Source organism: Pseudopipra pipra, chromosome 2 (genome assembly GCF_036250125.1).
Source record: "Pseudopipra pipra isolate bDixPip1 chromosome 2, bDixPip1.hap1, whole genome shotgun sequence".
Lineage (NCBI taxonomy): Eukaryota > Metazoa > Chordata > Aves > Passeriformes > Pipridae > Pseudopipra > Pseudopipra pipra.
Genome location: NC_087550.1, coordinates 98,040,908 through 98,112,996, shown reverse-complemented (window position 1 = coordinate 98,112,996; position 72,089 = coordinate 98,040,908).

The following is a 72,089-nucleotide window of genomic DNA, read 5'->3' as shown; positions in this document are numbered from 1 at the left end:
TTGCTGACCATTTTATTCCCTTAAAAGAAAAAAAAAAACATGTTTTTAACTTACTTCTGGTACCACAAAAGATATTTATAAACTGCTTCATTAGCAGTAAGTGGCCAAGTACTAAACTAATATTTTCTCAAATTTTTTAAATACTTGAATTGTAATTACTAAAATTTTAATAATGATAATAAATAAATGTTGGTCAGGTCTTTGGCATCTATCCATCTTTTGTTACGGGCTATTTCTGTTATCCTGAATGGATGTATGCATGTGAAGCTACACAAAATCACAAAAAACAATAAAGCAAAATCAGGATATTGCTTTTGGGGGGCACTTTGCACAGGGGAGAATTTGGAAGGACGTTTCTGGTGCTCCCACCTAAGTTTCTAATCCTATCTGCTCCACCCAGACAAGTTTTCTTCTGTTTGCTTTATGTTTGGCACCCACTCTAACATGGATTGAACATGTCTCCATTGAAGGGGAAAGGTGGAAAAAATGATCTTGGTTGGGAGGCCATGTGGTTTTGTAGCTATGGTGGTCCCTGGTGAGATGGAAATGTCCCACTCACCCTCCCAAGTGGGGCAGAAGTCTAGAGCTATGTCTCCCCCCTTTCCTGAGGGGCTATTCTGGCCATTTGACTTATAGAAAAAACACTGGTGTCATATCTTACTTTACAGCCTTATCTGAGCAGAATCACAACATAGAAGTATTCATCAGACTTTAAACATTATATGAAGACATCTATATGGTTAGTGTGGGAAAATCACATGCTGAACCACTGTCTAGATTTCAAGGTGCTGTTAAAACTTCTAAATTGTCTCTCAGATAGGCTCTCGGTGTGCTGGTTGCCATTTCCCGTGTCCTCTACACCTGAGATGGAATAGTAATTCCTGCCACAACCATGTTTTATATGTCTAAAACTATTATTTTTGGATCTGAAATTTTCCAGAACTGAGTTCTGGGAAACAGAAAGTTCTGTCTAATGTTTTGAGTAAAGGCAGTTCTGCTGAACAGTGCGCAAAAATATATGCTTGACAAATTATGGAAGTGTTCTTGTAACCTGGAAGGATGTGAGAGCAAGAAAAGTGCTTTCAGTGAGATATATTCAAATTATGACTTTGTGAATATCACAAGCTGGGAATGGTTATTGTTCGCCTTGCTGGATTTTAACTTAGCACCTGAGGTGTTCCAATAAGCAAGGCTGCACTGGGCATTCATAACTAATATAGATGTTGAATAAAAAAATTGCCAGTGGTGTACACGAGTTATCTACAACACTCTGCTCTTATTCCCTGCAGCTGTTCTTAAGTGTTCACAGTTGTGAAGTCTCACACAGTTTTACAGTCATAAGAGAGAGTTTCCCACTTGTCCTTCTGCAGATGGTCCTGATCCAAAGCAGACCATAGTCTGTGACTCCGAGGTTGGGATACCTCTGATCTAATTTCAGATGTCTGTAATGAGATTCACATGAGTGACTGGGATGAGACAAATCCCACCCTGCAAATTCTTCTTTCATTCTGTTGACTATAAAGGTTGTCTAATATAAATTGGTTCAGTAGTGAATGCTTGCTTTTTATTGCTACTGGCTTCAGTATATTTGTGTTAAGGACAAATGTTTGCTACAAATGTCCCTGTGTTTGTTTTCTGCAAAACAATGGAAAATATCATATGCAATAAAGTTAGTTTTTATGTGGGTGTCCTATATGCTATGACCAAACAGAAACAAACTTTTTCATCTGAATGACAGCATGTTTGTAGAGGCAGATTCTTTCCTTATTCTTACTATTGTAAAATGGAAGCAATCTTGCAAACATCAGTAGAGGGAAACTGCTGACATTATGTCTATGGTTTCAAAAGTCTATTATTTCTCAAATATTCTGCTTTTGGCAATCTATTGCTACAATCATATACATTTACTATATAAGAAAATCTTGAATTTTTGTTAATTTTGTATCAGTCTAATTTAAAGTTATATTTTGTATACCATTTTCCTCAGGTCTTCAAATGTTTTAGAGTCTAATTTATATAGTTCTCAAGGCCTTTGAGGGTCTAGAACTTGATGAATATATTTAGATTTGTCCGTAATTTCCTTCAACCATCAAACTCACTAGACAATTAATAGATAAGTCACTGTGCATTTTTAAATTATACAGATATGCAACTCTCTCCTTTTCTTAGTCTTGTGAAAAACAAAGGGAATTCCATTTTAGCACTGTAAAACCCAATTAAGTGAAAGAAAAATTAGATGCAGATTGTCTCCCTTCCTAGGTTTCTCCAAAATTATTTGCCTCTGGTTTGATTTTTACTACTACATTAAAAATACAGTTAAAATGGAGTATAAACAAAAAAATTCTAATTATAATTCTCTTTTAGGAAACAAGATTTTGAGAAAATGGAAACAGTCCAATCAAGAGAATCAGAAGAGTTGTCTCTCAGTTTTATGAAATTTTAGAAAAATCTAATAAAATTAAGAAATTAATAAAATTTAACAGCTGCATAGATGGTCCAGAACCTGAAATTGTTTAGCATAAATAACAATTAATACTAACCTCTGCATGTAAATGTTACATTATGGAAATGAAGGTTATATTTCAAAATTCTTTCAAGCTTAACAAAAAACTTAGTTATACAGAATCTTCAAGTGAAGAAGACAATACAGGGTGTGTCAACGACGAAGAATGGAGAAGAACATACATCTGCAAACCACAGACGCCGCAGTACAACCCAGTCATGAGTAAATTTACCCAACTGGCAGAAAGAAAAATTCAAATCAAGACCAAAAGTGCCAAACAAAATTATTCTGGTTCAAACACATAGTTCCAGACCTGAAGCTGTCCCTAAACTCTTCCCAGATGTCCTAACCCTAGTCAAACATTTCATTGTGGAGTCACGCTGTGAACCCTCTCCAGCTTGTTTATTCAGGGCTCCAGCAGGGGAGATGAGTTCCAGCAGCTTGGAAGGGTACATCTGCAGAGGCAGATGAGGTACTGAGCTGCTCCAGGACTATCCAGTTTAGATTTCACTAGAACGAAAGTAAGTTTTAGGGAAAGATAATAATACTTAGTTATGCATTCACACAGAACATAGTTCCAAAAGCATTTAAAATACATTATTCCTGTCCATTTAATTGACATTATTCTTGTAAGGAGACAGCTAATGGGTGAGTTATTAAATACTTACTTCTCTGGTACATATGTAGTCAAAATAGCCCACAAAATAACATACAAATGTGTGTTACAACACATTGCATCCATATGTTTTTCACATATGATCCAAAGAATGATAGATTTTTCTCAGTGAGAACTTGCCATTAAATCAGTGTAGCATTTCCTTCAAATAAAAAAGCACACCTTATTTTCAGCAGTCGTCCTGCAATTTCTTGATGCTGAATATATTGAAGTTAAGATTAAAGTCTTTGAAGTGTAAATAAATTCTGTCTAAAATTTTACTCAGTTCTCAAACTTGTAATAAAATGATGGTTTTAGATGGATCTGAACTCTTAGTAAAAGTTCTGATGGACCTGGAGTAGAAAGGGAATGATCCTAAGTTTACTGTGTAGCTTTTAATTGGTATGTTTATATATCTGTTTATATATATATATATATATATGTCAGGAATAGTCTGTTTTAAGTATTTCTGCAGCATTTATCCCAGTTCCTGTTTTGGATGACCATCTGGAACAATGCTGTTCCGTTGCTGTTACTGGGAGTTATGTCCTGAACATGGTCTCTTTCACCACTGTGCAAGGAATACACACAAAAACAAGGAGATAACTAACGTATAGAAATATGTGCAAGTTATCAGTGGGACCCAAACTTAGGTTTCCTCAAAAATGTTTGGACTAAATTACAGTTAATAATGTTGGTTGGGGTTTTTTCACAATGAACTGTCCAAATAAAATGTTTTGTTTGTGTTGTTTTGCTTTGTTTTATTTTTTTTTTTCAAATAGAGGCAGACCTCAAGGTTTTTAGAAAGAAGGACAAGAGCCAGTGGGCAGAAACTGATGAACAGGGAGTTCCACCTGAGTATGAGAAAGAACTTCTCTACTGTGTGTGTCACCAAACGCTGGAACAGGTTGCCCAGAGAGATTGTGAAGTCTCATTTACTGGAGATATTCAGGAACTGTCTGGACTCAATCCTGTGCTATGTGCCCTAGGATGACCCCGCTGAGTAGGGAGGTTGACCAGATGACCCTCTGTGGTCACTTCCAACCTTACCCATCCTGTGATTCTGTGAAACTCCAGGAGATTTAAGCAGCTATAACATTCATTCTTTACTGTACTGCAGACAGCTTGAGGCAGGGCAAGGGGTGTTATGAAGATGATGTCTAAACTGGACTAAGCAGAAGCATTTCCACAGCTCTGGGTCTGGATGCACAGATAGGTTTTTATTTTGACAGTCTACAAGGATGAGGCCACGGTGTTTACCATTTACCTTGGTACTCTTTTGTAAGGAGACCTGAGGCTGCGGGCCTGCGGGTCATGGGGTGGCACAGTGTTAGATCCTAATCTGAACAGCCATGTACCAAGACAACAAAATAACCTGGACTATGCACAGACTTTGCATAACTGAGGCTGAGCTCTCAATACTAACCTCTATTTAAAGGAATTAAGGACTTTTTAAAGGCCTGGTCTAGGCTGGGAGCCTGATGTAATGACCTAGCCATATGTCTGGCTCTCATCAAGTCCTGAGTTCTGATCTGGGCTTTGATGCTCGTGGCCTCTGTGGTCTTGGGCAAATTGTTTCTGTATTCTGTGCCTGCTGAAGGGAACAATGATATTCCTCCTCCTCCTTCCCCTTCTCCTTCTCCTCCTCCTCCTCACAGAGAGGTTAGGCAGATTCATTAGCGACTGTTTGTGAAGGGCTTTGAAGTAGAAAATCACTCCATAATTGCTAAGTACTATTTAATAGCTTTTATAGTAGGCATTTCCTTCTGAATTATCCTGCTTGATGTTTCATTAAAATGACATCATGCTCACTTGCAAATCATAGTGGTAGGTCATGTACACTTGTCAGTATAATGAAGCATGAAGAATTATAGACATCCCTCCCCCTAAATAAATTAATTTGCAAGAAGTTATCACTACTGGGGTCAGACTGTAGGTCTCTAGTTTCTCACATCCATGACACTAGTCATATACTGATTCTCATTTATTTTTATTGATTATTGTAACATTAATTTGAAAATGCTTTTTTCATCAATACCATCCAAGAATTATTCTTTCTGAGATTAAATAACGTTATTAATCTGTGTGTGATCTATAAATTAGATAGCAGAAGCTGGAACAGAACTATCATTTGCAGTAATTGCACTCTGTTCAAGACCAAAAAACAAAGAAGGAGAAAACCACAAGAAAATAAGAATAAAGTTCTGCTACTTGGCGTTGTCTCAGGGCAAGAATAACCTTTTGGCTCTTATGCTGTAATTTTATGAAAGGGAGCGTAGCAGAGCTGTGCAGAGACCACCTCAGAACTTCTGGTCTAGTGTATTTCATACTTTGCACTCTAGGTCTGTGTCTGAACTGCTGGATGAGAGCGCCTTGTGCTGTATTCCCTGAATACAACCCATCCAGTGAGCTGTAAGTCCTTCCGTCCGTGTTCAGGTCTTCACCGAAAGAGCGCCTATACAGACAGGTAGGACTCAGGCCTTGGCTCAACGTGCAGCTGCCTGGGACCAGGGCGAGTATCTGAGAGCTGGGACTTTGGAAAGCACCATTTAGCCCACAGCTAGAAACACAGCATGATTCCAGTGGCACTGGGAGATTAGCCCTTCTGTAATTCAGACAGCCACAAGCTTTTTTCTAAACTCCTTTCATGGCTGTGCTACTTCAATTCATTATTTATATCAAAGAGTCCATCCTTACCTAGCACTGTAAAAAAGTGGGTATTATTTTTAGTTCATATCACATCACATCTTAGGATAATAACTCAACAGAATTGATGAGGTGAAATCAATTTATTGGACTCATAAAAATAGTCTTTTAGTGCGTGAGTTTATTACTCTTCAGAATAATTTTTGACTCATGAGGAGAAAGCATTTTTAAATTATTACTTTACAAACATGGATTTCTATTAATAGATACAAAAATAGAGCACATTTCAGGAGAAATATAAAGATACATAAATAAAGCTTAGGCTTTTGCATACTTTTCTTAGATTTTTTTTATACTTTTCCAGTATAAGGATTGTATGTAATGGGACAAAGAGTAAGCATCAATGTCTGTATTCTCAACTAAAAGGAACATAACAGGGAAACAATTTCACTTTGGATGAAAAAGCACATACTAGGGGACCTTCATTCCCCAAAAGAAAACTGATATTCAGGACAGATAGCAAAACTTAATGTTCTGGAAAGCAGAACACGCTGTTAAGTGTCTATGGCACCAGTGAAGGGGGAAAATATCTGGACATGCTATTTGCCAAATAACTGTTATTTGTGAAGGAGTAACTCCAAACTCATATCCTACTGCTTTGGCACACTGAGTGATCAATTAATTGAAGACAGATGCTGAACCTGGTCTTGATGTACTATATGTAATTAAAGATCTTAAAGAACATATTCTTTGTAAATTAAAAAAGAATGTATATTTTTTAACTTTCAATATTAGAGTGTATCCTCCTTGCTGCCCTGGTCAGTTTGCTTTTTTTTTGTTTGTTTGTTTGTTTTGTTTTGTTTTGTTTTTGTTTTGTTTTGTTTTTGTTTTGTTTTGTTTTGTTTTTGTTTTTGTTTGGGTTTTTTTGTGTGTGTGTTTTTTTTAATGGAAATCCACTGAAAAACATAGAAAAATGAATGGAACAGTGAAGCTGGAAACCCCAAATGTGAAATTTTGATTTTGTTTCCTGAGCTGAGAAAAAAAAAAGGCGGATGAGCTTAAAAAAACCAAACATACTAACATAATAGATTCAGATCATTATTCACATTCAGTTGCTCCAATTAACTTTTGCTCCCTCAAATTAAAAAGGTGAGTTGAATTTTACCCTCTTAGCAGGGGGGAAAACCAACGACACAGAGAACGAAGCAGCTCTGAGTGTTCAGATTAAAACCTTGCATCCTTAGATGGTGCAACCTGGCCAACCACTTTTCTTTCTCAGAGAAAGGGAGTCTTTTATATATGGCTTCTCTTGGAAATGAGTTTCCCTCCTTCAACTCATCTCTACAGCCAAAGAGATCACCCTCTGCAGGCTTCTGGCAGAGGTGTCATCCAGAGCCCGCAGGAGCCTGAGACTTCATTTGGCAGTCAGAAGTAAGAATCTGTCAGATAAATCAGTTGTACAGCCCTAGTTTTCCTGTGTTATTGAATTCATGCTAATTGTGAAATCTTTTAATTTAGAAAAGGCAAATAAAAAGTACATGTGTACCCTGTTTATAATTGGCAATTTCTTTTTTTGGCATGACTCCTCCTGCATAAAGTAAAGGGAAAAGCTCTATTTGCACATTAATGTGCCTTACCTACTCTTTACATAGCAAGAGAGATTTTGTCTTTTTATTTCTGTGTAAGTTTATCTTCTTGCTTTTCTTCTGAATAGCTGTTGCCCAATGATTCTTGAGAATATAAGTAGTCACTCCTTTAAAATCTGTTTGTTATGGATTTTAGAATACAAACTCTCCTTTGCTTCTTAATGAAATGCTTATATTCCACACAGCCCTCAGCCTATCAGTTATTTCCAATTATTTCAGGTCATGCTCAGTTTAAAAATTAATTGAAAAGAAATTAGTCCACAAAGATATAGCTGTGAACTGTAATTTTGACAGACAGTGGCATAAAAGACTGTGGATTTAATCATGTCACTTTTAAAAGCATTTTATATATGTAAAATTTTTAAATTTCCCACAAGAATATATGGCATTTAATTGATCTTGGCACATATCTGTTCATTTGTGTAATGCAGGAGCACTATAGGAAAAAATAATGTAGGAATTACTTTGAGATACCTGTCACTAAGTAGTATTTCATCAAATGTGCAATTGCCATTCTGAAGAAGAAAACCAACCCAAACCCCAACTCAAATCCAAAAAACAAACAGCAAACCCTCTCCCGTTTTATAATGGAATTGATTTACTGGATTTACAGTCTGAGATGTCATGGCAGTGGATCTCTAATACATGATATATCCACAGCATTCCTGATGATGCAGGAGACTTAACAACCAGAAAGACATCAATACTTAACACTATATGAAGCAAACAAAATTTCCCTTGTGTTGTTTGTGGTTCATTAAAGATAGTTCAAATGTTGATCATGACAAACCAATGGAAATGGGCAGAATCTGAAGGAAAATGCAGCAGGGCATTGAATTTGGGCCTTGCTGAACCATCAGGTTGCCAGTTGGCAGCCTAGACTCAGGTGTTTTCCACATGGGGTAAAGGATAAGGACGTGATTTCAGGTATGGGTTAGCACTTTAAAGTGAGTAAGTACTTTCTTTCCAAAGCAATTTAAAAGGTTTAAATCCATTTCAAACCTTCATTCACAGCCTGGTAGTGGCACTTCGTTTTGCTAAAGTGATGATACATCCAGGTGATATTTTGGCTGTCTAAATTTTGGATTTGGGAAAATAGGGGGGGAACTAAATGTGTTCCTCCAAGGCTTCCTTTTCTAGTCTTTCAAAGATGAGTTCACTAAGGTGAACAGCAACAAAATCAGTAACTCCTTAGAAGACTTACAAACACATTACTTGAATCCCATTTTAAGATTTTGTCCTAATGCTTTGCTTTGTCATCTGCTTCCTTCTGCAACATAATCTGTATTAAAGGCCTGAGGATGTTTTAAAGATGCTCCAGCAGCCTGAGGATGTAGAGAGGGAGGTCTGCTTTTTATAAACAACTGCGGTGAAGAGTCAGGGTGATGTATTCAAAAGTCAGTTTTGACACTGATCTTTAAGTACAATCAGGCTCTTCTTTTAGGGATACAGGTAAGACTGATGGAAGAACAATCTTTCTCATTTCCTTTTTAAGAATCTACAGTGTGAGCACCTAGAAATATGAGCTTAAATGAAGTTCATAGTGAAGAAGAAGCACATAGGTGAGTACTTTACACTAGGACAATACCATTCTGTGTAGGAGCCATCTGTCAATGGCTACAGTGTTTTACAGACAAACTTAATAAACACATAGCACAAATGGTTGTCTTTCCACTGTCTGTTTGGTCTGAGAACAACAGATTTATTAAGCAATAATTGTAGATATAAAAATGTACTAAGCTTAATTTCCGGTTTAGGAAGTTAAAATGAGTAAATATTAGAAACATTTAAAACGTTATTTGGCTTTCTAGGGTAATAAGCTTCCTTTAAAAATATGAATTCTCAAAGAAGATCAGGAAAAAATAGGAGTTTCCAGGAACAAAATTGTTACCTTAAGAACACAGATATTCTGGATTTAGGAGAAGCAGGTTGAAACTGTAGGCAACTGTAGTTTTAAATGCTTAAAGATAGGATTATTTCTTTTTCAGTTACCTAGAACTCTGATGGTAAATTTTATCACAGAAGTCAGGAATTATAGAATCATAGAATAATAGAATATACTGAGTTGGAAGGGATCATCAAGTTCAATTCTTGGCCCTGAGCAGGACACCCCAAGAATCACACCATGTACCTGAGAGTGTCGTCCAAATGCTTCTTGAACTCTGTTGGGCTTCATAATGTGACCACTCCCTGAGGAGCCTGTTCCAGTGACCAAACACCCTCTGGATGAAAAACCTTTTTCTGATATCCAACCTAAACCTCTCCTGACTCAGCTTCATGCCATTCCTTAGAGTCCTCTCAGGAGAGAGATGAGTACCTGCCCCTCTACTTTCACTCAGGAGAATGCTGAAGGGCACAATGAGGTCTTGCCTCAGTCTCCTCTTCTCCAGGCTGAACAGACCAAGTGACCTCAGCCACTTCTCAGGAGATAAAAATCAGAAAATTAAATCAGGAAAAGAAATAAATCTGAGGCTGGCAAAACCTTGGATAGAAAACAGATGAATGAACTACATATTGAAGTTCTATTATGAAAAGAGTTGAAAAAGAAAACAAAAAGTCATATGCAGAAAAATCACAGAATGTACCATTTCCATGGCCATCTGCTGTAAGAATATGACTGTCCAGCTGTGCTATATTGTGAGAAGTGAGAAAAATGACCACTCAGACAGGACCTGCAAAGAGGAAAAAATCCCTTGACAAGTCTGAAATCTTGTATCACACCTCTCTCACCGCAAGGGTTTTCTGTTCCACCATATCTTTTATTAAACTCATATCCTGGGACAAACCTAAGCTGTAAAACCTGGTGATTCGTGGAAAGCAAACATAAGTTACAGCTATCACAAGACTCAAGGGAAAACAGATTATATAATGGACTGCAAGCAAAGAGTTTCTCCTAGTTCTAAAGGTTATCACAGATTCTGCAATTGTCCCAGCACTTAAAAAGATAAATGTTGGTTTTCAAACCAATAAAACTGACAGTGTCAAAATGTCTTTACATCAGTTGATTGAAAATGTGCTTAGGAAGAATACTGGTAATTCTTATGTTGTAATTGTTTGAGGTTACTTTTTACCCTCATCTGTAACTCCAGTGCTTAGTTAACAAAGGGAGAAAAACAATATCTCCAAGACAGTGACTCCAGCATCACAGGGAGTAGCCTCAGACCTCAGACCTGATAATAGCTGTCCACCAAAATCAGAAAGATAAATCTTCGCAGGCTTAGTATTACTCAATATTACCTTTCCAGGACCCTCGTAAAAGGTAAATAAACAATATTAAAAATAAACAATCAGAAAAAAAGAATGGCACAATTCAGTTTTGACTTAAAAACATACAAATACTTACAAATGACCTTTAGAGAAAGTCATTATCAAAAAATATGTAACCTGTGAGGATAAAGAACAATTCCTTTTTTAAATCTCCCCCACATCAAGGAAGGAAATTGCTGGAAGCTGCTGAATCAAGTTTCTGTCAGTACCTCTGAGGCTTTCTGTTAAAATTTTGTTTTTCCTGTAAAATTCAACTAAAAAAAAGAAAAACAAGCAGTAAAAAAAACTCCCAAAAAACTTCTCTTCAAGTGTTGGGATTATACACTTTGAGTTAGGTTACCTGGAGAGGAGAGATAAATTCAGTGGTCTTAAGGAAGCGGCAGGTCAAGTCCTACAGGATTCCTAACTAACCAGTCATCTTCTAAAGAATGTACATGGTGAGAAAAAGAAGGAAACAGAAAAGGGTCATAATCAGAAAACAGAAGAAGGTGGCCAAAGATTTAATCATGAACTGGAAAAGTTTATAAGCCGTTTATAGTGCTGGAGCTTTTCATTTTATTGTGCTGCTTTGGCTGTAGTGTGATCATTTGCTCTAATATTATGTGCAGAGGCAGTATTAGGTAGAAGTAATAGGTTGAAAAGTTCTGAGAGAGCTGTATGTCACCATACAGCTAAGCACTCTCTTAATAGATATGGGAGATCCATGCTTGCTGAATAGGAACAATGTAATTATGGCAGTCATCCAAGAGCAAATGAAAGGACGGGGATATGGTTTTTAAGAGCCTACATTTAAAATAGTTGGTTTCCAACTCTCTAATAGACAAAAGGGAAAGAGAACTGGAGAAGGCCACCCTGGAGAAGACCTATGGTTGGTCCAATTCTTGTAATGCTCTTAAATCTTGAAATTTCAATGAAAAGGGTGTGGGGTGATTTGCAGTGCACACATAATTTCCCAGTGGCTGCATTAGCTATATCTCTCATTTGATTTTGTAGCTTCAATGAATGTATCTCAGTTCACAATTGAGAGGAAAAACTAAACACACACATGCTGTCTGATACAATGGCTCAGTTGAGAAGCAGTCACTTGTCACATCGTCAAAGACTTGGTTTCTTTAGACCACGTGACCATGTCCTTAGAGTGGTAACTAATACCTCACAGGTAAAAGCATTTATGTGTTTTAGTTCAAAGTGTTCATTTTAACCTTAGATACGAAAGAACTGGCATTTAGTATTGAACTCACAGGGAATATGTGGGTTTAGACACTCAGATTTCTAAAGAGAGGAAAAAGCTGTGACTACAGGCATTTTGCCTGCATCCTTCTGTAAGAAGTCGGGAAACCTGATCCAACAGACGATGACTTGTTTGGTTTCCCTTTGGCTGCAGAAGCTACATTTCTTTTTCAGTGTAAAACCAGACATGAAGAGGAAAGGTTGGTGCATGCCCAGGTCGTGCCCCATATGGAAACAGGAGGTAATTGGGATATATTCCAGCTCAGAACCAGGAATTCAGAAGTGCCTCTATCCCTGTTAGTATAGGCGTAGTCTCTGAGAATGAAAAGCACCATTGTTTCTTCTGAGACGCTTTGGCAGAGCACGGTGAATGTGGCTGAATACTGTTTCCCCCACCACATAAAAGCAAGACAAACTTCCTAAGAAGTGGTATTGGACAAATGCTGGGAAGTAAGTGACTGACTAGGGCAAAACCAGACAAATTCATAGTCCAGTAAACACGCAAAAACCAGAAAACTGACAATGAGCCACTCCTTTCACCTCAGCTGAAGTGTACTAGGCATGTGGAAACTTCAAAACTGTTAGTCGTGCCAAAAAAGAGGCATCACTGCATTGTAAACTCATTATTTAAATTAACAATTGCTTTTTAGTTTGAGTGTAGTATATCAGAGGTTTGGCTTCTCCCAAAAAGAAAGGTCAAAAATAGATATCTGTATATTACATATTTTAAAAATGAAATTAAAAAATTAATGACTAGTTTAGCATGTTTTCAGATTATTTTTTTTTAAATTACATCTTTGAACTGTTTCCAAGATTTTTTGTGAAAATCTGAAGACAAAATGCAAATGATGTTGAGCAAACACCTAATAGGTAGCTGCTTTTTATGATGTGGACAAACATGAGCCAGCATGAATGTAAAAGCTGCATCATTGTATTAATTTGATGCTGAGCCCCAGGGCTTTAACTCTATATAGTCTTTAATTTAAATAACATTTGCTTCCCTTGCCATATGCTCACTGTTAGTATATTTTCCTTCCCTTGTCATGATTTTGAATCTGATCTAAAGCCAATCAGAAGCAATAAGGGTCTTTTGACTAAAATCACATCTTGGAGCTATAACTTTGGCAATTTTATGCAAAGAAAACTGACAGGTGAACACTGTTGTGGGAGAAAAATGTCAACTCACACAGTTTTAAATCAAACCAATATCAAAGATGTTTATTGAATTATTAATGTCATGTAACTAACCAGTAAATATAAAACCATAAATTCAGGATTAATATAAGGAATTGAACAGATAAATCATGATTCTGGGCTCTTACCAAAGGTCCGTAAACAATTACACATTTCTAAACATTCTTCTGCAACTAATCCCCACAAGTTCTAATCATATATATGCACTCAAACCCACGCACATGGATTTCCCAGCATTTCACCAAATGCAGTCTTTTACATCAGGCACCATATGAGACAAGCTTCACAAGCTTCTTAAGTCTCATCTAATCATAGTTACTGTTTTACCTTCATTTACTTCGACTGAAAGGCTACCAGAATCCCACAATTGTTGTGCTTTAAAACTTTGTTAAAACTTTCTACCTGAATGTATTTAAAGTGAGCCAGAAAAATTTTCTGCCCTTTACTATACACAGATGTTCTGGTCCTTGGTGCTTTCTCTCTTCCTCACCATTGCTGCATAAAGGCAGCAATCTGTATCCCAAAATTAATTATAGAAGTGTTAATGGAAGGAGACCTCTACTGCCCCAGACTGGTGGAAATTGGGACAGTTGTTTCAGGGCAGATGGGCTTTTGTCTGTACAGTTTACCTTTGAAAACCTCACAAAAAGGAGATTTAACAGCTTACTGGGGCTCAAGAGTCAGGAATGGCTCAACCTTCAGGTTACCTGCTGGACTCATCAATCCAGCTCTTTTAAGTCCTGTTCTCTGAATGCTACAAAGATGTGGTGTCCTCTGAAAATGCTGGTGATGAAGCACATTACAGAATGTATTTATGTTTTGTTTAGTATGAAGTGCCCTGTGGTAACTCTTGGCACAATTTCATCCTGCTGAAAGCACTTTGAAGAAACTTGCATGCAATATGAGCTTGTTCCTCAGCTGTAAGGAATACTGAATACAAATCATTTATGCTGATAGTACAGAAGGGACTTTCAGTCAGATTACACACATTCATCCACCTGATAGATGTTCATAATGTCCTTAGTAGGTAGATGCCTGATTTTCTGTCAGAGCAGAGAGCAATCTACTGAGCAAGCCTTTGTACTCTTTCCTCAGTCATGCACTAAACATGCATCTTTTGGATAAAATATTCCTCAGTGTTGATAGTAGCTTCCTGAGGGGACAGATGTTCTAAGTTTAGGGTTTTGTTTACTTGCAAGGGCAACATTCAACAGGCACACCACGTGAAAATGCTTGAATGATCACGTCTCAGTCAGAAACAAGGAATTATCTTTCTGAGTTTAAAGGTTCAAGAATTCTTTGTTCCAGCCTAAAATTGACTTGCAAGCGCAGGCTGTGTACGTCCAATTTTCAGAGGAGGGAGCGGAGGATTGAATGAACATCATTATTTCAGTATAATACTTATCCTATTTACATGTTTAAAAAAGCTATGTTAACATGTAATTAGGAGGAAATATCCATGAAGAGAAAGAAAAATGAAAACAAGCCAACTTGTAACTATCCTGCTGTATGAAATAGTGTCAATTGCTTCTTTCTATTTTATGTTTTTGTCACATATACAATGCCTTTATCATTGCCTTAAGTGTCCCATATTCTCATGTCCCCTATTGAAATTTCTTATCACAGTCGGAAAAACTGTCATTGATTTGGCAATGGTAGACCATGTGACAAGACAGGACAGCATTTTCAACACTTTAGTGAGCTGAAGTGTTCTACTGCACTACGTTATCATTCAGAAGTGGTAGCAAAGCCTCCTATTCCCATAAAACATAACTATTAATATTCTACAAGCAGAATAGAAGTGCAATTAATGAACAACACATTGTGGAATATGACTTGTTTGCTGACTGTGTGATGATGCAGAAGCACAGTTTTAAAATCTCCAAATGGAAGCCTGCAACCACATGTGATGGCTCTGGCTTATGCTTCCTATGTCTTTCTGTGCTTTCTGTCTATCCAACTCTCATTCAGATGTTGTATTTCCACAGTCTAAGGAAACTCTGAGTAAAAAGTCACGGACTCAATTTTTTGTGGCATACAACGAATTGCTAGCAATGGAGTTTCAAGGCATATGCTGAAGTCACTTGGGGGCAGGTAGCAGCAGCTCTCAAAAATCTTTCTTTTGTGCCTATGTTCACATTGTGTCTGGAGGATTTCTTTCTCTCTCCCTCAAGTGTACCAGATGGACTTTTTGTACATAACTTCTCAAGTTCTGTTGCAAACCATTCCTATTCAACTGCAGCAATATGTTAGTCCACTGACAATAGTGATCTGGACATTAGCTAGCAATATTGTCCTTGGCAGGAATTAGTCTCAAATACTACCCTGCTGAATCACTGACCTCTGCTCATCCCTAATATCTCAGGATGTTGTAACCAGGCACATTGAGTTCTTGAAACAGTTATGTTGTAGGCCTTCTGTCATTTTCCCTCTCACTCCATTACATGAATTTCCAGGTATCTGAAAAGCAATATTTTTTCCCCAGAGTTCTGCAGTCAGTCAGTGATGTCTGAACTTATCTAATATAATTGACACAGGAATCAGGTACCTTTTCTTCTTGGGGAGATTGGAGGTGGGTGAGATGGGTAAAGGATGGTAATATTTTTCAAGTGTTCCATGTATAGTCTGACTAACATAATCCCATTCTGCATTTAGTTTTTTTACCCACATTTATACCAATGACTTTAATGGGATTTAGGTATTTTTCTTGAAAATGTATGCTTTCTTTGTGCTATTCATATACTTATGCCTATCCTGTTCTCTACATTTCGATATGGGTTTCTTGGTCGGTGTCTTTAGGTTTCAGCAGAGTAGCTCAGAACTCTCTGAGAATCTCTAACCCTCTTATACCTGAGTCATTTCCTGAAGACAGAATTTTCTGAGCATTGAAATATGGTATTGTTTGAATTCAATCTGTGAAACTTTCTAGCCAAAAGACATTTTTATCCCAGCAGAGAATGAAAAGCTGTTCTGAAGATGCTGTGTGTAAACAATAAAGGTAACTGCTATCCCCATTGCATAGTAACTGCTTCAAGGTGGTGTTTTACACCATTCTGGTTGATTTGATTTCCCTGGGTGCCTCTTTCTTGTGCAAGCTCATGCTATCCTTTCTCTGTATCTGTGACCATTCTTGTCTCAATCCATTGCTTCCCCAGGTCTGGGAGGGCTTTTTAACAGTTTCAGGAACAAATTTGAAATTGTCTGATAAACACTATATTTACTACACATTCAAGAGTGAATGTGGAGAGATCCTCCTTTCGTGTGTTTTCTGATCTCTCTGTGGTAATCAGAAAGCAATACCAGTTTCTTCAGCTCAAAGAAACTTTCTTTGAACTGAAGAATCAACCTTCAGGTTGGCAACTGTTGTTAGGAGATACAGATTCAAAACTGTATCAGGTTACGGTACTGCAGCGGAACCTTGATATCTTCTGTTTCTGAGCAAAAAATATGTAAAATTCTTGTTGTTTGCTCCTATAATATGAAAAAATGTGCCTCTGGTAAAAGATGAAATGCAAAATAACAGGACCTAGGTCAAAATGTTCACCATTACTTTCACTTATTTACCTCTGTAGTGAATGTTACTACTCACTTCAGTAAGGACAACTAAGAGACTCACATTGGCAGTGTGAGAAATCCCATCTCCGCTTTGTGTTTGACAGCACATGTAAGAAGCCTATCTAATTTTATTTTGTTTTCATCTCAAAGGACTAAGCCTCGGAAGTTTTCCCTGAATGAAGCATATTATATGGAAATATACTGAGTAAGCCACTGCCATCTCCACAGCTGTTCTGTGCTGTGCCACACTGTCCTCCTGGGATACTGCTTTATCTCTTCTTAGTGCCATCAGATTGCAGATCTGCTATCAAAATGTAGCTGTTTCTTCTAGGACTGTGCACCCAAAAGCCCAAGATTTGTATTTAGCTTAAAATATTCAATAGTACATTGCAAGATGACATGCATAGTAGTTGACATTTGGAGCCTGTGGATCATGCTTAGAGATATCCCAGATTTGTTAGTTTGGAAAACATCTGCTGCTTGGGAAAGTATGATGCAGTGCAACTGAATTTGAAGCTGAATGAAATGGAATTCCTATATAATGTGCCTACACTCTGAATTGTGTAAATTTCAGTTCTTCTTGTTTTGATCCAGCCATATAAAATGAGGGAGTGGTGCTTCAAAAATGCATTTGACATTTCCTGCTCTCTCTTCCTACTGAGATCACTGTAAAACTCTCTTTGTCTTCTACGGAGACAGAGTTAAGTACAGGCTATGATTTTCCAAGAGTTCTCTTTGTATGCTCATGTGCCAGGGAGAACATAGGAATTTATCTTCCAGTTTAAAAGAGCAGATGATGTTTCTTCTAAGCAGTCTCACAAGACATCATAACTACATATTTCTTCATCTACAAGCAAAATGCCTCAGTCCCAAGACTAGTGTGAAGACTTACATCAAGCAGAGAATTACTGCACTTCTGCAAGTGGCTGGCTTCTCTCATCACACCCACGTATTGTGCCTGTATACCCAAGGCTCCACTCAACACTCAGATGCCTGGACTGGCATTACAGTACTCTTCCATGAAAATAGTGAGCCTGACCAGGGAATATTTGCTTCTGGAGAAGCTGTACTAGGCAAGAAACCTAATGCCAACACAAGATACCTTAAATACATATTATATTCCTATAAATACGTATGTATTTCATTCGACTTATTCACCCAGGAAACAAATCGGTCTTATCGGGAAACAAAGAATCACACATTTTCTTCACTTTCTCCCTCTATTATCGATAAAGGTTAACTGCAGTGATATCTGAACCCAGTAGAATCCATACCCTTTCCCTCATAAAAAAAACCTAATGAAAGTCAAGAAATAGAAGGTGGAGGAGGCCTCTACAGGGAAATGAGTTCAACTGGATATTCCTAAAAGCATTTCAAAATGGCAGGATCAGAAAGGTTTAGCTAAGCTATTAATCTCAGTTCAAAGAACATTGAAGTAAACTCCCCGGTGCACAGAGAACTAGATTGAATCCTTATGAACATGCTGACCTGTTGGCTCTGAGCATTATAGAGCGAGTAGAAACAATTAAAAATAGGAGAAAAAGAAGCAGAATAAATATATTATTTTTCTATATAGTATCAGTTTCTTGCCAGCTGGACAAATTATAACTTTCTCCTTTTTTTTTCCTCTAAAATAAACAAGTATAAGCGGTTTCGTTTTCCCTTTTAGTTTTCTCTTGGTAGTAATCTTCATCTGTTTTGTTGAACAACTTTAGTCTGTCTGCAGGAAAAAGCAATATGTCTCAGGAAACTTTGCTAGTTATTCTTTGTGGACAATTTTTCTTCTTATACAGAAATAGTCTGAATCTGGGTGGTCAGATTAATATATCAACATTAGTTCAAGTAGACTGGAAACAAAACAGTGTAAGGAAAGTACAGTGCCAACCAAGAAACCTTAGACAGTTTTTTTTTTAGAAGTGACATTGGGTTAAATATAAATACATTTATTTATCACCCAGAGCCCCCCAAAAGTCTCAAACATGAATACCTTTCCTGACAGGTCGGAGTCTTCCAGAGGCAGGATAAGTAATCCTTGGTCATGTCAATACCTCTGTAGATATAGTCAAGAATAATATTTTGTAAAATGCTATAAAGTAACTTTAGTTTAATATAATAGAAAATAAGTAAAAGTGTGTGTAAAAGAAAATGTAAACATTTTATATGTAAGACAAAACGTAGATATGTGATGGCTTAAGTGATACTTTTCATTAGCTGAAATTAAGACTATTAAAATAGCTTAAACTTCAGAAATTACAGCTAAAAATATTGGATATTCTATATTCACAGCAACATGAAATTCACTAGTATGAACTGTTAAATTGAAAAATTCCTAATGTTTCCTAATGCTCAATGCACAGGAATGTCTACTGCAATAAATTAAACTTCATTTCTACCATTTGGCAGGCAAGAAAATGAAGGTAAGGTGAATCTGTAAAAGACATAGAGTCAAGATACTTAAACTAAAAATTGTTGAACTTTTTAACAGATCCTTTCAGGATCAAAGCTGAGTTAATTATAACTCTAGTTATAACTGTAGAATAGCAACAAGTCCAACCATTCATGCCACAACATTCAGTAAGACATTTAAAAGCCTAGTGTACCTTAGTCCGTAGTTTCTGATTTTTGTTGTGTCGTATGAGGAGAGATTGAAAGCTTTGGGGAATGTTCAGCCTGGACAAAAGAAGGCTCTGTGGGAATCTTCTTCCTTCCTTCAACTACCTAATGGTTATTTAGGTCAAAGACAAAGTCAAACTCTTTAGGTATGGCTATGGACAAAGACAACAAACAAATGTTTAAGCAAAGAAAATTCCAGTCGAACATATTAAAAAAAGTCCTCACTGTGAAGGTGGTCAAATAATGGAACAGGCTGCTTAGGGAGGTTGTAGATTCTATCTTTGAAGATACTCATCACCAGACTGGACAATGTCCTGGGCAATCCCAGAATTCCAGAATCATAGAATTATCAAGGTTAGAAGAAACTTTCAAGATCATCTAGTCCAACGATCAACCTAGCACCACCATAAGCACCCCTAAACCATATCCCCAAGTGCTACATCCAGACAACCCTTGAACACTTGCAGAAATGTTGACTCCACCTCCTCCTTCAGCAATCTATTCCAATGCTTAACCACACTTTCAGTGAAAAAATTTTCCTAATATCTAACCTGAACCTCCCCTGGCACAGCTTCAGCCCATTTCCTCTCTCTTCACTTGAGACACAGCAGAAAAGACTGACTGTGAGAGACTGAAATTAGTTAATGGCTTAAACATTGTTAAAATCATTGGAAGACTTCTGTCCATTGTAGAAAACTGTGCAAAGAGGCAACTACTCACCTAAGGCCACCCCTCCCTGAATATGCCTACTAATTTGGACTGTGACAGGAATTTGAGATGAGATAAAGGCGGTACGATTATCCAACTATCCCAGCACCAGGACGTATCCACAAGTATGAGAGATCGAAATGCTAATGGCTCAGGCAATCAAGGTACAAGCTGATGATGTGTAAAGTAACTGCCCAGGTCCTGAGAGCGTGCATGCCCACCACCTCAGGCTACAAGCTGGGTGTTGAATAAACTAAGGAAAGAGGCAAATCCTTTGAGATCAGGTAGGTTTCTTTTTCCTTACACAAATGGCTCAGCTGTGATAACTCTCCTCCTGGGAAGGAGAGAGACATTCATGTGTGGCCTGAAGACATTAATTTCTGTATATAGGCCATACTGGACTCACTCGAACAAATGTAACTGGCAGTTGTAACATCGTAGAGGGTGTCAAAGACTCCTGAAACTTCATGTGATCCAGTATTCCATCATCCATTGTACTCCTCCGTCCCAGGGGAGGTACCAGGATGTTCCCACCCAGCCTAAGCCCAATAAAAGACACATGGGACTTTCCTTACTGGAAAGTCATACACTGGCTTCTTCTGTCACACACATGGGCTTCTTCCCTCACCACACTGGCTTCCCTCACAACACAGACTTCTTCCTTCTCCACACGAGGCTTTCTTCACCATCACAGGCTTCCCTTGACTGATCTGGACTGCAACCATCACTTTGGCTCTCATCACTAGGGTAGACAAAAGAAGAGGATCAATGGCAGGCTGTTGAAATCCACAGAGTGATGGTATTTTTTCTACTTATTCCGTCTCTCTGTCACTCTCTTTGTCTCCCCCCACTGCCTCTTTCCTGTTTCTTTCTATGTCTTTCTACCTCACATTTACTGTTAAATAAAAATCTGTACTACTAACTTTGGCATATGGTCTCGTTTGCTCCTTAATTCTGGCAGAGGCATCTCTCTAATAATTTTAAAGAACCTGATCATAATACCGACCCCCACATCACTACAACCTCCTTTTAGGTAATTGTAGAGAACAATGAGGCAATGAGGTCTTCCTCTTCTCCAGACTAAACAACCCTTGTTCCCTCAGCAGCTTCTCATAGGGCATGTTTTCTAGACCCTTCACCATCTTTTTTACCTGTCTCTGGACACGTCAAATCTAATATAACTTTGAAGTTGACTGCACGTTTAGTAGGAGATCTGACCAGATAGCTTGCAGTGGTCATTAAATTATCTATAATTAAAATTTAAAATCAAAATTTCTTTGGTTTGATGATTTTTGAGCAGCCTGAAGGGGATATAGGAACAATCAGCTGTCTAAAATCGAGGTTTTCCTTTTATCACTCTTTCTCTGAACTGCAGAATATTTTATTTCTTTCTTTACAGTGAGGGTTGGTAAATAACCCATTTGAGGCTGTGCAATGAATAACTCATCCTGGCTGAAAACACAGCAAACTAATTTTAATAAATTAGTTCAAATATTTATGTTAATAAACGTGAGGTGATTGTGCCCCTCTAGTCAGCCCTAGTGAGGCCGCATCTGGAGCAGTGTGTCCAGTAGCCTTGGTTGTAGTGATGATAAATATGGGAGCTGATGGTCCTGAGGTGGGTGAGGAAGGAAAGTAATGGGATTCACAAAACTGATAGGTGGCATCCAGATGGACATTGGGTCTCAAAGGCTAAGAAGCTTGGGAAAGCAGGAAGGCCTTTAAGAAAATATTGTCCTACTACAAGGATGATTTATCTTGGTGCTTGGGAAGAAAAGTGTGTTATTTATAGCTTGCCCTAGTTATCTGTCCTCCTTTGTGCTCTTTATTAACAGAGCATCCTCATTTGTGCTTCAGATATATTAATTTGGGGCAACACGAGCCTAATTTTATTCATGGCAGTGTAGACACAATGTTTTACTAAGGTGCCCAAGGATCTCATTGAAAACACAAAACTAATAGTTTTGTGCAGAATAGTACACTATTTTATCACATTTGAATCCCATGAAAGCAAGGAATTCTATGGTCAAACAAATACTTTGTATTGGAATTAAATAGAAAACAAGATCATTTCAGACAGTAGGAACATTTATTATGCTGGGTTGGTTTTTTGCTGGTTTTTTTTGTTTGTGTTTTTGTTTTGGTTTGATTTTGTGTATGTGTGTTTTCTTGTTTTTTTTCCTTTTCTCTGATGTGACAAACTCATTCGTCATAAATTCTATAAGGAAATTAATCTGAATTATCATTTCCCAACCCATATCAGGAGACTGGCTTGGCTAGGGTAGCTAAAGTCCTGATGCAGAAAGGCAGCACATGGGCTGGAAGCAGGGACAGACTGCACAGAAGGAATCTATAAATATTTCCTAGGCATATAGAGGTGGTGTCAGAGAAGCTGAAGCTCCACTGGGTTTGAGCAGAAAGACCCAAATAGACTATTTTCTGAGCAGCCTGATCTGACCCCAGATCTGCCACTGTTTTTGGCTCAGGGTTGAACTAAAGATGTTCTGAAATCCCTTCTAGCCTCAGCTATTCCCTTCAGTTCTGAAATAGGCACTAACCTGCATTATTTTGACCAGCTTGATTTTTTTTAACCTGCTTTTGGCATCTGCTAAATCTCTCTCCATGACTAGGTGCCATTGAGTCAGAGCAGGTGTTTACCTGCATCTCTGTAGGGTCAACAGAAGATATTAGAGGCAGAAATACATGAGGCAGAAAAATGATAAGAAAAGTTTTCGATACTATGTACAAGATGACACTTAAGAGACTCAAAGACATTTCAAGTAAACAATATAAAACTAAATTTAGCTATTGTTCTGATGTCTTTTCGCTGTAGATTGCATTCTTGAAATGACTATCATGTTTTCTTTCAGCAAATCTAATTCTGAAATGCACAGCCAGAATAGCAGTGCAAACTAATATAAAGCAAAATGTATTATATCCTCTCTGAATACAAATGGGTCCCACTGAGACCTTGTTTCATTTATAGCCAGATCAATCCAACTTCAGCTTGTCACACGGTCATGCTTCTGAGATATCCTAATAGAAGCTAAAATTTTGTGTAGGTTTTATTTTTCCATAGTGATTTTAAGTGTTCTCTTAAAACAATTGTTTCCACTCATCTCATCAACTTACTCTCTCTCATGTGTTGAGAAGAAAAGACAGGGTGTCTTGTCTTTTTGTCGTCTTCTTTTTTCTCTTTGTATTCTCTCTCTTCTTCTGCTTCCTTCTGTTACTTCTACTCCATACCTTTTTTCCCAATTCCTTGTCTTTGTCTCTTTTTCCTACATATATACAGTCCTGACACTTTCTTCCTTTCCAGTACCAGTATCATGGTAATCTAAGAAGGACAAGCAATAATAATGGTGCATGAACAGTGCTTGGTAAAGTTGTGAAATGGTAAAGCAGCATTGGTCTGTTAAATATGTTGTTTGGGTTGAAACTGAATTATCATTTTTATTTAAAACTATCACAAATTAAGTAATTTCAGTAGAGAATTTTAGATATATCTAACCAAAAGTAATGCATAACTAATCTAATGTCTTTTACCACAGAAATATGGAGGTTTCAAAAGAAATTATAAGAACGCATGAAAAGAGTGAAAGAAATGTGAAAGACTGTGTCATAGGCAAGACAATTTTAATTTCATAGTTGCATTCAGAATTTAAACATTCTTCAGTAAAAGATGAAGCAGTCTTGATCTAGATAACTATATGTCAACCAGAGGCACAGACACTTAGATTTTATTAAATTGTGCTTCTTTCTCTTAAAATTATCAGTTGTGTGTATTGCATCAATGATCCCAGTGGGGAGTCTTTATTGTTGAGTTCTTTGAAAGCTCAAAGAAGTTCCAACCACACATAGGTTGAGTATTTTATCTCCAACTGCAGCTCTTTCCCATATTTGCTACGTCCATGTCTGTTGTTATAAAGGTAATGGGTATGAAACTTATAGTTTTATGTCTGCATTTACAAATGGATTTACTGGCATCAGGCTTGCATCTGCAACAAGATTTCCCAATCACCTCAAACCAACTTTTTTCGATGTTAATAATTGTTTTTTATTTTATTCCTACTGGATAGATAATTATTGTATGGTGGCTTTGAGGAGAATACCACTGCATTTCTCTTGTCTCTTGTCTTGGGTTAATATCTGCCCAATTTGCTGAAAAATAAATTTTTATTTTGCCAAGATTGAAACCATCTTTTGTTGTCTTGAAATGTAAGAATATCAAAAAACAGGGAAAAACCCCTGTGTTGTAACTACTGTGCTATTTTCCATTGAGAAAATAAAATCCTTACACGGTTAGTAAAATTCTAGGAACTAAATCATATTTTCTCAAGTCTCAGCCTGAACTTTGACTTGTGTAAAGAATATTAAATATGGGAGTTTAAAAGTAGTGAAGCTGCTATAGGAGCCCATTAAAACCCATTCAGACTCCACTGCAAATGTCTCCTGGACTCTATATATACGAAAGAATGAAAAGTTTACAGACTTTGTTTTAGTTAACATTTTGAAACAAATCTCCCAACATTTAGTAAATATATACCAAAGTAAGTAATATGACATGAAACATGACTGAAATTTAGAAATTCTCAAGTTGTCTCTAGATTCCTGCTGTAGTTAACATACAAAAACATTATCTTTTTAGGTAGATAAAAACATATTGCTCCATCACGACTAAAAAGTTACACAATACTGAGCATTGGAAGGTTATATGGAAAATCCATTCTTCCATGCAACTGATGTCAGGTTTGACATTTTTAACCTGGGTGCTTCACTAAATTATTTCTGAATAGATTAAACAACAAACGCATTAAGCAGCACTTTTGTCTACAAATGGTACTCTATATCCTCATATTTCAATGTGTCAAACATAAGAGGCATTAGATGGCCCAGGACCTTTTCAGCCTACAATTAATTTTTGAATTCCTAGTATGGCATAAAGTCATCAGCAACTGATGGCTGCTTGAAGGTCCAGGTAAGTACCCCAAATTTGTTTATATTCCTGTTACTGTAATTGTAAATGAAAATGCTTCTATGGTCATTTTTTTAGTGATGAAATGGTAGGGAACCATAATTATGAGCAGATATGATCCTATGTAGTGTCATGTTGAGCAACAGTAAGAATGATTAATGATTTCTAGTCATACATGACTAGAAACTGCATGACATGCAATTAAAATACAACTTCATTCTGTAGATTTCTTTTTCTTCTGATAAGTATTTTGGAGGTATTTTTTCACTCTAGAAATGATGTAACCCGTTGGTTTACTGCTTAAGGAACATACTGGAGACTTCAAAATGCATGACGGTAAAGAAAGATGGTTTTCAATTGTTCAGTAGGTAGGTATATTAGTGCATTTTTAAAGATTTACAGCTGATCAAAGAACTGTGGGTTTAGGACAAGTCAGGTTGAACCTAGAAAAGTAAAACTAAGTGTTTTGTCTACCAGCTTCAATTAAGAAACAAATTGACATGAGGTATATTTTGGAGTGAAGTTATACAGCAACAGGAATATAAAAATTGTGGAGAATTTGGATTAGCTGTCACTTATGACAGCAGTAAGGAAAAAGGAAACTTGGGAAAGCATTAGCAAGAAGTTCTGAGATACAATACTATTTTCTTTATTTTAGAAGTGTGATTGCATAGATGCTGAAAGAGTCAACAGTTTCTGGGATTCCTTGCACTGGCACACCTGTGATATTACAAAACACCTCCATAATCTTTTATTTCCTCAGTTATCAGAAAACTATAGCAGCATCTATAGATGCCCTTGAAAAAAGCTGTCCCTGTTTTTCAGCACTGTTGAACAAATCAGATCTTCGAGAATGTTTTTTTGTCATTTATTATTTTCTCAATGTGATATCAAGATAGTAACAAATGAACTACTCTTCAAACCCATTTCTTTCTATTAGAAAAGCTTATTTTTCATGATTTATTTAAACTTTTTTTTTTTTTTTAAAGTTGTTGTAGTTGCATTTTGGAACATAATTTTTGGGGATAAACGTATGTAAATCAAATGGACATTATCTGAAATATTGATCTATACAAGGTATCACCAACAATATTACTGATTTTGCACTGTGTTAAGAATGTTTAACTTCATTAATAGAATTGTGTCACACATTTTATGTATGGAACAGGAGATTCTCATCCATGATACATTACAGATACAAGGTTTAATACTGTTCATATTCATCTTTCTTTAAACTCTAATTTCCCTAGGTCTAAACAAGACCAAAGATATTCTGATGTTTTTTCTTCTGTTCACATTCTTTCTCATTTGTTTTAAGTAATTTGTAATATTTTTATAGTTTTTTTCCCACTCTACATTAAACTTCTACTAATAAACTGGTTTTGAGATAATCAGCCACTTCCTGCAAAACAAACTCTTTTGAACAGTTCAAGGATTAGCAAAGCAGTCACATTCCACCTTTTGGATACAAAACATTTCATCACAAGTCTTCTATCTAAGCATCACTTAATGACAAGATGTCACACTCTGAGGTTATTTATGGTTCTCTGTTTGTTGATGCACAAGTGTGAAATCTGGAAAAAAATGTCCAGTTTTGACTGTGAGGTTCTTGGCTCATCTGCAATTTTACCTTTAAAAATGGAAAACAAAACAAAACAAAAAATGGAGCATCTACACAAAGTTTGCATCAAGCATCTCTTCTGGAAACAATATGGACATTTTTTTTCCTGGTTCATAGCTAAAGAGGATGAGATTAGGAACAGGCACTGCAGAACAAACCTCAGAATAGAGAAACCCTGGCTGGCACAGCACCTTGGGCTAATCTAGAGGGTCATCTGGAGTAGCTGCTAGCTGAGAATGGATGCCTTGAGAAGGGAAAAATAATAGAATCTGACACTACAGGTGCTCCCAGCTTTCAGTGGACTGTTAGTAGCTGCCAAGTTTTCTACTGAAATCCCCACTTTCTTTGCAGAGAATCATAATTTTATTCTTCAAGATAAGCACTGAAGAGGAATTTTTTTAGGGACAAGTCAAGTAATTTGTCACTCTGTGACACTGCACGACATAAAATCTCAGGTAGGAATCTCTGTCAAGCAAAAAAAAAAAAGAAAAATTACAGTAAGAAAGGATCAACCAACAGTGCACAGCAGAAAAAAAAAAGTGAGTTATAACCTTAAATCTTTGTTTACATATCAAAGAGCAGCACTGTCTTGCTTCACAGTGACTGAAGTTCCAGGCAGTCTTGCCAGTAAGCAATTGTGCTCCCTTTGGGAAATATTATACTTCTTTAATATGTAAGCCCCAACATACTATACATGAATGATACACAGTTCTAATGACATTAAATTGTGTCTGGGTCCCGATGGGTTTCTCAGGGTAGGGCCAATACAATGCTTCACTGGTTTAGACTGGAGTACTTGATGTGCCATGAAGGTGTTTTAAAGACCTCAGGTGATTACCAAGCAGGCTGTGCTTTCCTCCTAAATTACAACTGAGCCAACATCCCCTTTCAGGGTTTCTACATCTTCTGCAAAACGTAACACTTGAAAAGTTGATCAGATATATGAAATTACACACCACACAGAAATCCTTTTCCACAATACTACTTATATATCCAGTATTTTGACTATCAGAACTTTGACTTTCAGCAAGAAAACATATTAGATAATAATAAAGATCTTAAAAAAATCTTTCAATATATCTCTTTTTTCAAGACAAAGAAAAAAACTGTTTCTTTTAAATGAAATCAAATTTCTTTCCTGTCTCCATTTTTTATTCCCTCCTGTACTTTGACTTCATTCTGCAGAATAAGCAGCTGATCTGCATAGTGAAGCATATGTATGTTAATCTACAAATGGAACACCTTAAGCTATTGTTCCCAATTTGTATTAATGTTTTCCAGCTGAATTTCTATTTTGCTAAGAAAAGCGAAGAGGAACTTTGCCAGTCTCTCACTCGTTCCCATCAACATCCCATAAAACACTCTGGTGAGTAAAAATATATCAAAACAAACTATTGAGAAGATAGTTTTAATTTTTTCTTCAGATTGTTTGGAATTTTATATACTCTTAAGGCACTAACTGCAACTGTCTGCAAACAATTTATGAAATAAATGTACATTCTTCTTGAGAATACATCTATAATTCTAAACAATGAATAAATTTTTCACCCTCTCTGTGACACTTGTCATCCTATAGCTGTAGTAACTTAATGCTTTTTCATCCTGCATGCTCTCAAGAGTGAAATCAGTGTGGACATGTTTGTTGTCATGGCAGCAAAACTCTACATGTGTTTTAAGCAAAACAGATGCAGAGAGTGCAAATTCCTGGATTCTTTGGTTTTGGAGAGCTTTGAGGTGGCTCACTTAACTAAAAGTTCCTGCATGAAAAATAAAGTGGAATATTACCCTTCTTTCAAATGCTAAAGAAACCTGCATATTCCGTACCTCAGCTTGTAATTGCCCTGAGCGTTGACATATGACTCGTTACTGCATTTTTTCCTTCAGGGCAGGCAATGAAAGCTTGTTGTGGTAAATTTGTTGTTTAGAAGATGAGATCATTTTTATATGAAGCTTTGCTACAATATAAAGACTTCCAGGTTGTAATAATATCATAATAGTTTACAAAATAATGGAAAAGGAAAGAAAAGGAAGTCGATGTGATTTATGGTAACCTGAGGAGTCAGACTGAGTACCTTATAGTAGGTACCTTAATAGGGCTAGCGAGCTGGTGTGTCAGGCAAAAGAAATACCAGAAAGTGGTCTTTTTTTAAATACTGCCTCTTTCTTCATCTCAAAAAAGATTAGATGTCAGGTAGCATTCACCTTCCTTTATGGTCCTCTGCACCACAGCATATCTTCCTTCTGGGTTGTGCAGCCCTCTTAGGACAGCATGTGCTTAACCTGCGACAATGCACGGCAGAGATGCCTAGGTATGAGAAGAAGTAGTCTGAAATCTCATAAGAATTAGGTGCAATCATGCTGAAACCACTAAGCAGTTTCTCTTCTACTTACTCTTTCCCTTTCTCCCATACCTAAGCTAGTACACCATTTCTGGAGGGTACAAACTGAATTTACAGTTCAGCGTGGCTCTGCTTTGCACTTATTTCCTTCAGCTGCTGTAAGGATGACTTGTCTAAACGGGATTAGACCCCGTTACAATTTTTGTAATCCTATTTCAGTCATTATTCTGAGGCTGTGACTCACATAACACTATTTTGGCTTCAGGAACTATAATTAGGCAATATATTGTAGAAAGGGCATTATCAAGGGCTGAATCTACCTGAATGGATAAAGACAGGATTCACCCCACTTCTCGTTCAGCAAATAAGACAGGTCTACTCTGTGCAAGAGAGCACAACTCCTGAAAGTGTCTGCAGGCAATTTCTATGGTCTCTCTCTGTATCTTTCTTTGCAGGGAAGCAATGATGCTCTAAACTCTCCCAGGATTAAAATATTAAGGCACAGTCTATCTCATTACACATTTCTTTGGAAACTACCAAAGACCTCTGCTGAATATCCCTCTAGCCTCTTCTCTCTCCTTCCTCTACTCCAAATATTGCAGGAAATAAAAGGATCTCATAAAGTTGAGAGCAGCTTGTGGAGTGAGTTTAGTAGTGATGAAGTAGGCACTTTATTACTAACCACTTTAAGTCAGCCTCAACTGCAAGCAATTAGAAATGGTATAGATGGAGGACATAAAGATATCGAATCTTGCAAAAAACAGCTTAAAATTTGTATTTAAGGGGGAAATTTGATATAAAAGTGACATTCTCTGTTCTTTGTACTTCATTGCCAGTATTTTCCACTTTGGCAAATTAAAAACTGTTATTTTATTTTGGTTTGCTGTTATTTAGTACCGACTATATTGCAAGCAACACTTTTTTTACAAAGGCTTTAATATTATTGTTTATGGCATACTATTATAGGAGTGAATGATATTTCCTAGCATAAAAATAACTCAAAATAAAAGATGTATTAAATGAAATCCTGGAAATGAACATTAAAAATCCAGACATTCTTACTCATCCTATGTGCTTGTTTTATCCACTGACAATATCAGCTATATCTGTTGAAACAGAACAATCATATTCTCTGAGATTGATCCTTTGTAAAACAGGTATCAAAGAGACAGCCTTCCCTTGTTTCCATTACAAATATCTCCTAAAACAAGAAAATAGAAGAGATACTGGAAAATTTGTCCATCACTGTGTAATAACTCCAGCAAATACAAAGTTGACTGTTACATATGTGTTATCCTATTGAAAACATTTTAGACTTCATTCAAAGTATGAACAGCCCTGACCTGAGCTGAAATAGGGTCCAGGGCTGTGGACAGGGTAGGGGAGCCTTGTGAGACTTGGCAGGGATAGTCAGCCCTGATGGTGCCCTCAAGGCCCTGTCAACAAACACTCTTGCCAGCGAGGTGTGTCCTCACAGTTCACAGGTGTTGAACTTGGGAGTTACTCCCCATGAGCACCTTCCAATATCTGCCTGTGAACAAGGTGGTACTGTCTGGGAGGCCATAGTATCAGGAATCATGCTGCAGGACAAGTTAAGCCACTGGTGGAACCATGAGCGCTTCCTGAAGTGGATGAAGTGAGCTTTCTTGGCAAATAGGTCCCCAGTCACTTGGTCTTTGTTTTTCCCTGCACTTCCTCTGTGCTGAAATCAAAAAGTGCTGGAAGGTGGCTGGAGCTTTAAGGAGAACAAGTGGCACCACAGGACACCTATAATGTCCCTGTCTGGAGCAGAACGCAGTTTGTTGTTCATTCCCTTTCTAGATGTGAAGCAAATCGTAAGGTCTTCACAGGTTCAGCTTGGTTAATCATCAAGCCCCTGAAGACATTCAGAGAGCTCAGGGAGGAGAGGCGATGGATGCTGATTCCTGACTAGCAGGTCTGTAATCTTCTCCCAGGCTAATAGTTCTTTTTGATAAAATATATAGAGTACAGAAGGAGAGATGAAGGGACAGATCAGACTCAGTGCCAGACTGTTCTTGAGGTACTTCTCAAGGGCACTAATTTAGGATATGAAAAGGCATAGATGTGCCTGAAGGGTACCTCCTCTCCTGGGATCAGGACAATGGGCAGTTGTGCAGGTAGTGGAGCAGCAGGGTTTCTTCCCCTCTCCTAAATCCATCAGCCACGTTGCTGTACTCAAAGGGTGCACTGAGTAGGGCAAGGCTTATTTTGCTCAGCCAGGGGCATGGCTGTGGGGCCTGGGCAGGTCAGGGCTCCAGCCTATGGGGGTGGGCACAGTGGAAAGTTCTCAGGGCTGGGGTTATGGTCAGGTTAGGACATGGTACAACCAGGGCTTGTCACACTGGGTGTGGCTATTGTGTAATTATATTCCTGGGTTACAGTTGTCAGGTGGAGGAGAGTTACCACAATCAGTGGGTCTCTTGGGCAGCATGGGGACCTGCACTGCAGTGGGGAAAACAGCCTCAAGAAGATGCTAAGGTTATCCTCAGTCTCTATGTAACCCCTTTCCACAGGCATCACAAGGATCCTACATGGTAGTGAAGAAGGAGAGTGTTCTTCCCCAGTCAGGGCAACCCAGGATGAGGGCATAGGAGCAGGTGGGTGTGATGAGGGCTGCATAGGACCTAGGGGTAGCTCAACCATTGCATGGTGATATCTCTTGGCTGTTCCTTCTATCTGCAGCAGTGACAGTGGTGGGATGGGTCAGGCTGGGGGGGGTCTCTGGGCCCAGGGACTGGGGTGAGGATCCCAGAAGAGGCTGATCAGAAGACTCTTTGGTATCACTCTTTGGGTCAGCCTGGCCAAAAGGTGACAGTTTTATGAAAATAATACTGGTACTGGACTGCAACTCTGCACTCAGGAAAAGAAAGATTCTTTTTATCATTATAATTGTCAGTGGGCAAGGAAGCAGAAAGCGATCTAAATGAGGGCAAAGGCTATCCTGGTTTTGCTTTTGCCCCACTAGGAATATTTCATATGCATCAGTTCTGAGAAAATTCCCTCCCATATCTTAAGTGCAAACTGACTGAGCATTCAGGGGAGCCACTTAAATTGAAACCATTCTTTAGCTCATAATGTAACCAGATGATACATCAAACATTTTTGCTTATTAATGCAGGATTTTGAACATGAAGGTTTGTTCCATCTTCACCAATTATCAATCTGTCATTCAGCCTGAACATCCACACAGGATAATGTTGTGTTCTACCTGAAATTTCTGTATCACCACAGTAGAGGAAAGTGCTGAAAAAAGTTCTATTCTCAGTCAGAAAACTTTGATGTGCTTCAAAGATAAGAGCACTTCATTATGTTCACAAAAAAGTAAAAGAGTCCTACTATGACATGAAGTCTTTTAATATGATGATTAAGTGAAGCTTAACATTAGTTTCAAATGAATAAAAGCACTTGCTGATGTCAGGTCATTGTTCATACTTAACCCTCTTCTAGTCCCCTGTTCTCACTGAAAATGCTTACATCTTTAAAATAGATTGGGTTTTGTTTCATAGCATGTCATAGAATTACACCGACTTCAATTTATTGCAGTAAGATGAAACATTTAAGTCATTAAATTGACACTAGAAATAAAAGATTTCCAATTTACTATTCAGAAGGCCATCCTCTCTCTTATGTAGCAGACATAGCTTAGTGGCACTCTTGATCTCAAACCATGATAATGTTGCATTTTTAGAGTCTCTGGAACAACTTTGCAGTGACATAGAACGTCTGGCACTATGCTGTTCATTTATACTAACAAATTAAGTGAATCTTTATCAGATAGGATGAAAATTTCACTATACAGGAGAAAAGAAAGTCTAACACAGATTTTCACTCTAACTAAATTGTGCACATACATTTTGTCACTATTTCAGTAATTTTCCAACTCTAAAGAGAGGAAATGAGCAAACATTTTTGTACTTGAACGAATTGTTTATTCATATTCTACCAACGTATAAAATTAATGAAAAATTTTTACTCCATTCGCTAAATATCAATCAAACAAGAGGAAATTAACTAGGAAACGAGAAAGCCTTATCCCTTCTTATGGAGTGAGGTCTGTAAAAACATAGTAATCTCTTTTCTTGATTCTCCTTCTCTCCTGCCAACAATTTTCTCTCCTATTGCTCAATACCCTGACATTCACATCGCCTGCTGCCCCAGGGTCCCTCACCAACAAGGATGTGTTATAGCTAAGTCCCTTAAAATGTTTCCATTTTCCTTATGCCCATTCTTTAAAGAACTGCTTTACCATATGGTACTTATGTTGTATAATCATGTCTGTTATGTTCATATCTAAAATTGAACTGAAAAGGAATTTAATAGTACAAAAGCTAAAATTATATGCGGAGCAAATATTTGGGAATTATGTGAATAAAAGTTATCTGTTGCTTAAATGTATCTCTTTGCTAGTACCTTTAAGTACTGTGAATCTTGCTTTGTGTATTATGAAAAGAATTGAGGATTTAATCTCATTCTGAAAAAGACATCCAAAATAGGTGAATCAGATGCTATAGTGATTGTGTCTTTCTCGAGAACAAAATGGGAGTTTAAGGAGACTAGTTCAGTTAGATTCAAGATCTAGGTGAAAGATGCCTGTGGTTAGGTGAGATGAATTTCTCTCCTGATGGCTTGAATTAAGTTCACTTGAGCAATGAAACTGAAACTTCTTATGTGGCCATCTCATGAAATTTCAGGCTGTAGTATCTACCAGTAATAGTTCCAACAAATTATATTAGTTTTATTTTGTTTTGACCTTGTCAGAGCAATTCTGTGCTTATTAATGAGACACGCATAATGTTTGCTGTTTAAATCAAATATTTTGGTTGCATTGCTGCTCATGAGACCTACTTTGAGGCAAAAAGGCCATTAAAACTCTCTTGGGATGGGAGAAAATAATGTTGGCTGTGCAGATGTCTTTCCACGTGAAATTTTAAAAAATGAGTTCACAAATGCCCATGTCAATAGTAAGGACAGAATCAAATACTTGAAGGCACTTATGCCTGTAAAATATTTGAATAAATAGGATTTCTGTAAATTTAATAATTAACTTAGTTCAAAGGCTGTATTCTATGGTTCACAGCAAATACAAGCTTTCATGGAGCTAATTTTCATGAAGCTGGAAGAATAAAAGCATGACAACCAGTAAAGCATGTGAAAGCATTCTGGATTTTCAAAGTCATACTTTTTTGAGAGTATATTTTTTTTTTTCTCTCAGATAAAAATTTACTTTTTTTTGGTTTGGTTTGAAACAAGGTTGTTGAGATACTCTCTTGTGTTTTAACTTAGTGGGCATCTCAGCCCCACACAGCTACCTGCTCATGCCCCCACAGTGGGATGGGGGAGAAAATCAGAAGGGTAAAAGTGTTTTTTAACCTTCTCATGGGTTGAGATAAAGGCTGTTTAATGGTAAAGCAAAAGCTGCAGGTACAATCAAAGCAAAATCAGGAATTCATTAGCTAATTCCCGTCAGCAGACAGTAATGGTTAGTTGGGAAGATAAACACCATACCTCCGAAGTCCCCTCTTCCTCCTCCCCCCAGCTTTGTATGCTGAACATGACACCAAATGATGTGGAATACCCTTTGGGTCAGTTGGGGTTGACTGTCTCGACTCTGTCCCCTCCCAACTCCTTGTGCCTCCCCTGCCTGCTTGGAGAGACAACTTGAGAAACAGAAAAGCCCTTGAAGCCAAGTAAACACTACTCAAAAATAACTAAAACATCTCTAAATTACTCAAGACATAGCACTGTGCCAGCTATCCCAGCCAAAACCTGTACACCTCTACATTCATGTGCTCTACACAGAGTTGCAAAATTTTCCATGCTCTCTCCAGTTAAAAGCAAAATGACAATGGAGGATAAATTCAATTCAAGTGTGATATTATTATCTGTCAGGTCACCATGGTTCAAAAAACTGTACATAACGGGACAGACTTTGAAACAGACACTAAGGGATTTATCTTTTTTTTACCACTCTATTTTTATTTCCAACTACACATGAAATAGCAGTTCAGATAATAAGACCTAGTATTACAATGGGAAGTTTATGTAGCATATGAAAACAAATGTATGTTGTAGTTGTAGGTACCAGATTGTCATCCCAAGACTTTGCTACATATTTGAATTCCCAGTTCTAGGCTGAGTAAGCACCACTTAAAACTAGACTGTGCTGTGAAGAGATGAAAGTGTCAAAAAGCAGAATAGAAAGGTTGTTGGAAGAGCCATGAATAACCATAGGTTTCTGTCCTAGGCTACAAAGTCATAATGCTTAAAAAGGTAGAGATACTGCTCTCTATGCGTATATGTTTGTTTAAAAATGTTTAGTGAATAGAGATTAGTATCATGTTGCATTTTAGACTACAAATGTAAAATACATTCATCATCATGAATTGTAAATGAAGCAATTACTTCTGACTGTGTAATTAATAAGTGTCCTGTTGGTTCGATTTGTACTGCTTGAACAGTTTGGTCCCTCCTTGTGCCAAAAACATTTTTTGTGTGTGATAAAGTCCTCTGCATTAGAGAAAGAGATAAAAGCAACCATCAAGCTGTGTACATCTGCATTTCAGGGAAAATACAGTGACAGTTTTTAAAAGGAAAAGAGAATCTTTATCTGATTCAACATAGTTGAAAAGCTCTATATTCTCTATTAGATGGGCTCAGGAGAATTTTGGCTCAGATACACAAAGGTTTTTACAATCCTAAATCCCATTAGAATCAAAGGAGCTGGAAATCTGAATGTCCCTGTGGTTCTTGCCAGTGGCCTCTCTTTGTCTGTAGACCCACAGACTGATTTCAGTTCTCCTTGAAGTGTTCTGTGCATAAAGTACTTACCTGTTATACTTTGAAATCCTCGGTGGTAGTTAGATGACCCATATATGCAGTGAAGCACATCTTAGATATCTTCTGGTCTCTAACATTTGAAAATGTTGATAGGAATAATTACAGGATGAAAATTCTGATCTCCAGTGGAAGGTCAAGAGAAATTGAGGGCAGTTGCACAGGGATAGCCTGCATTGGCCTTAGTCCATGAAGAAGCCAATATGTCAGCTGTGATGTCAGTAAGAAAAAGTTCTAGCTAGATTTCTCAATGAATGAGACAGTATTCAGGGACTTTGAGAAATGACAAATTCTCAGACTGAGCTGTGTGCTTAGTTAATGCTATAGACTATAACAGCAGGTGTATTTGCTATTTGCTTTTAATTTGGGCAAGTTTAGAACAGTGCAAGTGATCATCTCGATTATTCGTCTAGATACTGTTAAAATCTTCTTTTGTCACTTCCAGTTCCTGCCATTTTGTGTGGTAATATATGGGAATGAAATAATCTTCAGTTTCATTGATAATAACAGTTTGATAGTCTCTCTCTTAAAGATTATGACAAAATCTGTGCCTGATGTAACAATAAGGCTACTGCTGGGAGAGCTGAAGAGGGAGGAGGAGAAGGAGCTTTCTTTCCTGAATGATAGCAAACTGAGTAAAAGGACTACCGTCATAGCTTCAGACCTTGCAAACTAGCTTCACAACTGGCAAGAAGATGGCCTTTTTTACCCTACCTGTAACTAGTTTATGGTTCTTCGGCCTATCACATATATTTTTTTTCCTTGAGAGGCTTTCTGTCTTAAAGTTGTGTTTGGTTCATTCAATCATTAATCCAGTTTCTTACTATTACAACTACTTTTATTTAAATGTATTTATAACACCAGGAAGTAGAAAATAGGATTTACAAAGAAAGAGTGAGTATCCATGCAGCATGGAATGAAAGACTTAGAAGTCAGATATAAAATCTGGAAAATACATGCAAGGTTTTTTTCTTATTTTTTTTTTATATTTGACACTCCAAACTTCTGCTAAAAGTCAAACTGCTGTAGAAAATCAATTAATTTAAACAGCCACAATAATTATGGTAGAACTGCAGATTAACTATAGCATATCTGTGTATAGATAAATGTGATGGAGTATTATACAAGCACACTAACGTGGCACTGGGACAAGGTACAGTGAAGTCTTTACAGACAGAAAGCATCACTGTTGAAATGATAGTAATAAGGGCAAAAGTCAGATGCATTAGTAACACTTTTGGGATGCTCGTTAAAAGTCTAAATTCCAATTTAAAAGTAATATACTTCTACAACACCAAAAGAAATCCAGGGAAAGTTCACAATTTGAATACAGCAGATCTTGCAACTAAGTCAAGACACTAGGTCTTAAGAAACCTAGATTTAGCTTTTGCTTTGTAAAAAACTTTGGGATTTTGAGGAAGTAAATTACTTTGAGTTATCAAAGAAATATTTTAAAATAAAGTCCAGCATAAGCCTTATGTTTTTTCCTAAATACAAGTTTTAGAATTCTTCAGCATAGCAATGGGTACTTTTTGAGAACTGTGAATTAAAGAAACACGGTATCATTCTTGTTAGACTATGTAGTAAATGATTTCCAGTGTTATTTCAACAATTAGATAATATAAATTTAAACAATTTGGGTCACTACTGTAGTAAATATGTTTTCATTATATAATGTGAAGCATGCCTTCTTGTATAAAAAATATGTATATAATTCTAAGTTATTATGCTATAAATAATATTATAAACTGTGCAATGGCAATAAAAACCCCTCCAAACTTTAAAAATTAATGTTCATACATTAATGTTTGTCTGGAGTTTCTTTGTATGTAGGGGTATATATAGCATATACATAGATAATAGAAGAGGGAAAACACTATATCTGATGTAATGTGTCTGTGCATTTCTAGTAGAATTTTTTTCCTAAACAGAATAAAAAAAGTAGGAAAGATAGATTTGTAGCTCATATTGTAACATTTGGATTTTACTTTTAAGAAAGTCACTTACAGTAGCACCACACTTACTGCCCTAGCAAATACTGGGAGGAAAGACAGATGTTAAATAACTTTCAAAAATCAGATAACTTGTATTGGTCTCCAACAAAAAGACCTCATTTGTGATTTTCAGTGTCAAATTATATTGATAACTAGCCATACATGATGAATTTTGATAGGATCTGCAAAGATGTTTCTTTTACAGTAGCCATCAATTGTTTAGTTCTGAAGTGAGCATTTTCCCAGACAGTTATTCTGGGATACAATTTTTTAAAATCTCATTTATTTATAATTTTTAAATCAGTTTAACTTTTTTTTATACCTTCCACTTCTAATTACTTGCCATCTGATTGATGGTGATGATTTTTTTCTCCATATCTTCTATATCATACAAATTCAAGTGGTGAGATCTGAAGACTCTGTGGTCGAAAGATGATTATTTCAATATAGATAACTGCGTGAGGACAAAGAGAAGCTGAAAGTGGGATCTTTAAAACAAATTTTATGGGGAAAAGGTTGGAAAAAATACAGGTAGCCCTAAGACTTAATTTAAGGCAAAAAAATAACACAAAATAATATTCAAAGAGTGGGGGGAGTACACAGAAGATAACATTGTGCTGTAGCTATAACACAGCTATAACAATAGTGTTGTAGTTAGTTAGTTTTCAGGAACTACAAATCACTGCTATCTTAGAATGTTAGTATCATGAATTTGCAGTAGTATTTGATTTGAATCAAGCACAGTTACCATAGGTCTCCTAAGAAAATCTTGTTAGCAGTTCCAGGAATCCTCGCTACACAGAGTTCGTTTGCCCACTCTTCCAGCTTGTTCAGGTCTTTCTGCAAGATAGTTCACCCTTCTGACATGTCCACATGACCCAGTTTAGTGTCATCAGCAAACTTAGTGAGGGTGCTTTCAATCCCAGCAACCCAAACATTTACGAAGATGTTTAAAAGAGTTTATGAAGATGTTGATTGTGTTTGGAACTAGGTTTAACTGTATTATTTTGTGGAAGACTCACTTGAATACAGGTTTTGTTAAGAAGTAAAAGAAGTTCATTTGTTACCAGCAACTCCCACTTCTAAATAAGACCATGTATGCAGAATTGACATTCTCTATTTATGCTACTTTCTGAATGCTTTGCTTCATCAAACATGCCCAAATGTTTCTCTTAGTATGAAAGAAATATAACAATGTTTGAAGTTTCTATTTCCTTTATTAGCAGTTGGTGTATGGGTTAAACAAAATAAACAAAGTAAGTAATTCGAAAGAGTTCCAAATTGTGAGTATGTGAGGTATGATATAAATTGTATTAGTTGTGTGTTGGGCTTTTTTAATAGAGTTTTCTTTCTATTGGAACAAAAAATAATTACTCAAAATGACAATCCATTTCCCAAGCAGACTCAGTTTCTCATACCTTTGTACTTTATTATGAACCTCGTGGTATCATTTGACATTTTTAAGAAGAGCAATAGCCAAGCTGCAAAGATAGCAAGAGTCAAGCTGTGAGCTACAGAATACAAACCTACAGTATATTAATCTGCTGACCTTTGCACTTTGAAAATATCTAGTGCTCTTTATTTATAAAAGCCTATCAGCAGTACCCTGTTACAATGTTATATATAGTAAGGTCTGTATATATCAGTTGATCTCTGTGTATAGTTTATGGCATCTAAGGTGTAGTAAAAGGATACATCAGGGTTTATCATCTGCACCCTGCTGGTCATCTGACAGGCATTTCTGTTTAAGATATATGTCAGAGTAAAAAGAAACTGTATTGAAAGAAGAAAGGTATCTATTAAAACAGTACAACCGGCAACATCTGGGAAGCCCATCAACAGAATTTTATAGCCTGCATTTGCTTGAAGTTAAGTTTTATTACATGAAATGTGAGTTAAAAGAATCATGTCATTTCTCACCCAATTGTTATAGCAGAACATGAGGAGTCTGTGTTGTATGCATTTCTACAATAAAATTCACTTTATACACACAGATCTGTATATACACACACCTCAAGTGGGTCATCTGTCTAGTGTGTGCTAAATAGTGAATAAAATCAGATATGAATCAAAGTTTAATATCCATCTAAAAAAATTATTAAAAAAAAGTAAAAAATGTTCTTATACAGGATCAGTATAAAACGGTATTCTTGGGATTGTATGCAGATTAGTGCACAGTCATTGCTAGAAACATTGTAAATCTGATATTACTGTGAGCTTGTTTTAAAGGATGAATGAACAGAACATACTGAGTGACATGGTTAGAAAAAGAAAGCTGGAGATTCTTCTTGCAAGCTAGGAGAAAAATATGAAGAGTTATAAAAGCTTTTTTAAGGACAAACCCTCAGAAGTAAGAGTTCCTTAAAATGGTTCAGAACCCTTTTATCATCTGATTGAACATGTTCACTTCTTTTGTTGAAGTGACATTGACACTAAAATCCAGAAGTACACTTGAACTGCACTAAAAAGATGTATTGATTTCCTTCAGTTTCAGCAGTCATGATCAAGATACAATTTTTTCCTGCCTTGATTGTTCAAAGATGTAGAAATTTATCTCCTTCCTCTGTATATAAACTGCCTGAGCCTTCCAAGAGATGAGGAAGCCTTCACTAATTTTGAGATCATTCCTTGCCCTTTATGATGGGGTGTATTTCAATTTATAAAATTAACGGTTTATGAAAACATCATATCTTGAAGATTCAAGACGAAATACAAAAGAACAAAAGTAAAGCCCAAACAATGTATTAAAAAAGAAACCTTTTCATTTTTGGAGATTTTGGTAGAAATTATGAATAGACTCATTTCCACCCTCTTAAATAAAGGATATGTTATGGAGGTCACATATTCAGTGCATCGCTTAATCACCATAATGAATACAAGTAAAAAGTTGTTATAATGAGGCACGTATAGAAAAAGGATGTCAAAATTACTACTCCATTAAGAAATTGAACAAATTACTCCTTTCTCACCAGATATGAGAGCCACTCAATGTCATTTTTTCCAGCAGAAGCTGTTCTTTATTCAACATTTTGTGGATAGAGAAACTGGAAATCAGAATACTTATTTAGACATATAACTACGTACTTCTTTATCCTATTTAGAAAATTTTTGTGAGAAGCCCTCAGGCTCTCTTCTAAAAGTAGTACATTTGGTTATTTGGGAAACAATTCAGCCTTATTACACTCTTTTCTAGGCAACCATTCTTCACTTTTGTCAGAGGTTTTTAACTGGCTTAGACTTAGTGTAAGTTTCTTTAGAGAGCTGTATTAGTTGGCTGAATTGTCCCATATGGTTAAAATATTTGGTTCTTTTAAAATTAGCTATGACTGCAAACTATAAATAATACAAAAAATCTCCCTTTTTTTTGTATGTATAAGAATAGAATATTGTTCAATTATATCATCATATAGAGGTATTATATTGCTGTTCAGGATTTTTTTTTATAATAGATATGTAGACTCCTTGAGCTGTCTGGATCTTAAAAATCAGTGTTAAAATTTTTTTAATTATAGAAAAATTGCCAAAGTTGTTATATTTTATTCTTTAGAAAAATAAATTTTTGTCAATAGCTATGTATCTTATAAAACTTTCTATTCAAGGTAGCAGTGAGTTTAAGACCATAAAGTATAAAATAGTTAAATTAATAAAAGCTAATTTGTGTTCAGAAGCACAGTTGCCCTTTGGGTAAACATTTTCTATCATTATTTACTATAAGTTGTTCTGTTTTTCTAGTATTCTATGAAATGCCTTATCGGTCTCATGACTTGCAGTGATGACTTGATGCACAAGTGAAAACAGAAGGAAACAAATGGCTGCTTGGATCTTGTTAAGCATCTTCTTTTTCATTGTCAGCATTAACTCTTCCACTCCCAAATTGAGCTAGACATCTCATAAATACAGTTTCTCAGCTACTTTTATTTTGTAGAAACGTCTTCATTAAAAGGATGAAAGTTTTCCTATTTGATTGTCATGATATGTCGTGTACTTAAGACAATGTAAAATAAGAATGCATATTCGGAGAGTCCAACAGTTACAAAGAGCTACTTTAAGTAAGCTTAATTTATGTCTATATAGCCATATAAAATAGATATATATTTCTTTTTACAAGTGCACTTAAGAACAAAAGACAGCATATTTTTTTCTGATTAAGTTTTTTTAAAAGAATAATGTAGTAGACTGGAACCAAACAAGCCCACCTTCTTCCCCCACTCCAGTGTTTATATGTGTCTTGCAGATGGTAGTACTTACAATCCCCTACTTGCTGGCAATTATCTGACATGGTATTAGTTCTATTTTGATTAATTGCCATAATGCTTCTCACAGTTAAGTTTATGATGGGAGAGGCACAAAGATATCACATTTTAAATAATAGCTTTCATGCTATAGAGTAGTTCGTGAGCTCTCAGTTTCTGTCTGAAACTTTTCCTGAAATGATTTTTGATACCCAACACATTATAGCACTTTCTATATCATGTCTTATTCACCTAAAGTTTTATCTTTAGATTAATAGACAGCTAGTTTGGATTATTTTTAATGGAGAGGGAAATCTCATTATACAGTGAGAAGATGAGTATTTCTGAAATTAAAGATAATAAGCCAAAGGCATTAAGCTATCAGCTGTCTTAACAGCTGAGATACTGACACTTCTGAACATCAAAGCTTGGTCTAAATTGTCCCTATTATTTCTAGATTAGGGGGAAAAAAAAGAGGATACAGTCTGAAAATTATCTTTGTCAGGAAATTACCATATTTTCTACTTTTTGCATCTACACACTATGATTATGAATAGTGCTTGACTAACAATAGTCACATTTTCCTGGCTCTTTTAAATTATGCAATAGTTGGATTGTTTATTAAAAAGGAAAATGTATACCAGAATGAATAATGCTGCATTGTAATGTGAAACTTTGATGGTCATGTTTTATCAGTAGAAATAGGCAATATTTAACACTTTGAATGATCAGAGAAACAAGGACGTTGAAGAGTGTATTTCACTTGCTTGATATCTATTCTTTAGGGCTGAAAAAACGCACTGACAACTGTAATGCATTACAGAGTAAGAAATCAGGTTTTGCAGAGGTTCCATCATCTACTTTCAAAGACCAACTTTTATACATGTATATAAATATAGGTAAAGAAGATCAACAAGTATATTCATGAAAGTGATCTCCACACACAATGCATGATGCTTTCCAGAAAACACACATAATCATGTGAGAATTGACTGGCAACCCACAAGACTATAAATGATCCTTAGATTTACAATGAGACTCCATTTGCCCATATCTATAAGTAAAAGGCATATTTTCGATTCATCCATACTTGATAATAAAAGTTTCATTAGATTTAAAAATTATTAGTTTTAACAACTATTAGACATTTTCATACCTCAGAAATTAAGAGATCACTAAATATCCATATACTTAAAGTAGAATACACTATTCCAAATTTGAATGATTACCATCAGTGGCTACTATAACTTTTAAAGGCTGCCACTGGCATTACATATTTCAGTGTCTTAGCGGAAGATCATTTTCAGAAGTTTTCACATAATTTAGAAACAAAATAAAACAAATCCAAATATAAAATAATAAAACCCCAAACAAACAAACAAGCCAATGCTAAAAAAGGGAAAGTACAATGGGTAAGTTTGATTTCATGCAGGATGATGGTACCTACCTTTATTGTTAGAATGAATATGTGCCAATCTGCTTTAACTAGATATGAAATTAATCCTTATCTCGCTTTCCTTTATTTTATGTAAACTAATAGGACAGCTAACAAAAATTTTAAACAAAAATGGAAAAAAATAGAAGTGCAGTCCATTCTTTTACTTCATCGAAGTACATGAACTGACATGAAGTTCTTCAGTAATGAAATTTGATTTTAAATGCAAAAGGATTAGTTAAAATTACAGATTAAAAATGACAACTATAAAAATAGAAGAGAATGGCACCTCTCTAAGTCAATTTTCACCCATGAAGTGTACTGTAAATGTAGGAAAAGGTATTCTGCTCTTACCACAGAATCTCGTCTGCATCAAGAGATTTGCTTATGGTGGAATTGGCAGTGAGAGGTGAAATAAATCCACCATGACTCTACTATGGTGACAACAAATCAGCAAATGCTGTGCTGCATGGAAGAGCATGGTGGAGCATTCTTTCACATTCATGTAGACCCTTCATTGAAATTTATCCAAGATTGTTTTGTCAAGTACAAACCATTTGGTTCAATAAAGGGATAACCTGAAGAAGTCTGATGGCCTTAGCTGTACCAGAGGAAAGAGTAGGCAATTCTACCAGTCTGCTCTGGTCTTCAACAAATCAAATCCAGTAACAGTAGCAGTAACCAGAGGCTCAGCCCGAGGAAAGTCTAAGAAGCACAAAGGGAGGAAAGATAAAAAGATAACAGGGGAAAAAAGCTACAAATTTGCATTTCTAATGCAGTCAGCCCAGTTGCCAGCTTGCCAACTCCAAATGTACTTTGCAACTGTTTAGAAGTGTCTGGCTGATACTTTGTGCAATACGTTTGCCTAAAACCAGAAATTCCTGAACTGGTGCACAGCATGTTTCTGCCTTTCCAGTTCATCAGCATTATTAATTTCCTCCTTCAAAGTTTTTAAAAGATACTTCTTTTCATTTTTCAAAGTTTATGCAGATTTTTATCACACCCTAAAAACATAACCACTTTGTCTCTCCTTAACATTTAATAGTAAGTTTCACCTTTAGACGACACCTTGTAATGGCAATGGTTTAGATTATTTGTCAATGTCAGTGTTACACCTCTAGTAATCTTATACATTTTTATGTAAAGATTTTATTTTGGGATTCAGGGACTTTTGAAATTGTTTTGAATGAAAGAGCCCTACAGCTGATTTTCTATTAAAAAAAATGTTTGTTTCCAGAAATGGCATATGAGACAGCTTGAAGTATATTATTTCTCAGAAATGTTATGTATGTTATTTCAGAAAGAAGTGAATGGAATTTGAACTTATATGGAAGATTATGGTAAGTGAACTATGTGACTGACAACACTTTACAATGGAGCACTGCAGAAAGAACAGACTATGAATAGCAGTTTTCTCATTATGGAATTCCAGATGAGATGTTGAAAGATAATTGTTCAGGTCTGACTTGTTTTTAATCTTTTCACTTATATCTGTTAAAACATACTATATAAAACCTAGTGAAAGTAAAATGGGTTGCAATAAAGATCCATGTCAATAGTGAAGAATTTGATCAAAATAATGAGCTATCACATATAGGTAAAAAAAACCCCAAAATTAGTTCTAAAGAGTGGAGACCATGTATTTAGAGATTTATATTGTAGTTTTAGTACTGAGTACAACTCAAGGTGCAAGAGTAACAAGTCAGAGGCAAAATCAAGTAAATGTTCCAAAATTACGCAGAATGTAACATCCTCTTCTATGTTTACAAAAGACTATATTCTAAAAGGAAGTGATCTCATTGTCAAGACACCATTTCTATCAGGAGACAGAGAATATCAACCTATTAACTTGAAACCCAACTTGCATACTCTGATAAGAAAATACAGTTCTGTTTATTATAAGGATTCTCAAATACTTAACTTGCTCAATTAATTCTGCAATGCAGCTTCATGAGGAAGGCAAGGACATCTGAGAGAGGATGTTTCTATTCAACAATTTCTACTAGGACTTCCCCCAAAACAATGATTTTGAGATTATTAGCATATATGACTACTCCCATCCATAGTTCCTTTGTGACATATATTAGTATATATTTATATAAAGGCACACTGATATCTAAAGTTGTAGTGCTTTCCAAGTAGTGCTTTTCTTTTTGTCCAAGAATGAAATTTGGATTTCTTTATTAATTTAAATGTCCACCGTTCTGTCTTTTTGTCTCAGACTGAAAGTCTGAACACCCTCTCTGATACACATGGCCTCCCCTGAAACAGAAACCCTACATAAGAAACAGAAGCCCTACATAAGAAAGAGAATGCAGGTCTTTATTTGTGATTATTCCAGTTTCTAGGGAGAAAACTTTGAACCTGTGATGGACTAATATATTCAATAATTGTTAAGTGGTAGTAACTCCAGTTCTAATACTATGCACTCATATGCAGTATAGCAGCAAAGTTTTCAATTAGCTTGCTTTTTCTGTCCCTCAGGAGTTTTGCTTTCTTGCAAGGATTATAGTCAGATTAGAGTTCACCTTTAAGTTAGATATCAGCACTTTAAAAAGCACATTTGACTTACTTTTCAGTCATCAGCCTGAAAATCCCGGTGAAAATCCCCCTGGAGTAATGAACAGAAGGTAAGGTTGATATAACCATTTGTAATCACTGGTTGTATTAGGTTCTCTCTGCATTAAGAAACCTAAGTGAGAAATATAGTATTGGTGGTTTATGTAGTGGATAACAAACCTCACATCTTGTATGAAAGCAACAAGACTGTCATTTAGAAGCTCATATCACTGAGCTAACTGGCTAGTGTTTTATTAAAGATATTTGTAAAGTTTCCTGGCTTCACACTGACTTCACTGATTATTTTTTTAGAAAAATACATGACAAAGTTTTGAAAATAATAACCAAATGAGAATCTCATTGGACTTACTCCTTCCATATATTAATTTGAGAAACTTTTCCCACTTTCTCCCCAAAGACATTAGGGACTGATTTTAATGATATTTTTTCAGTGAACAGACAAGTCCTTTCTATTTTTCTTACTGATTATGAAGCTATCCCTAATCATCACATGTGATATATCATATTTTATTCCAAAATTTTCATCAGTCTATGTAAAGAAACCCTCTGTCAGTTCTAGATTATTTCATTCTGTTATGTAATCTTCTGTTCCTATCTTACTCTTATTAAAGAAACATATGTTCAACTTCATCAAATACCAAGAATGGGAAAGGCTATTTTTAAAAGTGGAGAATACAATAAATTATATTTAGAGACATCACTGGAGATAAAAATCTCTTAGGGTAGTCAGAGAGATAGGTATGATACAGAGCCTTGTTTTCAATGTGCAGGCTTTTTTTTGTTTGCTTGCTTTTTAATATTAAGCAATTTTACCTCTTCTTGATATTATTTTAGAAAGCAGAGTCCAACATGTTCTTTTGAACATAGTGAATAATACCAGTGCTAATACTACCTTTTTTTAGGATCAAATATGCTGTTATGGATGTATTTAAGGAATAATTACATTGAGATAATTGAGAGCTAACTCAAATACATACATTTGGCAGGGGAGCACAAAGCTAAGTTGTAATGTTCTGCCAACCACAGTCTTCAGCTGAACTTCTCTGATTGTCTGAAGACATGACGGAACAGAAAATTCTTAGCTGAGGATCAAATAGCATGATTAAAAGACAAAAGGGAGAGGGGAGTGGAATTAAAGAATATAAATCCTAATTATAGAGTCAATAGTTGGCTGGATATTCATATATATATATATATATATAATAAATCTGTCATTCTAGTTTTAAACCAGATATTCTGTATTTCATACTGAAATTATACTGGGTGCTTATATGTTAGAGGTTGGTAAATTCATCCCGGCTTTTGATAGATTCTTTGGCTTTGAAGTGATAACTCAGACAATCAAAGGGTGTATATGGCAGGCACATAGGGCAGGTCAGGGTGCAAAAATCAAGATGTTCAAAAATGTTTGTTGAGATTAGATAAAAGCAATTTTAAAGGCAAAAGTCTTTCTCTCTTTAAATCACTCCTGAAATTTACATTCAGCATTGCTGAATGTTTCCAGGGAACATCACTGAATGGTTTTCTCCTGGAATGTACATCCTGCACCACAGTAATTAAATCCTCTGATACTGCATCATCTGCATATTACCATAACATATTGCATCTGATTCTGGCTAAGTGAAGAATCAAAACTAAACCAAGCAACAGCAACACCCCTTTTAGCTGGATCCATACTCCAGAACGAAATCTGCAAAAATAGACTCAGTTTCCAGATTTGTACTGAACTTCAGAACAACTCTGGACTGGCTCAAGCTCTTACGTTTTCAAGATGAATATTACAGTCACTATGGTCTCTGTAGAAGTGTTGCCCTTCTTATGCCCTTGTTCATCTGAACAAACTAAGCAAAAAAATCTACATTAAATCACTGAGCACTCAGAATTAATATTTTATATGTTACCTTTTTTATAAATTGTAGCTTTTGATTTCTGGTGGGAAATATAATTAACAGTAATGCTTGCTGAAAACAAAGGAACTCGTGTGTAACAGGAGCTACAGGCACTTACTATATCACAAAATGAAGTATTCTTTAAGCGGGCAAAAGTTTTACTTCAGTGAAAGTTTCTTATCATCATTGATACACAATCACACAGCTGACAATGGGCCAGGAACAAACATTTCCCTTAACTAGCCAAGTGAAAGCTTGAATACGCGTCATAGTTTACAGGGCTTTATGTTCTATTAATGGTATAGAATATAATTGTGTTACTTGAAACATGGCATAGCTTTCTGGTAAGAATTCACCTGAACATAAGCACTGCACATACCACACTACTTAGGTATCTTCACTAATGAGCTAATATTCCTCAAGCTATTTAAGCATATGGAGGTCATTACTTACAGCTGAATTTATAGAGGGGTTGCTGTTTTCCATCCATAGCTGCTGTAAAGTGAGATGGGCTGTGAAGGAACCTCTGAAGTGTCTGAAGACTTTGCATGTACCAGCCAGAAAGTTTTCCCTGTTCTCTATGTTTGTTTAAGAGTCCCAGGGGCAATAAAAGCAAAATGAGTTGTAAAATACAACATATGGATAAACTTGCTGTTGCAGCAGGTATGGATTATATAATGAGAGACATTAAATATCTGACATGCAAGGAGCATCAGCTTGGTGCCCAGCCATCCTGTGATATTGACTTCTAGAGTTTCTATGCTTGAATAAGAGACATTTATCCACAGAAAAGAAATCTGTAAGTTTATCCTTATATTTGCAGCTATCTGCTGTCTGATTTCCTGCCTGCTAGCCAGGTAGGAGAGATGTTAGTTCACATCTCAACATGTAGGTAAATAAAATTACTAATACCTAATAGGACTGGCGTGACTATTTTAGTTCCTTAAGACAAGTTCCAGAAGTAGGGCAAATCTGACAAGGTACAGGCTTATGGTGCCATATTACTGGGTTTCAGACTTAGTAAATTAATCCAGTAATAATGTTGTGACCTTCCAGGCACTCTGATAATTAAAAAACACTACTGCTGTCTGCATTTTCCTGTGAAGTTTTGTAGCTGATGTGCGATTGCAAATATTACTTGTAAAGCTACAAATATTTGAGGATGTTTTTGCTTGGAAAAAAAGTGGTATGTGGTATCATAGCTATACCTTATGTTTCCATGGAAAGATTTCTTCATCAAAAAATCTGGTTGAAGTTTAATTTTTGACCATCTGATGCTCCATAAACAGATCTTGTCTGTCCAAAATCAGCATATTTTACATGTTGGTGAAAAAAAAATGACAAAAAACAGATCTTGGCCTGATTCAAAATTTTGCCTTTAAATGTGTCTGACTTTGTACTGCAAATTCAAATTGGCTGTGGATCATGTGCTTAAAGTTAAGTCAACTTGGAGTGAAATTCACATATTTTTATACCTCTTTTTCAGCTACTTTATCATATTCCTATAACCTGTTGTTGTGAAAGTGAAAAAAATACCCACAGAATATACCCACATAATCTTAGCTGTTTAGGGGTTTTTTTATTTGTATCTTGAGCAAGGCAGAACAGTTTAGTAAGTAATGTTTTGTTTCCTTTGTTTTCTGTTTTAGCATCCTTGAAAGTATATTATTGTTTTACCATTTTATAGCAATTAAGCAATTATTTGTTTAGGCCCATATTTTTTTTAACTTCAAATCCTATGCATAAATTCCACTAGGATCTATAGATTAAACCCATGCTTAAAGTGACTGTTTAATTAGATGTTTTACTGAATTTGACTTTTAATTGCTAATTTATTTTTCTTTTTTTAGTAAAGTTTTATTGAGATCTCAGTTCATTTAAAGGAGACTTTCAATGTAAGATTTCAGTTGCAGGGTTTCTGAAGAACTACCTACATGAAGGCATTGAGGTAGGATTAATTATTAAGAACTTAGAGACAAAATCAAACAGGGAGCCATAAAACAAAACCTATAAACCAGTTGATGTAATCTTTTTGGATTTCACTAAAGTTTTCAATACTGTTTCTCACAGTTGGATAAACACATCATGTGGTGGGTGAGCAATTGGCTTATGGGTTGAGCACAGAGAGTGACAGTGAATGGGGGAACATCAGACTGGTGATCTCTCATTAGTGAGGTTCCACAGGGCTCCATCCGAGGCCCTGTGCTCTTCAACATCTTCATAAATGACTTGGACACAGGACTCATAGGGATACTGAGCAAGTTTGCAGATGACACAAAACTGGGAGAAGCTGTTGACTCCCTCGGAGGCAGGGAGTCCTTGCAGAGAAACCTCAACAAATTAGAGGGCTCAGCCATCGTCAGCCTTATAAAATTCAGCCAGGAAAAATGCCAGATTCTGCACCTAGGATGGGGCAACCCTGGATGTTTGTACAGATTGAGGAATAAGATGTTGGAAAGAAGTCCCTTGGAAAGGGACTCAGGGGTCCAATTTTCAAATGGAAAATTGAATATGAGTCAGCAGTGCCCTGGCAGCCAGGTGGGCCAACCTTGTCCTGGGGGGCATCAGGCAAAGCATCTCCAGATGGTTAAGGGAGGGGATTGTCCCGCTCTGTTCTGCACTGGTGTGACCTCACCTTGAGTACTGTGTGCACCACAATATCAGAAATATATTAAGCTATTGGAGAATGTCCAAAGGAGGGCAATGAAAATGGTGAAGGGCCTTGAGAGGAAGCCGTATGAGGAGCAGCTGAGGGCACTTGATTTGTTCAGCCTGCAGAAGAGGAGACTAAGGAGAGACTTCATCGCAGTCTACAACTTCCTCATGAGGGGAAGAGGAGTGGCAGGCACTGATCTCTTCTCTGTGATGACCAGAGACAGGACTTGACTGAATGGCCTGAAGTTGTGTCAGAGGAGGTTTAGGTTGGATACTAGAAAACAGTTCTTCACCCAGGGAGTGGCTGGGCACTGGAACAGGCTCTCCAGGGAAGTGGTCACAGCACCAAGCCTGACAGAGTTCAAGAAGTGCTTGAATGATACTCTAGGCACATGGTGTGTGCCCATCTTGGGGATGGTCCTGTGCAGGGCTAAGGGTTGGACTTGATGATCCTTGTGGGTCTCTTCCAGCTCAGCATATTCTGTGATTCTGTGAAAACTGAAATGCCATGTATTTCTCTTAGAATTTTTCCCTTCTAAGAAAGGCAAAGTGTACAAACACATGATCTCACTTGTGAAGTTCTTCAGTATATGTTTTCCCTCATGTACAGTGAAGTAATTTTGTGGCTGGTAAATCACAAAGGAGTGAGTTGTGGTTTTTTCTTGGTGGTAGTTTGAGGGGTTTTTTTACATTCAAAGTCTGCTTTTGTAGTCTGCAACTACAAAAATGACGTTGTAAAAATAAAATTGATGTAATGAAAAAGATGAAAATTGAGAATTTACCCTTGTAGAAAAGCAAAAATTTACAAGTCTCCTTTCCACTAGACAAGAAAAATGACTAGCAAAAGTCTCAAGTCAAATGATAGATTTCAAAGATTTCACTAAGATTTTTTTATTAGGAGTATAGTAGAAAAAATAACAAAGTATGTTGCAGGAGAGAAACATTGAACTTTCACAAAAAGAGTTATTTGAATCTATGATCTGGTTTATTGACAACATAAAACAGAGATGGTATAACAAAAATGTGTAATTGGTCACAGTAAAAAAGAGAGTTTGCTTGATATATACATCACTCCTATAAAAATTCAGTAAGGCCACATTACATTTACCAGTGATCTTTTTCCTTATTGGATATCCTGATGGCATCTATGTGTCCTTTTGTGTGTGTTTAAAAGAAAAGATAAAATTGCTGATGAGAAAAATATACATAGTCACCCTTTTATATGACACTTTTTTTCACCCAATTAGCCTTTATTTAAGTCTATGTAATAGCTTTCAATATTGTGTTTTTCGGACTAGGCTTTGCCCTGCCAATACTGAGGAGAGTCTGCTGTTCCTCCCTGGGAGCTGCTTAAGAATCCCAGAGCAGGACAGAGACGGAGTCTGTGGGTTCAGGCAGACAGGAGAGCCAGGCACAGATTGGGCAACTGGCAGTGCCCACACGGGCTGCAATGGTGACAAACGTCATGTTCCCTTCAGCAAGTACTGCCCTCAGCAGTGAGAGTGTCTATGAGCCTATGTAAAATGAAGAGTGCATCTTTGATATAATTTTATGGTTTATAAGGTTTGCACATTTTTATTTTTTGCTTCAATTGTTCTAGCTACAAGTAGCACATTTATTATTCTAAAGTCAGATGTTATGTTTTAATGAAATCAAGACACTTTCACTGCAATGAGGCAATGGTCTCTTTTCTTAATTTATCTAATATATAAAAGTCCATTGGAATGAACACAAGACATGTTGAGTTTGTAATAAGTGGACGGGGTACATTGCAGGCCATTCAAATCCAGGTTCTGTATATTGTTTATTGCATGCACTTATATACGACATTTTACCTAGGCTTTTAGTTGAAAAGGTGTTGAAAAACAGAGAACAGGCAAAGCCTCTGGAGCAGCCAAGTCCATCAGTTTAGTCTCAGTGCTGTGCTAGTGTCACCTTGTGGCTTCCTTTTTTCTTTGAAAGAGTAGAAAACATCTTACCTTACCTGTAACATATGGATTCCTCCCATGCAAGTTGATAGCAAAAAAATCTTCCTTCTCAGTACCACCCCCAGGTTTCTCAATAAGATAATCTCCAGCGTAGCCTTTCTCTGTTCTGGCCCTTTACACTAGGTCTGCAAAACAAGAACAAAAATTTATAAATAGCAAAAAAAAAACCCCAAAAGCACACTCTCCATATTAGTTTTGTACCAATATAAATGCTTGCAGAGGTATAATGGAAGACCACAGGAAATACAAGAGCTATATCTAGAAGCAAGATTAAAGAAACATCATTCTGGATTGCCTGAGATAAAATGAACTTCTTGGCATTAGTAAGTCTGAGTACCTTGTACGAGAATTTCTTACTGTTGGGCATTTTGCATTAACTTGGAATTTCATTAGGGAAACAAATTAAAAAATTTTGTTCACTTAAAACCTGTTCCGAAATTCCAGGTCAATCTGAGGGGTTTATAAAAATGCATGTAGAGTTCAGAGAGGATTAAACACAATCAAAAGCTGACATAATCTAAACCAATTCAGATTCCTTAGAAAAAATCCCAGCAGACTGCTTCCCAAACTCATTAAAAAACCAGGCATTATTCTGTGTCTTACTGAAAACTTTATCAACATCATACATATATAATATAAAAACATTATCTATTGCAAAAGGTAGATCTCCTTGAGGAGTAGTAGTATTTTTCTGAAATACTTTGTCTGAAAGATATCATTCAAATAATTAGCTGATTGTGCTAAAAAGATTGAAGAGTGCGATCTTGCTTATTCAGGGGAATTACTTTGGTATTTAAGAGATAATGGTCCAATTCAACCTCTTGAAGAACCAAAGCAGCCACCCAACACTGGTAAGTATAAATCAAGATCTAAAGCAGCAACTGGGGACACATACAGGATAACACAGGGCCTCCCACGTGACCTGTGAGAGGACAAGGCTGAGCAGATATTCAGACTTAGCTGAAAAAGCAATAACCACACCATTTTTCACACTGAAGAATGCTTCTGCAGCAAGGGAAGGAGAGCTGGAGAGAGCAGAATCACCAGTCTCAGTCCACATTACAACAAGAGTGGGATCTTCCTACCTTATGGCTTAAAAATCTAATGATGTAGGAGTTAGGAATCTGGTTCTGTAGAAGAGTACAAAGGAAATTTAAAAGAAAAAAAAGTATGTATCTCAAGATTTTAACATTTGACACCAAATTCTATATTTCACTTGGCCTGCTCTTGGCTCATTCAAAAAACAAGCCAGAGTACCAAATTGAGATTGTAGAACATTTCATAGTTAATATTTTTCATAAAAGGTCTGAATCCAGATTCATCCAAAACTAAAACAACTTAGCTGGAGTTTTGTATAACCCCTCCCCCCAACTACTAGCAAATTATGCAAAATATGAACCCAAGGAAAAGCCAATATAAAGAATCGGTTAGAATTCAAGGAGAATTGTGAATATTTTCTCGCCTATAGCTCTTGTCCTTAGTCTGGTAATAATGAACTCTCTATGAAGAAAATACCATGACATTTCAACACATACAGTTAACAAAAAAAACAACCCCCCCAAAAAACCCACAAAAATAAAACAGTATTTGCCTTATGTGAACTAGTGCATAAGACAGAATGCGACAACTTGAAAACGAAGTTAACACCTTTCTAAACATGCTGTCATATAGAAGTAAAAGATGACAATTTTTTCATATAGAAGACAGGAAAATACCATATGCTATATTTGGTTGTGTTTTCACATTTTTCAAGCCTTTGTCATTCCTCCTTTCCCTAAGCATGCAATCTATTTTCTTTATTCATCATCTGACAATCTTTCCTGAGAGCACAGAAGAAGAAAGTTGTGAATAAAAGGCTCCATTTCTTGTCATGTTCGTAAACAACCTACTAAGTTTGAAAGAAGGCTTTCACAGCAATTTAAACAGCCAAATGTAACAGCTCATTTAGAACACTCTTTGGTGAGAGAATCTTACTTTACATGCAGCCAAAAAGTTGATGAGGAGTTTTGAAAACATTGTGGCAAATTCCTCTTTTATTCAATACACAAAGTACAGCCAGACTAGTTTTAAGGGAGTTATGGATTACATTTTCAAAGATATCATCGATATAGTTGTGCACAATTTCCAAATACTCTAATAATAATTATACAACAGATGACCCCTAAAAATTTAGAAAATATTAGTTTTAAATACTAACAGTGTCAACTGATTATCTCTTTTTCATTAAGTAGTATATTTCACAGATGATACATACCACCTCAGGCAGGATAACACATGTATATTGAATAAAATACCTGCAGGATCTGAATCTGTTATTATTCAGACCAGTGGCAGTGCATAAGGATTATTTTTATTCATTCCATACAACTATTTTTAAGGTTTTATCTGTTTGATATTTAAAAGTATTTGTAAACTCTCTGTTATTGAGTAAATTAGACTAAAATAAACACTGACAGATCCTGATGCATATATGAAAAATTCACATCTGCAGGTTTATTCCTTACTTCAAAGACAGTTTCTGAATCTGTATGTTAACAATTTATTAAATTATACTTTGTACACAAACACATATATGTGCATATGAAAATCCAAGATAAATATTTCAACAGCACGATGGGAGACTAGAAAATCATTAAAACATCAGGAAAACTGGGATGTGAGGTGAAGGAAGAATGGACATTTGACTTTTGGCTGACACTTCCAACCATATGTGACACTTCCAACCATATGTGACACTTCCAACCATATGTTATAATGAATATAAAAAATCAAATTTTACACTTGACTGAACAAGATCATGGGAAAATTTGTAACCCAATTTGTTTCTTTATACTGAAAATGATACCTGATTTCTAAATATGATGCCATTGCATAAGGTATAAGCTGATCTGGAGCTAATTCCAGTTTCATCTTTGGCAGAACTATCCCTGTGAACCCTATGAGATATGCTGCAATTGCCAGCAGCAATAAAATTGCTTTACCACATGGAGAAGAAGCCAGAAGGAAGAAAAAAACTGATCATTTGGTATGTTTTAAAACAAACAAATACATTGAACAACTTGAGATGGAAATATTAGGGTTTTTTAGTGTCAGTCCACCAGTTTGCTGGAAATCATTAAACAAGGTCTGTTACCTCAGAAAACTGGAAGTGGGTCCATGTCACAAACACAGGAGTCAGAATGAGATTCAAAATTTATATCTATTAAACTCTCTTAAGTGTTGAACAGTTATAAGAAATTCTTCAAGGATCAGTGTGCTTAGAGGATTTCCTGGTCCACTAAAAACCCCTAAAATTGTTTATATATGATTTCAGTCAGATTTGACTGTATTAATAAGAGAATAAATAACATTTGCTAACTGATTTTTAGTAGCTGACTTAACACACACAAATAACCTAATAATTAACATCTTTGGTTGCATTGTGATCATGTTGCAAGTGAAGTAGTGAACTGTCCTTGACTAGAAGTGCAAATAATATAGTGCATTATAGAAAAGCCTTAATGTAACAAGTTAAACTTCCTTTTCTAATTATATGATCATTTGTAGCCAAATATTTTACTGTAATTTTACAGGAGTTGTAGATTGACATCCACATTCCTAGTGAAGGATTGGAAAACATACCACAAAGATAGTACACAAATACAGGGACAAATATAGGCTGGGCTAAGAATAGACTGAGAGTAACCCTAAGGAGAAGGACTTGGAGATGCTGACGGATGAGAAGCTCATCATGAGCCGGCAATGTGCACTTGCAGCCCAAAAGCCAATTGTGTCCCGGGCTGCATCAAAAGCAGCATGGCCAGCAGGGAGAGGGAGGTGATTCTACCACACTGCTCTTGTGTCACCCCATCTGGAGTACTGTGTCCAGCTCTGGGGCCCCCAACATAAGAAGGAAATGGATTTGTTACAGTAGGTCCAAAGGAGAGCCACAAAGATGACCAGAGGAATAGAGCACCTCTTCTGTGAAGACGGGTTGAGAGAGTTTGGGCTGTTCAGCCTGGAGAAGGCTCCAGGGAGACCTTACAGCAGCCTTCCAGTACCTAAAGGGGGCTGAAAAGAAAGTTGGAGAGGGAATTTTTACAAGACCATGTAGCAATAGAATGAGGCATAATGTATGTAAACCGAGTGTAGATTTAGATTAGTATGGCCAGTCTTCGCGAGCGAAGATTTGGGAAAGGTCTTTACCCTTCGAGCCTGCACAATGGATTTTTTTTTTTTTTTTTTTAGGTGAGACACAGTGTGAGATTTAGATTAGATATTAAGAGAAATTCCTTACTGTGAGGGTGGTGAGGCTCTGGAATAGGTTGCCCAGAGAAGCTGTGGGTGTTCCATCCCTGGAAGCATTCAAGGTCAGGTTGGATGGAGCTCTGAGCAAAATGGTCTAGTGGATGGTGTTCCTACCCATGTCAGGAGTGTTGGAACGAAATGATTTTTAAGGTCCCTTACAACCTAAACCATTTTATGATTTCTATCATATATCTTATAATTTATCAGGAATTAGTATGCCAAATGAAAACTGTACTCACCAAAACTAATCTACTAATCAAGCATACAAAAACCAGGCATGAACCAAAGAAAAAATTCCCTACATTTTTCCCTGTTTAACTCTTTCCATAAGTTTAAATGACATTTTAGGGGGGGAAAGAAAAAGTGAAGTTGTACTGGTGAACAAAATAGATTCATACTGTCTTTATTCATACAAAGTCACAATGAAAACTCTTTTGGTAAAATAAGAGTTAAAAATAAAACTACCACTGTTTTTAACTAGAACTCTGGAGTAAACAATGCCGTCAGTAGACAACATACTTACTTGGGCATATTTAAGCTCAACTTTGAACTAATCTTTTTTGAAAACATTGGTCTTGGCTTATTGTATTTGAAAGATTGTATAGGAGTTCTAATAACTCTAGCTATTAAGCTGCATCAAAGGAGAACATTCTCAAAATTCAGAAAAACACATTAAAATTTTTTTCTTGGAGACTTCTTTCTCAAGGAGGCAGACTGACAACAAAATGTTTCAGGAGAGAAACTTCTAGAATGGATGATTAGTTTAATAGAAATAATCCTTTCAAGTATCATGCTGAGATTAAAAAATTAGGAAGACTATGGGTCTATCTACTTCAGCATTTCAGGTTAGGATCATGAGTGTAATTTTCAAGTGAATCTCCCAGTTGGCCTTTGAGTACCACTGTTTTCCTTGATATCACAAATCATTTCAGAGCATGTGACTAAGTTTGCTTTCAGAAACTAGACCAGAAGGCTCCTTCTTAATTCAATCCAACTGCTAATGGTCACCAAGATCCTGAGACCAGACTGAGAACTATTCCAAAAGTAAATCCTTCTTTGTGATTTCAGTGTGTGCAACTGCTGCAGTGATTATTTCCCTTGACATTGTACTTTTAACAGCTATGATTAACTTTTTCTTCCTGTGACCATTCACTAGATTTGTACTTTTTTGGTGACCCATATCATAGCAGTTCTTAATTTAAAAGTATCCATAATTTGCACTTTCCCTGCTCTTCAGTCACGTTACTGTAGCTACGCACGAGCTACAGTTGAGGGTGAGACAAACCATTTTTTGTTCCCTATGTGATTTTTCCCTCAATATGAAAATGAAATATATCAAGGAAGCAAAGAAGTGAAAAGGGAGTTCATTCTGACATCAGTTTGGTTGTTAGTTGTTCCATAGCTATATTTAAGGCTCAAGAGTGGTTGCTATTCACATATTATGATGGGTTAAAAAAACCTCACTAAACATATTTAAGTATTATTTCTACTGTTTTTAAACTCACTTGTTTTAATAACTGTGTAGATGTGTAGATAAATACCTACATAAGTACAGCCTGTACATATATATGTTAATTTTCATAACACAGATGTGACGACTAATATTTGTTTTAAAGGAAAAAAATAACTACAGGGTACCATCAGGTGATAAGGGATGGCAGCCCACCCCACCCACCCCACCCCACCCCACCCCCAACTAAAACAACAATAAAACCCCAGTAGTTGAAGTGAGAAGCTCTAACTCATTAAAACAAACTGTTAAAAAGAAACAATTTTCAGACAAAGCAGATGTTTCACTGGTCTCAGCTGAATAGATTTAGTTGGACTTCTTCAATCTTTTCAGTCAGTCAAAGGGGATTTTGTGCTTATGGTTACTCCTTATATTATGCAAACCAGGCAACTGAGCTTTTTAAAGTAAAAACATGCCGTTCTGAAATAATGACTCATAAAAGAACATGAGCAAGGTTTTAAGGAATAAAACGTCTTTGCTGATAACTTGCTTTTGGAACAGCATTTTTTTTTTATGAGCTCTGCCTTCCACGTGTCTGGAAAAGAGTCAGTGTTTCCTACGGTATTCTTTCATGTGACCTCATGAAGGAGGTGGCATTAATATTTTTATAATTTACCATCCTAATTACTTAGCACAGTAAATTATAAGTGATGTGGAAAACTCCCTTAACTACATATATGTCACCTGCAAATATTATAAAAACCGTTATATTATTTGCTGTTGGAATTTCAGCTGACACTAGATTTCAGTTATAGATTACAGTACAAAATGTCAAGGTTTTTGCATTTTTCCTCCTTAGGTACTGAAATGGTTTTCTTTACTGTCATATCTTTCTGTTCCCATCAATCCTGAAAGACACAAAACTGGGACTATATCAGTACTACAAGTGGGAAACCAAGCTACAGAGGAGACAAGTCACTTAAGTTGCACGTGTAGAAGTGAAGTGAATTGAAGTCTTGTAAATCTTATAGTAGCACAGTAAACACTGTATCATCTATTTTCTGGAGTGAAAAATTATGGTTTACATCAGCTCTTCTCAGTGTAATGAACACCTCTCCAGAGACATGGTAAAAATAGGGGGAAAAAATCCCCAAGGCCAGGAGTAATATATCTCTATACAAATCCCATATTTTAGGAAGAGTTATGAAGAATTATTAATCTACTGTAGTAAGGCCAAGTGTATGAAACTGGTGAAATATAGTTTCAGATATCCTTATTGATCCCATTTTTTCTTTAAGCTATAGGAAACAATACCTGCAACAGAGACTAAGTTAAGAAAAATAAAAGAGTGAACAAGAAAGGAGGCACACTGTACTCAAAGTTCATTTATGGAAATTATTATTGGGTAAAATCACAAGTGAATTCTGCAGCTAGTGGAGAGTGCATACTACTAGCATGACTTGCTCTTTTTCCATAGATGTTTCTCTGTTTTCAAGTCAGCACTTGTGCTCAGAAAACTAAGATATGTCATGAATTGCAGCACTGACTGTAATGCCTACAGTTAGAAAACATGTCTCACTTGAACCACAGGATAACTCGGGTAGGAAGGGACATCAGGAGGTCTGTAGTCCAACTGCCTAACCAAAGCAGCTCTGGGGTCAGACTAGACTGCTCAGGGCTTGGTTGTAGCTTGAAACCCTCCAAGCACAACTGAGAATAAGTAAATTGGGAATCTCCTCAACAAGGGGAAATTCCAGGTTTTCCACCCAGGGAGTAATAAGCCTTTGCACCAGTGCAGGCTGGGGGCCAAAAGGCTAAAGAGCATTTTGGCAGTAATGACCTTGAGGTCCTGGTGGAGACCAAGTTGAACACAAGCCAGCAATTTGTTCTTCCTGTGAAAGAGGCCAACAGCACCCTGGGCTGCATTAGGAAGGGGATTACCAGCAAATGAGAGAGTTGATCCTTCCTCTGTAATCGACTGTGGTGAAATACATTCGGAACTTTGGGTTTGGTGCTGGGCAGTGGTGGGGTCTTACTGCAGTGGAGTCCAGTGCAGGGTCACAAAGATGATTAAAGGAACACCTGCCATAAGAGGAGAGAATGAGAGAGATGGGACTATTCAGCCTGGAGATGAAAAGGGTCAGGAGGATCCTACCCACGTTTATAAATATCTGATGGAAGGAGTAGAGAAATTGAAGTCAGTCTCTCTTCTGTGGTGGTCAGTGACAAGAAAAAAGGCAATGGGTGCATGTGGTAATGCAAGAATGAAAGACAAAACTATTTTACTCTATTGGTAATCAAACAGTGAAACAGGTTGCCCTGATAGGCTGTAGAGTCTTCATGCTTGGAGATAATTTAATGCCTGACTGGACACAGACCTGAGCAAACTGCTCTGCCTGCCCTTGCTTGGGCAGGAGAGTTGGACTAGATGATCTCCAGAGGTGCTGCCCTGCCTCAACTACTCTGTGATTCTGTGATAGAGGGATATCCTCAAGTTGTTTAAAGTAGTCTTCATCCCTCTCCTTAGTCTGACCTGGTGGTCTGTAACAAAATTCCAATGGATGTGATTGTTACTGACCTTTCCAGGAATGAAAAGGGGGTGGGGAGGGATTATGCTAATATAGTGTCAGGTAATAAAATAAATAAAATAAAACCAGTAATGCCTAATTATCATGGACTTGGCAGGGCATGCCTGCAGCCAACATCTTGGACAATATTTATTTTATATATATTAGTTGACTTTTTAAAGGGACCTTTTTATACTGGAAAGAAAGCTGCTACCTTGCAGACCAGACAGAAACAAAAAAGAAATACTCTCAGCGTCCAGATCCAGGGGATATCATCAACCACATTCCCATTTCTTACATAACACCAGATGATTTGCTACCAGTGAAGGAAAGGAGACAACATTATTGAATGCCGGTCATTGCTAGTTTCAAGTAAAGCTATGAAAGCAATTTACATACTTCGTCTGTGTCAATGCAGCTGGAGAGCTAATTCCATAATCGAGATTGTCTTTGAAGGCTGTTGCCTTTGTGACTCTCCCTCCTTGGTTCTTGGAATACATCTAAGGAATTGTAGTTGAGAGAAATATTGCATACTGATATGAAGAATCATGATCTGGCCACCTTGAGTACAGAATCTCTGTTTGTGCGTATTTGCACATGATATCCAGTCTTGCCCTGTGACTCAGTGCCATGAAATATGAGTGTAGTGTTCTGAATATGGACATTAGTCTTGATTTCACAGAAATAGTATGAGTGCTCACTCTACCTAATAGTCTCGAATTACAGTCAGTCACATCCAAACTATCCAAGGAATTGGCAGAGAGGTTTCCCACCTCTCTAGTATGTAGCAGTATGTGACTGCTACATACTCCAATTTATCTTCTTTACTGTAAATAATTACAGAAAAGCTAAACAAAAAAAAAGGTATTTGTTTAAAAGATATGTAAGGGAATATTTTATTTTCTGAATAAATTATTAAAGTTAGCACAGATCTGGAAGTTATACTTACCTTTAAAAACTAATGCACTGAAGTTGGGGAAAAAGCCAAATTTGACTGAAAGTGTTACTTTATCTCTTCTGTGTTTTAGCTTTAAATATATACTATGCCAGAAGGCACTTTGAATGTGGTAGAAAATTTTAAAACCAGGGTGGTCAATTGTCAAAAAAATGAGATATCCTGTGTGAAGTCAGCCCTCATGAACTTGTGCCTCAATGCCAGGAAACTCCAGGTGGGGTAATTATTTCCAGTGAACTGTGAAGGATCAGTATGGGAATTTCACTGCCAAAAGCTGATTTTAGGAAACTCAAGCAGTTATAAAGCATTCTTTCCTGGCTTTAAGTAAGCCCTGGACTATTCGGTTAGGTTTGTGTTTATAACTGAAGTCAACTGAAATGAATCTGAGCCTAGAAGAGGCCCCTTTTATAGGTAAGTCAAGGAAAGGGACATCTCTGAGCTGTGGGCTGCAACATATATATATTCCTACCCTAAAGATTTTATTTTGATGATGTTATTCCATAAACAGTATTTAAATCTTAATTAAAGCTAGGCAGGTTCTTTCTGATTCCATTAAAACACCATCAAATTTCTGAATATTTTGTGAACCTTTTTTTATAAGTCATAACAAGTTCACAGGACATGGTATTCTATTATGGAATCGCCGTGATCATCTTCAGTTGTGGAAAGTTCTCCAGGACATAGAGTGCAGAATCATGTGTCATCTACCCCAATTCAATATTTTCCACAACAATTTTATTCTATGACCATTGCTGTGAACTGGCATAAATATGAGGCTTTTGTTTTAGTAAGCATAAGGTTTGCCTGAAATAGGTAAAACTGTCCTTCTAGTTCTTCATTTGAGATAATTTAAGAGGTTGGTAGAAGTGATCTGACAAGGTGTAGCCCTAACCTGTGAAATTGAACTTCTATGGACAGGGGTGCAGTATCACTCAGCAGAATGTACATGTTAATATGTATTTCAGTGTGTCTTAAGGTCTCTGCCCTCTGCAAGCTGCTTTCAGTAGTGTGCTCCACTGTGATAGACAAGAAACCTGAAATTTATAATCTGAGTCATTCTGCCTTTCAAAATCTGATACATGGAGCTGGTCAGCATTGAGATCTGTTCTCTAATGGGTCAGCAGCATCCCAGTAATGATCTGGTCTCCTCAGTCATCTGGTAATGAGGCAGGAAAATGATTCTGATAGTATTTCAGTACTCGCCCAATTCATTGTGGTGTTACAGAATCACAGAATGGGTAAAGGTGGAAGGGACCACAGCGGATCATCTGGTTCAACCTCTCTGCTCAGGTAGGGTCATCCTAGAGCGTATGGCACAGGATTGCATCCAGGTGGTTCTTGAATATCTTCAGAGAGGGAGACTCCACAATCTTTCTCACTGTTCCAGTGCTTGGTCACCCTCACAATAAAGGAGTTCTTCCTCATATTCAGGCGGAACTTCCTGTGCGACAGTTTCTGCCCATTGTCTCTTGTCTTATTAAACTGACAGTCCAAATCTGAGCAGAACAATGTTTAAAGCATTTGGATTTATTCGTAATGATCAAATTTTTCTGTGACCTTTAGAATGAATATGCTATCCACAAAAACAAAAAAAAAAACAAACCAAAAAACCCACAACCAAACCAAACAAAATAAAATTAAACATAACACCACAAAAAACTATTAAGCTGTAGAAGCATTGACATGAATGCTAAGGCTGTGATCACGTTGTAAGTGCCTTGTTTTCCAAGAACTCACAGGCTGAAGTGGGGCACCTGATGAATAACTAGAGGCAACTCAAAAATCTATAGGAGTCCCCCCTGGCAACATTAATCGACTCTAATTTCTGTGGCAGTCTGGCATGCAACTAAGTGAACATTTAAATATATTTTTGTAACACCACATGCCACCATCAAATCTAAGTTATTAATAGAGCTCATTGTGAGAGAGCCATTCCACAGCAGATGCTTCCTTAGCACAACAGATTTAAATCTTATCAAGTGCCACCTTGCCAACTATATTCACCTGGATTTCCCATTTGTCAACATTTCTTATACACAATATTATATTTTCTCCCAGCAAAATCTTTATGCACAGAAAATACTCTCTGTAAGAAAATTAGAAGACCACACTATTAATCTTCTTGTAATCGTTTTTCAAAATGCAGATATGTTATGATGGGTACAAAACCACTTGGTGATGCGTACATGGTGAGTATACAGTTCCTGTAGCCACTCATTGCTAAATTGAGTTTAATCATTATTTCCTTTAACGATCCTCACAATGTTTGTGCTAGGATGAATGCTCTTTTGGACAAGGACTTTCTTTCTCATTCCAACATGATGTCCTGATGCTATTTCAAAAATAAATTGTTATTACTGCACAAGTGGCCTACTGTCATGCATTGAATCAAAATTAACAAATCATTTGGTCATTTTGTCATGTGTATTTTTTCTTTGATTTCCTTTCTAAAAAGAATTTGGCTGTGGTTATGGTATCTAACAGGAGTGAATGTGAGTATTTCCAGTTCTAGCAGAACTGTGATATACTGCACTATTTGATCAATAAAATCCATCATATCGGTCTTTTTTGTCTCGTTCAATTTATTCTTCTATTCCAAATGGATTAGTTTCATGTAGTATTTTTAGAAGATAATGTCATGAGAATACTAACATGACTTTTAATTAAGCATAGCCCATATTTTACGTGCCTTTTTATCACCAGTTAAACTGAGACATGAAGAAAGCAATAGACATAAGACAAATCCAAATAGTAAACTAACGGCAAAAGTAGCAGGGTAAATCTTATTATAAGTCTACAGAACAAAAGCAGATTATGTGACAATCGTAAAAAGATTTGATGTTTAATGTCTTTTGCACTTTCAGCAGGTATTGTAATATTGTACAAAAGGACTTAGTTACATATACTAGTATCCATAAAGGCACTGGAGATCTTATACTCTAGGATCATATTCTGGACGAAGGCTGATTGCTTTCTGCAGTAAATTTGTGGCAGAGATAACAAAGTTTCATAAAAGTCACCATCTGCTGTGAAAAAGCAAAGACCCAGAAGAAACCTAGACCAAGAAATACACTGAGAAATGTTTCAGTGTCATCAAAAGTAGAGCCGTGGGAGCTTGGAAGAAATTGCCTAGCAAGAAAGCACATAAACCTTTTCGAGAACTTAATAGAAGCCATGGGAAGTTTTAGAGAAATTAGGATGGTAAACTGAGGTTAGAAAAGAAGATAAAGTGATTAAAAAGAAAGCAAGATCAATGAAATGGAAAGGTATGTTCTCTAGTTTGTTCTAGAGGTTTCTTGAAAGACGTAGAGTAAACTGGATGCCTGGCTGTAATGTGAAAATACTGCACTATCTTCAGCTCATGAGATTTAAGTTTTCGCTATTGCCGTTTAGACAAGTTTTGATCACTGAGGTGATTATAGATTTTTAGACTATATTACATTACAACATATGCTTTGGACATCCATTTCTGTTATCTAGTAAGGGTCTTCGTGGAGACTTGACCTCCGGGATGATTGAGAGTCATCAGTCACCACCCCAGGATTCAGGATTAGAAGCTTTAACTCATGGGACCATATATAATCTAATATGAAGAAAATTAACATATAGATAGTTCTATGATTCATCAGCTAATCTACTATATTTATTTAAGATTACAAAAATTATTTTAGAAACCAACACTATTTTACATGTCTTTAGTTCCTTCCAGGCTGGTTGTAAGTTTCATATGACATCTGTAAAAAATACCTGTTCTTGGACAAGATGTTTATGCTGGTTTACGGTGCAATCAGTGCCTTCAGTGCAATCAGTATAATAATGTTATTTGTTGTTTTAAAGACCTCATTGGGAACGGTTGACACTGTTCTTCACTGGGTTCATTTTCATCTCTTGGAGAGAAATTAAAGGAGGGAGAACATTTTCTGCTGTGCAGGCTGGTGGTTGTAACAGAGGAAGGGAAGTGACCTGAAACTGTAACAGAGGCCATATTTAGTCCTTTTACTACAGACATTTGCCTGTAAATTGTTGATAGAGTTCACAGTCCCAGAATGATGTTTCATTAACTTCAATTTCTGCATGTAGTGATACTGCTGTGCACGGACCATTTCAATTCTACGTCTACTGACTGTAACATTATTGTCTGAGCTCACTATCATCACTTATAGATTTACCATTTCAAATCAAAATTACCAGAGACCGCTCTACAGTAAGCCATGTATCAAACTATTTCAGATCCTGGTGAAAAGTGAGAATGCAGCAGCCTGTTATACAAGCCTTGTGCTGGATGGGAAACTAGGGCAGGATTTGAAGAAGTGGAAAGAGGAAGAAGCTGGTTACAGACCACTAGCTGCCTGCTGTGTCTTGTGTGCTCAGTGTCACTCTCTGTAGGTGAGGCTGTGTCACATCACAAGACCATTTTTAGCACTGTAACTACATCTCATCCATGTCTGCTACCTGCCATCTATTGCATTTTTGAAAGGAGGGAGGTTGAGATATTGATTTCTTCCTACCTCAGAAAAAAAATAGGAACCAAAACTGAATATGCCTGTTCTTATGCACTTGAAAGCCCACCTACCTCTTTTTGCTAATGAAGTGGCAAGGGGTGTTCCTGGGAGTAATATAAATACTGTTTCTTCAGTTTGCATTTCTGGTTCTTTTTAGGACAATCTTTATGAAATTCTGTGTCTAAACCAAAGGAAGCATGGATAGAAATGTGCACCTGCACATTTATACCCTTTCAGCTTATAAATCATTTCAGAGTATGTCAATGTGGCCTCATAGACCCAGCACTAATCGTATACTCTTCTCTAAGGGACTGCTTTAGCTCTGGTGTAATTGAATGGAATTTAGAATTTCAGTCTCAAGAGAGTTTTTGTTCATACCATTACATTGCATGTCCTATCTGCAGGGATTGTCTGCTTGAGTTTTTTTTTGCTTTGGGCTTAGAACATCCTTATACCCAACCTAAAATCTAAGATAACATCAAAGTACTGAGGTGAACACATGAAAACTACAGTTGCAGAAACAAAGTGAGAATCTAAGCTCTTTAATAGCTTCTTAACGCTTTTATTCTCCATTATACCAATGAGATGCTCCTTTTTCTTTCCCTTTTAAATTGCTTAGATGCAATTTTGGTAACCGATACTTGGAATTATTCCTTCATGGTGGCAGGATGTCTGCCAAAAATTTAGGGATCTTTTCATGGTAGAAAAAGGAAACAGCCATTACTCACTTTAGCTGAGCTTAGTTTCCCAAGAGCTTGGGCAATTTTCAAGCCATTTCATTACACTACCATGCTGGTACAATTGTTTTAGACTAACATCAAACCAATATACTCTTTGAGCAAGAACCCTCCACAGTGGTACAGCCACAAACACCTAGAAATAGATGAGTTCATAGGCACAAGATAGTAGATCAGCAACATCAGCACATGAAACATAGTAGGAAATAATGCTGTAAACAGGCTTAAGCCATTGGAAGTAATGCAAGTTGCATTTAGTTTTAGGCTGATTAAGACAAATGAAGATGTATCACCTACAAGGAGATTTGATGTGTCTTCTCTGATGAACATTTAATTCTGCTATTGGCACCAGATAACACTATATGCTGCTATTCAGTCTGGTTAATACTTATTCTATTTGCCCAAATCTTCTCATAGTCATGACTACACGCCAGACATTACTAAATTGCCTTCCATTTATATTTATTAATTCCTAACTTGTGATCATATTAATAATTTATACTAGAACAATTTATCTGATTTTCTAAGCTTTTATTCATACAGGGAAGGTCTACTTACCCCATGTGGGGGTACACCTTCGCAACATTACTGTTTAAGATCACCTTAACTCACTTATGACTTCCAAAATTATGGCATTCAGCAACTCTAATAGTTAATTATTTGGAGGGGGTCTGACTTAAAAAAACAAGCTATTGCTTCTTACAACAGCTCCTGCTTTATAAATTTGAAGAGTTAAACTGTTTTCAGATCTATGAATTTTAGCTGCACTTTGGCAGTGACATATGAAATTAACTGTTATTTTAAAAGGAAGCCACCTAGAAGACTGAAACGGTATTAGAAAAGGGGTATTTAAAAGCAGTCAGTTGTTGATGCTCTTTACCATGAGGACAGGAAATCAGGTGTACATAGCAGCTTATGAGAGACTCAAGAGGTTATAGTGAAAATTTAAGAGAGAAGACGCTTTTTTGGTCTTGTTTATTGTAACTTTAACAGGTTGTCATTTTCTTTTCTCTTTTCCATTTTCACATACCATGAAGTCTCTTCAGGTGAATGATAAAATAATATTTTCTATCTCTTATAGTATTGTTCTCTTTGGAATTTCAGCAAAAACCCTCAAATTCTTCCTTAAAGATGGGGCAGGGGAGGAGCATTATTCTAATAATTTGTGTTTTTCTGATATATATTGTGACATTTTTTGTATGCGATACTTTATTTATTAAGAACAAATAATCATCATGCATGACACTTTTTCTCACATAGTATTCATAGGAAAAGAAAAAGTTACTTCAAAGTTAAAAAAACATTTATTTTTGCCCCATCACCTCTTCCTTCTGCCAATGAAGAGGGAAACTCTTACCCAAACTTTTGCTCAGAAATAGGAAAGTCAATTCCAAAAAGATTATGAAACTTATCACACATCAAGATACACGTTACTCTCAAAATAGGAATTCCAAATCTGAGGCAGGTTTTCTGACTCCTCAAAAGGTTTTCTTTTTATAAGGAACTGTAAGCCCAATCATAGCATGGCTTTGCCAGGCTGGTACTATCAGACTGCAAAGGAGAAGAGTGTGAAATGGCATCCAGCAGGTCAGACTTCAGTTCTAATCAATCACATAGAATACTATAGAAAACTAAGCACTTCAGGACCATCATCTAGGGTAGAAAGGAAATAAAGTTAGCAGTAAATAGGAAAAAAAACAGCACTAAATAAAATCCTACTTTCAGAGAAAAATTGTGGTTTAACTATTTATCCATTACTTTGACATTTCTCCTTCAAAAATATACCATGCTTGCCAAATCATGGCTGACAGCTTTATTCTTAAAGATTCAACCCTGTTTTGATGCCAGCATTTCTTAGTTCCATACCACCATAAAATTTGTTCAGCTGAAATCCATGAAATAGGCTGTATCTTAAGGGAAGGAAGGAAAAATGCTCCATGGAATTCAAACAAACACGTTTCTTCTTTTGTTGAAATGATCATTATGAAATCTCATTTGCCCATATTCAACAGTGGCTTGTTTAAAATGTGCATCTTCTGTCTTTATTTATTTTTAGTGTTTTCTTCAGAAGATGTCTGGAAATATTAAACACAGATGTCAGGGTGCCAGTGTTAGAGAATCTGTCTGTGAACAAATCAAAACCTATAAAGATCATAAGGTTTGCAACAAAACTGAACATAACACTGCAGCAATAAACTTTATTTGCAAAGTTTACCATTTTCCCCCTTTTGATTCATATTCCATTTCTCATTTTGCTCATAGGAAAAAAAAAAAAAAAAAGAAAGCATTGTGCACTCATCCAGAAAATAGAGCCAGCCCCAGAAGACTCCTTTGCTTTATGGTGTGGATGAATCTGAGAAAATTTAATATCTTGATAGCAATGAGAAATCACATTTTCTGATAATAGCTAATATAAAAAGGTAAACAATTCTTACAAAAACTTTGTTTCACAGTTAAATCTTCTGTGTTGTAAATCCTTTATGTGCAAAAGTTTATAATATATGTGCTTTGTATAATTTTTACAGTGCTCAAAAATCCCAGTGTCAGAAGTTACATAAACAATGATAGAAAAAATGTCAGATCCTTACCCTGAAAAAAACACAACAGTTTTCTGCTTTCTTGTTCTGTTGTTAATTCAAAGACAAAATTAGACATATTTGTTAAGCACTAAGTATTGACTTATGCCCTGAAATCATGGTTTAACGATTCACTGGCAGTTTAATAAATTTTGAAAAATCCATGCTTTTGGTGGGAATAGAATAAAGTTTACTTCATTGTTCAGAAGACAAGATTCATTCTACTTGAACATCCAGTTGCTGTGATGTAATTAAATTGTAAATATGACAGACAAGAGTAGTTAAAAGACAGAAGGCAGGAGAACTCTTTCATACTTTGCCACCGTTAACCCCCCAGATTATGAGCCTTTGTGGATGAAATTAATTCCTGTTATGATAAAGGTATTTTTTGTGAAGAGCATATCTTAAATTCAAATGAACAAAATGTTTTGTGGGAGGATGAACTGCTTGTTTAAAAAAATTTCTCATTTTGGATCTTTGCCAGCACTGCACTATTTTAGGTGAGGCTAATCATGAGCCAAATGCCCAATTCATTATAGTACTCCTCCTCACATTTAAGTTAATGACAAAAATCTTCCCCCACTTCATGAAAATAAGGTCAGACTTTAAGTGTGCTGCATATCACTCAGGCACATGATCCTTTCCTCGCTGCACTGTGTCACAGCAGACTTCTGAGCAGCTCATTACAGATCCAGGGAGCATTCCTGCTATAGCACAACACATGCTGTGCAGAACACCTAACTCTCTTCCACCTGTCCTGTCTGTGAGAAAGTTAAGAATACTGTTACTTCTCTTGAACCATCAGTCTTGAAGATTGACTTCAGCCTTATACAGGGCATATTCTGTAACTACAAAGCCACAGAATTCATCCAAAGTTGTAGAAAGTATTTTTGATGTAAAAGATATTTGATTTGGTTTCAAGCTCTTTGAGTCCTGTTAGCGGTTTTGTAAGCAAACAAACAACTTTCTCCTTCTTAATTGCAAAGAAAACATGAATTAGAGAAAGTACCTATATTATAGAAATAGCTAAAAGTTATTCTGCCATCTGATACAGTGGTTTTTTACTTAAAGAAAGGCAGCCAAATCCTGATTTTGCCTAACTTGGCAGTTAGGGTGTCATTTAAGTCTTTTCCCTTATATAGTATGATCAAAAATTGACATGATTTCTCTTACAGTCAGTGAGATTTAGCTACCATTAACATCTATCAGACATATTTAAGTATAGTCACTCTAAGCTCATTACATAGTCAGATGTAATAATCACATTCAACACATAATCAGTAAATGGTCAGTTTTAAAGTATTGGTTATTCCCATGACTTGTTCCAAATATGAAAGCAGCTGTGAGTGAAACCCTCATGAGGGAAACTGAGCTTCAACTGAGCTGGTTCACATGCAGTAGACATTTATGTTTCACATACACAAATTTCATCTGGCTCAATTAGGAACTGAAGCTTACCACACTTTTATAGCTAAACTAGATCTGATTTTACAGTAGGTTAGTGCCTCAGCAGTTACATGGCAGATGAAGTTGGTTGTGTATATAGAGCTCCATAGGTTGCTTCTAGACTAGCACTGGAAGTGTACACACACCACAATTCCTCAATCAAGGTAACTTTTACCTTAGCCTGCATAATTCTGGTTCCGACTGTTGGGAATGTATTTGCTCAGATAGCCATAGTTTAAAGTTTCATTGTCATTTAGCAAACCAAATTAAAGCTAGTGAGTTTGCTATAGATGCTGCAACCCAGGCCCTACATCAGCCTGAATGCAAGACAGATTTGTAGCACGGAGTGCTAGAATATGAAGCTGGAAAAGAAGACAGTGCTGATAGAGTCCCTCTAAGCTTCTTAGTCCTATCTTTAAATCAGTACTCGTCATAGCTACTGATGCCTTTGCTGAGCAGGTGGAAACAGAAAAAGATATAGAAGTGGAGAATTCTTCACTAGGTTCTGATCACAATTAATATCAAAAAGGTATCAAATTCTAGAGGTACACTTCATCATGCCACATTTTCCTTATTACTGTACCAATTTCCTTATTGCTGTACCAATGAAAAGGTTTGGTCTTACAAGGTTTTCATCCTTTTCTATACTACCTTCCTTGTTTTTACCAGTTTATGAAAAGTACTTTGGTTATTACTTACTTTCTTATGAAAAATGAGGGAAATTAACTAATTAATATTGCATAAATTATGTTTTGGCTACTTTTTGTGCAGCCTCAGTCTCACAGGTAATACATGCCCCGATCATATTCAATAATGTTGTTGCTACTCTTCGCACAGCTCACTAGGACAAGGTTTAAAAACTCTTTTTTTTTCTTTATTTTATTTTGTTTCCAGCAACTCTATTGTCAAGATACTTTCTGATTGTGAGATTTCATGTGACAGTAGATTTTGTGGTTTAAGCATAAATTATCATTTGAGACTGGAAAAAA